General features: G+C 42.0%; 1 protein-coding gene across 4 annotated transcripts; it reads right to left on the bottom strand.

The window, feature by feature from the left end:
- Positions 1 to 28,411: 28,411 nt before the first annotated feature.
- Positions 28,412 to 69,381, bottom strand: plekhb2 (pleckstrin homology domain containing, family B (evectins) member 2). 4 transcript variants are annotated; one of them, XM_078563593.1, is made up of 8 exons: positions 69,293 to 69,381; positions 61,539 to 61,596; positions 60,472 to 60,624; positions 59,742 to 59,844; positions 58,902 to 58,941; positions 57,923 to 58,009; positions 41,703 to 41,823; positions 28,412 to 33,793 (listed from the first exon to the last, which is right to left on the bottom strand). In XM_078563593.1, exons 2-8 carry the CDS (start codon positions 61,573 to 61,575, stop codon positions 33,663 to 33,665), a joined length of 672 nt encoding a protein of 223 aa, XP_078419719.1. In that variant the 5' UTR covers positions 61,576 to 61,596; positions 69,293 to 69,381; the 3' UTR covers positions 28,412 to 33,662. The 4 variants fall into 4 exon arrangements, with proteins under 4 accessions (XP_078419719.1, XP_078419720.1, XP_078419721.1 ...); XM_078563594.1 differs by having other exon boundaries at positions 61,539 to 61,597; positions 69,296 to 69,375; XM_078563595.1 differs by lacking the exon at positions 69,293 to 69,381 and adding an exon at positions 69,121 to 69,223 and having other exon boundaries at positions 61,539 to 61,597.
- Between the last annotated feature and the right edge of the window lie 2,708 nt (positions 69,382 to 72,089).

The raw sequence follows: 72,089 nt of genomic DNA, 5'->3' as shown, positions 1-72,089 counted from the left end.
GATTTCAGCAGCAGATGAGCTGAGGCATGCACGGAGAGCTGATGTTGCAGAGGTGGAAATAGGCAGTCTTAGTGATGGCTTGGATAAATGGTCGGAAGCTCATCTTGGGGAAAAAATGACACCAAGGTTGTGAACAGTCCAGTTCAGACTCAGGCAAGGGAGTGCGCCATGGCTAGAACCAAAGACAATGGCTTCATTCTACCCAATATTTGGTCGGAGAAAATCTTTGCTCATCCAGTCCTGGATGTCGGACAAGCAATCTGACAATTTAGGTGGCAGTCTCTCTCACCACCACGACCATAAGCGATATGGTGGAGATGTAGAGTTGGGTGTCATCAGCATACATGTGGAAACTGAGACTGTTCTAGGATGATGCCCGGAGGGCAGAATGTAGATGAAAAATAGAAGGACACAAATGATGGCTGCTTGGGAGGGGCACTAGAGGAAAGAATGCAGGAGCAGGAAGAGAAACCATTGCAGGTAATACTCTGGCTACACTGGATAGACAAGAATGGAACTAAGCGAGTGCAGGCTCACTCAGCTGGACAATGGTGGAGAGATGTGGGAGGAAGATGATCTGGTCACCCATGTCAAAGGCTGCAGGCAGGTCAAGAAGAATGAGGAGGAATCGTTCATTTTCATGACAGTCACATAGGGTGTCATTTGTGAGTTTGAAGAATACCATTGTGGTACTGTAGCAGGGGAGGTAAGCTGATTTCAAGCAGTGAGTTCCAAGAAAGTTAGGCACAGATTTGAGGGGTAAAAACACACTCAAGGGAAGGAAAGGGAGCTTGGAATGGTGGAGGTTGTGAGGATGGAGGGTCAAGGATTTTTTTTTGAGGAGAGGGGCGAAAACAGCAAATTTGAAAGAGAGGGTGGAAGTGCCTGAGGAAGGACAACAATATCAGTTAACATGGGAATCAAGAAGGAAATTAGATTCCCAGCGGTTTAGAGGGAATAAGGTTAAGCGAGCTAGATATGGATCTCATGGACCAGCTGAGCTTGGAAAGGGCATGGGATAAGATAAGAGAGAAATAAGGGAATGATGTGAGTTCAGAGATAGAGTAGAGAGGAATCTTCAGGGAAGTTTGACATGGTGAGATAGTGGGGAGGCTGGAAAATGGCAGGGGAAATCTGATTGAATGGTCTCAATCTTTGTGACAAAGTGTTCATGAACCACTTGCACTTGTTGGAGGTGAGGGTTGAGGACACAGAGGTGAGAGATTTAAGACTATCTGCAGTAGAGGAAAGGCAGCAGAGGTTATATTGGCATTCCACAGTGATCCTGGAACAGTAAGCAGTTTTTGGCAGATTTTTGGCAGGACCCGATAGTACTTTATGTGATCCAGCTAGACCTGTTGATGAATGGATAAACCAGTTGCCCACCTTATGCATTCCATTCTGCCTTTCTTTGACCCAAGGCAGCAGAGATGAGGACTCTACCAAAGCACGGCCAGGGTCAGAGAATGTAATGGTTTTAAAAGGGGTTAGGGAAAAGGTTGAGGTGAGGTAATGTTTGAGCAGATCGGTAGAAATGTTATGCTGAAATGGAGGGCCAAAGGTTAGTTATTTGAAAGTGCATTTCTAAGTGCTTTGTGAGTTTTTTTTTCAATGTGCACACAGAAAGAAGTAAAGTTTGGAGTGGGAAGGAGCATGTGAATGGAGAATGATACAAGGAAGTGATCAGAGATAGCCTGATCTGTGATTGATACAGCGAGATGGCAAAGTCCAGCTGATGACTATGAATGTGGATTGAGGGGTTTACACAGACAGAGAGTTTAGGGAGGAAAAGAGAGCAATGAACTCAGAGGGTTGACAGCATGAACTGAAATGGGGACTGAAATCACATAAGATGTGATGTGCAGAGACTGAGGGAGGAAAGCATAGGAAAGTGAAGATATCTCAGTGAGAAAATGTTTTGTGTTCTTAGGCGGGTAGTAAAGAACAAGGATTTTAAATGAGAGGGGTGGAACAAGGTGAGATGCTCAAAGGTGGAGCAAGTCCCAGAGGTGTAGGGGACAGACCAAGGTCTGATCTGATGATAAGAGCCACACCATCACCACGACAGTCTGACAAATGGTGGAAGATATAGCTAGATGGGGAGGCGTCATTAAGGGGAAAGTCATCACCCCTCAGCCAGGCTTCCGTTAAGGCCATGATGTTGATGCAATCATCCACAATAAGCTTATGGATGGCATAGGCCTGGTTCCCATACAAACATTCTAGAAAGAAATGCAGAGATGGGCAGTGAGCGCTGATCCACTGGCAGAGTCCATGCAGTTAGCACTGGGAATGGATTGGCAAGAGCAGCCCCAGTGGGCATACTGGGTGGAAACATCAGTGAGAGGATAGAATGGGGCAACTGGGATTGCTGCTTGTTGTAATGTTTTAAGAGTCTTTGTACCCCTTTAAGGCAGGAACAGACTTGGCAGTAAAGCTATGTCTTAAATCCATTTTATTGAGACAATGTAAGGCCAGCTTATTAAGTTCTCAGATAAACTATGTCAACAAACTTGGATGGTGATTTACAGTTTAATGTGGAAAATATCTTAAGGTCTGGACATCAGAGTGTACAAAATGGTTTCTCTCACAGCGTTGGTCTTTTGATCTTTCAGCCTCTCTCTCCCTTGTCTCTTGTCTTGTTTTGTTCTTGTCTCTGGATGGTTTTTCTCTCTGCCATGAAGAAGGCAAACTCAGAGTATCCTTTATTTTGGCTGTGATCCAATTAATCCCTCCTTCACTTCAATCATCAGCCTGTGTGTGAGCAAACCAGGAATAGTTTATGTGGCTGACCTTACATATTTACGTAAGAAATGTCCATTGTATCTCAGTGCCTTTACATGCTATGGTTCCCTAAGAAAGATATCTACATTCCATTCTCACACAAGAAGTTTTTCCACAGGCAGCCTTCAAGGTCTTATCCATTTTTGCTGTTCCTTATAACTTGACATAAACTCCCAGAACCTTGGCATCTTTTCCATACTGTGCCCTACATATAAGTTTTCTCACTGTACTGTCCTGCAAAGAAGCTAGGGTATCTATAAAGTCAAGTATTAGTAAACTACAATGTTACATGTTTGTTTCTTATAATAAAGTTAGATTTTAACAATTCGTATTCTTGTAAGTAACCTAATAATCTTACGGGAGACAGTGACAAGGGCCTCAATGGCCGAGCCCTCTGAAGGGTGCCAAGAGAAGAACAGAGGTAATAAATAGGTTTATCTAAGAGGGAATCAAGCCTGGGATAGTGGCAGGAAAATAGGGAAGTCAAGGAATACCAAAGGGTTGGAATAGAGATTTGGAAAGATAGAGTACCCAAGAGGGAAGAAATGAAAGGAGGCATGATGACAGGAGAGAGGAATCCAGGAGCGATAAAGAGAAAAGGAGTGAAAAGCTGGGTAGAAAAAAAGTGGAAATAAAAGTGATGGGCTCAAATCTCGAGTGGCAGCCAAAACAAACAGGGAAAATTCATGCTACATAGGTCTTCTTACAGAGTAATTATTAGGATACATGATCATTCATAACTAACTTATTTCAATAATCATCAATTCCATTTATTGCCAGGTATTCATTAAACTTATTTTGAACGTGTTTGATCAATATAACATTAACTGCACTTGAAGTAAATCTATTCTGCAACATCAAAAGAACAAATGGAAGAAAAAGGCCATTCACTTCCCTTTGTTTAAATGTTAAATGCATTGCAACTTCTAACAGTTTGGATTACATTCCACAAAATATCTGATTACTGCTATTTTTAATCTTTTAAACCTGCTATTACTCTGCAGGAAAAATCAAACATTTCTATTCTCGCTTAATGTGCATCACATTCTTTAGTTCCAATGACTGCATAAGTTCAATCACTTGGCCACTATCTACATGATTCATGAATTTTGGATTTCAAAGGTCTGGGTCATGTTTTCTTCACGATCTTTGATCCAATGAGAACACGTCCAATATTGTCAATACAGCCTCTTAACTTTTCCAAGCTTCAAATCCCTGAATATTTTTGTTACACTTCTTTATTTCTGCTTCATTGGTTTTGAGTTCTGACGAATATTCTGCATCCAACATTCCCAACGAGACCTCATGTTAGAGAGTTAAAACAAATGGGTTTCAGCATACAATCAAAAACCTATGAAATACATCAGTAATCGATTAATCTCAGTACAATACATTCCAATTACACTCGAAGACAAGAAGCTCTGGATCTATAATCTACAAATCTATAAGCTTACAAGAGGAGCAAACTTCAGCCATTGATATTTTCTCAGTATGAAGTGCATATACATATATACATATACAACAACTGTTCTTATTTTGGGTAGATCGTCCAAGTTTTCCCACGTTTCCCCATTTTAAATCCCATCTTACACCTGCCACTTCTCAAACACTAAACCTTTGAGCATTTCCTTTTCCTTCCATCCCACCAACTTGAAATCTTCCCGCTGTCTGGAACAGTTTGCCACAACTCCATTCCTCTAGGTTGCTTCAAACCTCTTCAAAAGATTCCTTATAAGATGTACCTGCCTCTTCAGCCACCTGTGCTAATATCCCTCCTCCTGCTCAGGCCTGAATATTGAATGATATCTTTCCTACATTATAAACACAACATCAATGTGATTTTTTTTTTACAGTATAGTGTTAAAGGAAAAGATAGTTGCAGGTAAATATTTTGAATGCAAATTATCCTATTGGCTGAACCATCAGTTTTATCTGTAAAAAATATTTCCATAGAACAAGAATAGTTTCTTTTTGTATGCTGTTTTTTCTCTCCTGTGTTGTATTTTATGTTCTTCCCTCTCCTTGCATTCTCTTAAACACACATCAGTCATGGCCTGTTTGAGAAAGGCAAGCAGTTTTTCAATGCTGCTGTGAGGCTGCCTGCTGAAAGGTCACCTGAATGTCCTTCCCTGTGGTGAAGCACCTGGCCTTCAATCAGCAGCTCTTCATGATAGGACAGTCAAGATTAGGAAGTCATTATGTGGCCACTCCATTTTTTAAAGGGCTCTTCCATGTTCAGTGTGTCATTGAAGCAGACAGGTAGCATTACTGACATCAGGCACTATCCTTGTAGACTGTGGTATTTGTTATTAAGCTCAGTTAGTAACAAAATAGAAAAGACAGCAAAGCTTCAAAATTTATGCTTTATGCACTCAACGACTTTCTCTGCAGCTCTCAGTCCTGCAGGTTATTTCAAGCCAGAGGAAAACAAACAGTCAGAAAGCTTCATGTTCTTAACAATAAACTGTTAAGGTCAATTTACACACATGTGATTTCCCTATCCACTTTCATCAGCCTGCCATCGCCTAGAAGAGACAAAATAAAGAGATAGCAAAACTCCAAGCCAATTTAAGGGGAAAGAAACGTTTTAAAATTCCCCCCTGATCACCACCCCAACCCTCCAAATACCAAAAGAAAGACTTTCATTTATATAGCCTCAAGATGTCACAAAGCACTCTAAAGCCAATGAATTACTTTTGAAGTAGGGTCACTGTTGTAAAGTTGACAACATAGCAAGCTGTCACAAATAATAATGTAAAATTACCAGATGATCTTTTTTGTGTGATGTTGATTGAGAGCTAAATATTAGCTGGGACGCAGAGGAAAACATCCAGCCCTACCCCCATTCTTCTTCAAAATAATGCCACTGGATCTTCTACATCCCCCTGTGTAAGAGACTCAGTTTAACATCTGATCTGAAAGATACGCCCCCAAGAGTGCAGTACTTCCTTGGTATGGCACTGGAGTGTCAGCCTAGAATTTGTGCTTAAGTCTCTGAAGTGGGAGTTGAACCCACAACCTAGTGACACAGAGGTAAGAGTGTCATTAACGGAGCCATAGCTGACACCAAGCTTATTGTTAAAGTGTCAATAAACCACAGCGACAGGGATATAAATTCCCTAATACCAAAATTACCCTTTATGCACTGCAATGTCAGTGACTATAGGGAACATTCAATTTCCCTTTCAATGTTTACAGAAAATCTGTATGAACTATCAAATTCTTCCAAAGGTTAATATATCTCTGTGAACAGAAAAGCCTCTTGGCATCTAACCTAGTCTATGCTTCTATAACTTAAGTGTATTTTCTCTGATCTTCCCTGACCTCTGTAACTCAAATGGACTTAATCTAATTCTTTCGTTAGTTTAAAGATCTTAAGCAAATTTCCTCAAAGTCTACACTTTTCTAAAGGAAACAAAACAGCTCTGTATGGTGTGAACGCTAACTTAGAACGTTTTCATTAGATATCAATCTATCAGCCCTGCTCGGAATCTTTTCCTGGGTCCCAATATCACCCATCATATGAGTGAAACTAAACTGGACACAATATTCCAGTTGAGGCCTAACCAACATCTTAGTCACGGCTAATACAGTATTTTCTGCTTTTGATTTGAACGTCTTAGCAGTACATCTGACCACTCCAGTTCTTTTTGCTATAACCTGGTTGTGACACTGCAGAGATTCATGGTCTGTGACACCTAGGACTTGTTCCTGTTCAGCAGCATTAAGTACTCAACCCTGCATGGTATACAGATGCTTGGTATTAATCTTAACCACATGCATAACACTACACCTATTCTACATTACCATAGTGATGGCACTTCAAAAATCCTTCACCAGCTGTGAAGTCCTTTAGGAAGTGGTGAGGTTGTGAAGGGCATTATATAAATGCAAGCTCACTCTGTTTATACAAAATGGCATCTGCAGACATGGGGTCATTTCCCTATCACATCTCAGATGTTTTTGGAACTACTTTTTCACCCATGTTCTTAACGCACACACAAACCATTGTATCATCCCAACCAGCTTTCAACCAGATCATTAATAAAGATGGTGAGCAGCAATGGCCAAAACAATGATTCCTACAGGACTTTGCCAATAACAGCTCTCCACAAGGGCAGCAGATACATGGGAACACTACCACCTGGAAGTTCCCCTCCAAGCCACTCACCGCCCTGACTTGGAAATATATCGCCATTCCTTCACTGTCAATGGGTGAAAATCCTGGAACTCCCTCCCTAACAGCACTGTGGATGTACCTACACCACATGGACTGTAGCGGTTCAAGAAGGCAGCTCACCACCACCTTCTCAAGGGTAATTAGAGATGGGCAATAAATGCTGGCCTGGCCAGCGATGCCCACATCCCCTGAATGAATAAATAAATTTTAAAAAACAAAATCTTATGCCTACAGAAATTAAATCAAGTCCAAAATCTGCCCACTATTCTCACAGGACTCTATCTTCCTGAATAGGCTATTGTGTGGCACTTTCCCATCTGAATTTCCAGAGACCAGCAGCATGTTTACCCACTTATTCAGAGGGATTTTCCGCACCCGCCCGCTGCCGCGATCTTCCGGTCCCGCCGCAAGTCAATGGACTTCTGGCTGGGGCGCCGCCTCGCCCACAGTGGGTCCCACCCACAACAGGTCCAGAAAATCCCGGCCCTTGTCCGAAACCAGCAGGTTAATGAGGCCTGGTAGTTAAAATCCCCATGGCTTCATGCCATCATTGGCAGGTGAAACCAGTGGTTTCCTACCAGAAACCCGCTGGCTGTCAGGGTTCCAACCGCTCCTCCAGTCACCACCCACCACCCCCTCCACACCCCCCACCACCCTACCCACCCACACACAGTTGCATAGGGTCAAGGGAAGTTCCTGGCATCCCTCTTCCTTGGCACCCCACCTTGCTGTGCTGTCCTCAATCGACACGATTTCCCTTCCAAATGGCTCCAACTACACCACCTAAGATTTCAGTTTTGAAATGTTCCGTTTGAAATACAAGTACTCTGCAGCAGATCGCCAAAAGGTCAAGTATTCAAATGATTTACAAAATGTGTACATTTGTTTGGGGATTAGATTGACTTGTCCCAAAAACCATGAAAATACATGGAAATACCCGAGACAGGTGTGGATTCCCAACCCACAAAAAGATGATTTCATCAAAGAATCTGTCATAACAGCAGGTGCCTATAGAGGAAATTCCTTATTGCACAGTTAATAGCATTTATCACACACAGCAACACATACATGGAATATCCTGTGAAACATGTTCTAAGAATGTATGCAATACAGTAATGGATGGCCAAACTAGCACTGGGTCACTGAAATTCAAAGAACAAACTTCAGCCTGCTTGGAATTTTGGTTAATTATGTTTCCCAACAATGCACAAAAGAAACATCACTTTGCTGTGGCCAGGACTAACTGGTGGTGAGGAGAATGTTTCTTTGTAACCTCACTTTGTTTTCATTGCACATTCACATCCTTCATTTCCCTCAGTGAGGGTATGATTTTCATAACAACCTAGCGGTTATTTTTCAACAAAATGTATTGCCACCTGTAGAGTAAGGACAAATGAAGGCTTTAAGTTAAGGGCTTATCTACAATTCAGTCGTCAGCTCGTATTATTCATTATAATGTATTAGGGAAGTGGTTCCATTTGATGTCATGAAAAGCACCTGAATCATCAAATCATGTTAATAAATTTAGCTTCCATAATTAATCCAACAGGACTAACTAAACAAATAATATATGCAGGTGGCTGAAGATCCTCCAAATTATATATTTGCAAGTCTAAAACTCCAGCAATTTATAGAGGATTATTGAATTGATATAACCTGTTGGGGCAATTCATTCTCTATGTTTGCCATTATGTAAAGCAGGTATTTTCTCGTACAACTAGTTTTAACAGGGGGAAATGGGGTTGTCTTCAGTTGTGCAATATATTGCCTTTAGTAATATTACTCCACTATGCTATGAATGGAAACATTTTTTTTCTCCTTAAAGGGAACTGCTTTCATGAAAATCTGTTCACTGCTTGCAAATGAACAAGAGGGACATTGATCAGGAAGACCACTGGCTTATCTGTCGGTGCAATACTTCTGTAATTTACTTGACAGAAAACCTTGCATCCTGGTTTCATTTCAAACCTACCATGATTCACTGAAAGACTATAATTAAAGATCTTCCTAGCATCGATCTCTGTTCCTCAACAACGAGTTTTAACCAGGTGCAACATATTTTCAAGAAAGATTTGATTTGGTCACATTCAGCAATTGCTAATTTTATCTGATACATTTATCAATTGTGGAATGTTACAAAATGATCAACTCATACTTTGTTGCCCAATTTATGATTAAATTAGGGTTTTTCTCCTTCCCCTCTTTCTGCTGATGTCTTGATTTGCAGTATCCTGTAATAATTTCACAACCCCAGGACATCCCAAAGCACTTCACATGCAATTAAATGTTTTTGAAGAGTAGTCAGTGTTGTAATGCAGGTGTTATAAAGCCATGCTTTATATCAAAAATGACTTTATGTATTTACTGGCTGAAAACCACTGTTGAGTTTTAAAATATGTCAGGAAGATATAATAATTTTCATGTTATTGGAATTTATTTTAGAGTAATAGTGGTGTGTGTGTGTGTGTGTGTGTGTGTGTGACTTACTTGAATTAAAGGAAGCTGGTCTGAGGGCTTTGATGTATCAGAAGATAAGCTAGGTTTGAAATGTTAAGTAGGTAAACATGGGGGAAGTTTTAGAATGTCAGGTGTAAAGGGAAAATTTGCATTTTTAAATAAACCAGGCGAGCTTGAATTTAAAAGGGGGAGTGAACTGTTACACCTAGCCAGGAGAAGTTAAGAAACAGTGGGCAGAATTTTACGGAGCGGGATTTTACATTCCCGTTGAAGTCAATGGGGATTATATTGGCTTGCCGCATTTTACAGCCCCGTCCCTGCCAAAACGAGGCCGTAAAATTCTGCCCAGTGTGTTTATTTTTCCCAAATATTATTGGTAAAATTGGTACTATAATCGATTTTATTATTAGAGAGGTAAAGTCCAAAGACATAGTGAAACAATGGGAATTTGCATTCAAAAGGGAAAATATGTACAAAGGAGCAAAGGTTGTGTATAAGGGCAGGAATTCTAAGATCTAACACAGGTGTGGGAAACCTCCAGCATCTAAGCCTCAAGATGCTGTCTACAAAGAATGAAGCTGAGGAAAAACTCACTTTGAATTTGACTGTTCAGGGTATTACATGTTACTCTGCCTGGGTCTTTTACAATCTATGTGTCTCACTGTTGCCTTAACAAAAGTATAAATGGGGTTTAGATTAATTAGGGGATTTAGAAGTTATCATAGTGGCAATTTGTAGATCCATGTATGTGCTTAATATCATTTCTTCTATTAATAAAGGTTTAATTTGGTTTTGTCAGAAACCTATAAGACTTGGTGGCCTTCTTTTCACTGAATTCAAAGCCCGCATCTCGAAATAAGTACAAATTGCAACAGTTGTGGCAGCTGCTTCAAGTCTTCCTCTGGGATTCGGGTAGCTTGGCATTTCCATCCGCCTGCCATAACAAACAACATTTCAGTGGCTTGAAACAGCAGGCTGAACACAGGAGGATAGTGGTATAGTGGTAATGTCACTGGACTTGTTGTCTGGAGACATGGGTTCAAATCCTGCCATGGTAGCTGGTGGAATTTAAATTTAAATTCAATTAGTAAAATCTGGAATTGAAAGCTAGTCTCAGTAAAGGTGGTCATGAAACCATTGTCAATTGTCATAAAAAACTAACCTAGTTCACTAATTCCCTTTAGGCAGGGAAATCTGCTATCTTGTTTACATATGACTCCAGCTCCACGGCAATGTGGTCGAACTTTAGCTGTCCTCTGAAATGGCCTAGCAAGCCACACAGTTCAAGGGGCAATAATGGATGGACCACAAATGCTGGCCTTGCCAATGATGCCTGCATCTCATGAAAGAGTTTTTTTTTAAAGTTGCATCACTGTACCTTACAAATTCTAAAGCCATTAAAATGGAGTCAACCTGTCTGCTGGACCCCAAAGATAGTCAGCTGAGAGGAATGTGAATGAGTCACATCTCCTGACCCATTCACAGAACATCCAGAAAACACCTAGGGTGGGGTACAAGCTATCAGATGTAATCACTTCAGACTATGGACTCTGGCTGAGAGAGGAGCACTTTCAGCCATAATTTAATCAAGTAGAAACTATGCACCTGGAATTCACTAGCCATGATCATATTTAGGTAATTGATTAGTTGACGAGAGAGGGTCAAGTGACAAGCCCACTAAGCCGCTACTGTGTTTAAGAAATTACTTTTCTCTAGGCCACAGAAAATAAGCAGAAGAGATGCTGAAGAGGTGGGACCACCAAGAAGGACGACTCTCTCTCTCTCTCCATCCCACCTGCAAGTTTAAGCCCCACCTTTTGTTCAACCACCCACATGCCACAGACAGATTTTTAAGGACCAACCAAGTGGCTGACAACTCCATCAGAACAGAGATATCATCCAACAACATATTTAAATTGTATCAATGCCAAATCCAGAGGGACCCTCAGGCTCAACCTGAAACCATCCATGTCATCAGTCTACAAGATCCTTATAGCTTTACCTTTCATCAGACTCTAAAAAGACTGCTTAATCTAGCCTTCCATTCTGTAACTTACTTGTGTGTGTGTGAATCTGAGTGCATGTGTGCGTGAAAGTCAGATCACTTTTATTATTTTTATTGGACTGATTAAAGCACAATAAATACTATTCTCTTTTACTTTTTTAAAAAAGGAAACCAGTGTATCTTTTACAGTCACAGCATGTAAACCAATAAACACTCACTGAATTGACAAGCAAATCATTTTTTTTTAATTATTGCTGTCAAACGAGGAGAGGGAAAGGATTGGAGCCATTCTACCCCTTCTCACCTGATTGTAACACAGGAAATACAACAGTCAATTTGCACACAGCAAGTTCCCACAGGCATCAATGAAATAAATGACCAAATCATCTGTTTTACTGATGATGATTGAGGGAAAAATGTTGGCCAGGCACCAAGAGAATTCCCCTGCTCTTCTTCAAAACGTACTATGGGATCACTTGTGTCCACCTGAGATGATAGATGGGATCAGTTTAACATCTCATCAAAAAGATGGATGGGAATAATAAGATACGATCGTAAGAATTAGGAGCAGGAGTAGGTCATTTTGGCCCATTGAGCCTGCTCCACCATTCAGCATTATCATGGCTGATCTGTTTGTGGCCTTAACTCCACTTTCCTGTCTTCTCTCCATAACCCTCGACTCGCTTGTAGATCAATAATCTAACTCGGCCTTGAATAAATTCAGTGATTCCAAAGATAGCCGGCCCTCTGAGACAAGCAAATTCTCCTCATCTCCATCCTAAATGGGAGACCCCTTAAACTGTAGTTCTAGAATCCCCCACAAGGGGAAACACCCTCTCAGCATCTACCCTGTCAAGCCCTCTGTGAATCTTACATGTTTCAATAAGATCACCTCTCATTCTCCTGAACTCCAATAGTATAGGCCCAACCTGCTCAACTGTTCCTTATAAGACAACTCCTTCATCCAGGAATCAGCCTAGTGAACCTTCTATGAACTGCTTCCAAAGCAAATATATCCTTCCTCAAGTAAATAGACCAAAACTGTACACAGTAGTCCAGGTGCAGTCTCACCAATGCCCCATACAGTTGTAGCAAGACTTCCCTACTTTTATACTTAATCCCTCTTGCAATAAGGGCCAACATTCCATTTGCCTTTCTAATTACTTGCTGTACCTGCATTCTGACTCTTTGTGTTTCATGTACAAGGACACCCAGATCCCTCTTTACTGAAGCATTCTGTAGTCTCTCTCAATTAAATAATATTCCTTTTCTATTCTTCCTACCAACGTGGACAACCTCACATTTCCCCACATTGTGGTCCATCAGCCAATGTTTTTCCCACTCACTTAACCTATCTACATCCCTTTGCAGACCCTTTGTATCCATCTCACAAGTTACTTTCGTACCTATCTTTTTATTATCTGCAAATTTTGCTGCAATACAGTTGGTCCCTCCATCCAAGTCATTAGTATAGATCGTAAATAATCAAGGCCCTAGCCTTGTGGCATATCCACCAGTTACAGTCTGCCAATATGAAAATGGCCCATTTATCCCAATTCTCTCTTTCTTGTTAGTTAACCAGTCCTCTATCCATGCTAATGAATCACCTGCAACATCATAAGCTCTTATCTTGTGTAGTAACCTTTTATGTGGCACCTTATCGAGTGCCTTTTGGAAACAAGGAAAACACGTGGATGTATTTTCAACCTCCAGACCATTTCATTCTGATTAATTGGTTGACATTTTTGTAGTTCCCTATTACCTACTCAAGAGCTTGATGACATTTAAGGGAACATAAATGTTTTTGAATCCAGAATATTACTGTCAACCTCCGAAATTTTTAAAACAGATGCAAGTGCAGCAATGTGAACTTTTCCGATCTGGTCCAATAGTCCTGAACGGGAAGTGCACATGGAACTGTTCTATAAACAATGTTTGGAGCCCAAGGTCATTCACACAAAAAGCTATTTGTGTGCAAAAATACTGACTTGCATATTTCCCAGCATTGGGAGTAACTGATTATAAATCAGACTTGACAACAGTGATGTATGAGCAGACTTGTTTGCTGCTGTTTGTCTGCTGTGCATCAATAGATTTAACGATACAACCTGCCCTTTATTACTATCATTTGCTGTTTATTGTTACTTATTTTTTTTAAAGTAACAATTCTTTTCCATTTTTTTTCTAAATTGTCAACTCTTGCTCAGAACACTTTTTAAATGAAACATTCAGCCAAAAGTGCACTCCATCATTTTGTCACAGTAGCTTTCAGATGCAAGCGATGCTGCAATTTTTGAACGGCCCAGTGTCATCAGGAACACCACGACTCTGCGGTATCAGTCACTGAAAAGACTGGCTGACTTGTCGCATCAATTTTAATATAGAATTGTTCCGCTTGAATGTTGCTTCAGAAGGAAAGTGAGATAACCTAACCAGCCAGAATGCCTTTTACCCCGAACGCGAACAGCCAGAATTAGACGCAACAAAAATCGTTTCATTTTGTCTGCTAAATGACCTGAGCCAGTGCTAATTCTCTGCAATTGATATCTCTGGAGACCAGAACAAAAGGCAGAGCATTTCCACTGCATGGACTAAAGCATTTTGGTTTCTCAAAGTTGAGGTAAAATTGCACTTCAATACTGAAAAAAGCAATAAAAGCTTCCCTCAATGTTGCTTAATTTTGGCCAGTTGCACAATGTATGTATTGACTGCAAGTTTTCCAATTGCAATTAGTAAATGATGATCCCTCAGCTTATAGGCGTGAACTCAAATAGGCTTTAATGGCCTCAGTCTCTAGTTTTATACATTACTTCATAAAACATGTTGATTTCTCTAACACCTGGTTTGACGATTCAATCCCTACTCTCAATTGTTTATTACAAGGGGAATTCATCAAGGTAGCATCCAACAGAAATGTGATTAACCCATGAAGTTTTACAACTGACTGTGAGCCGAAATGTGATAGCACTCTCATTTCTGAAGATTGTGGGTTGAAGCTTTACTCTGGGTTTGGCTTTATAATCTGTTGTATTTCTATGTTTACTTAATACAAACTTACCAATCTCACACAGGACACACAAACTAAACATAAGTTTGGTTTATTTGAAGATGTAGTACACAATTGCTCACCAGACAGATTTACTATCAAGATTCAACAGCTATTGTTAATAGGAAAGCACAGCTGCAACTCCTTCACATCGCATGCTGCTAGCTAAACTGAAAACTACTCTGAATAATGCCTGCTGGTCACATGGTTTACATCCTGGCTACTTACTCACAGCATATTCTCGCAAAGTGATATCACAACATCCCCTTTTTTACCAAGACAAAATTACATACATTAAGAGTAAAAATACATAGGCGTTAGGGTAATAGTAAAAACTATTTACATAAAAAATAAAGTTCAAGAATTTAAGGATTTATGAACTTAAGAGTTTAAGAGTCCATTTAACATGTAGATGGTCTAAAAATCCTCCTGGATCTTGTAATTATATGACCGTCTGAGATCTACACTTAACACTTGGGTGTTCTTGACTTGCAGGTGTGCTGGTATCTTGTGTTTTGTTGGAGTGCTGATTGTTTTCATGGTGATCTTCCAGAATTTTATTCTGAGTCCATCTTTGGATATGTTCTAGACACAGTTGGACTGCTAGGCATTATACAGTTGTACAATTCCCTCAGCTGGCCTCTGTTCCTTCATAACATCGCTCCACTCATTGTTGGTTCTAGGCTCATTGACACTTCGCATACTTCTGCGGGTAACCAAGTTCCCTGGGTAGGATGTATCATTTGAACCTTTTGCCCTATGTGCAGACTAGATAGTTCTGCACCTGCATGTTGGTCGTACACCGCCTTTATTCTCCGTTGTTTTGCAAGATGTTTCTCTTGCACTCCTGAGAAATGAGACAGGTGACGGCTTGGTAAGATTGTCCTAACCAGCCTTCTGAACTTGATTTTCATTGGTGACGGGAAACCCATGTCTAAAGGTGTTGCTCTTAAATGTAACATGACAATACAGTGATCTTACTTTCTTTCCCTGCGCTTTATGATTAATGACTTAATAGTGTGAACCATTCGCTCAGCAAGACTGTTGGTTCTGGAATAGCATGGCGAGGCTGTCACATGGTTTATGCGCCATTTAGCATACATGTCCTTAACATGTCTACCAGTGTACTGTGACCCAGTGTCTGATATGATCTCTTCAGGCATACCGAACAAGCTGAAAATTGAACTCGTTGTGTCTGCCAGGGGCGCACTTGAGGTATCCTTCAAATGTCTGATGATTGGAAACGTGGAAAAGTAATCAGTGAGTAGGAGAAAGTCGTCGCCATGGATAGTGAATAAATCTGCTGTGAATTTAGATCAAGGTTACCATGGAGCTCCATGAGGGTGCAAAGGTTCTTAGCGTTGATGTGGCTGTTGTCCCTGACATGCTTCACACATCCTCACTGCCTTCTCAATATCGTTGTTGATCCCTGGCCAATGCACAGTACACCCTTCCAGGCACCTTGTTTGCTCTATGCCCATAGGCCCCTGGTGTAACTGTGACAACATGTCCTGGTGAAGAGCTTCAGGTACAAGCACCTGTTTCCCCTTGAAATGCCTAGTTCATCTCTCTATGGCCAAAAACATCCAAGGGTGTCTGGCACTGCATGTATCTTATCAGGCCAACCTTGTACAATAATTATCCATAATGCCTTTAGTCATGGATCATTTGCTGTTTTCTCCTGAGGACAGATGCACTCGTGTTAACCAAAGTTCATCGAGCTTGAGTACATCTTCTATGTTAAAGTCTATGCTGTCTATCTGTAGGTCTAGTGAGACATCAGCTGTTCTTTTGGATTGGGTAATCTGTTCAGTGTGTCTGGAGTAGACATTTTGCTACCAGGTTTGTAATGGACTTCGAAGTCAGAGCCCTGTTTTTTTATCAGAAATCATTGTAGTCTAGGTAGCGCACTTGTCAGTGGCTTGCGCCAAATCATTTCCAATGGTTTGTGGTCAGTTTCCACAATGAATTGTTTAGCAAATAGGTACATGTGGAAGCTTGTAATACTGAATATCAGAGTGAGTGTCTCACGCTCAATGTTGAAATAATTGGATTATACTTGTGATAAACCTTTGGAGCCAAATGCAATTGGTTTGCCATCTTGCAAAATATAGGCTCCTAACTCTTCTTGAGATGCATTGATCTTTAAGATCATCTCCTTTCTTGGGTCGTAGTGTTGTAGAACACATGTCTCTCCTGACAATGACTGTTTAAGTGACTCAAACAGATGTTGATGGTCCTCATGCCATACATATGGAACATCCCTCCTTAGCAGTTCTCCAAATGATGATGGTCCAGCAGCAAATTTGGTTATGTTTGGTGCTAAGAAGTTGAAAAATCTGAGACATCTCTGCAAGTCCTCTTTGTCCTGGGGAGCAAGTGTATCTCGTACATCTTCAAGTTTGCCTGGGTCAGGACAGATTCCGGAAATTGAACAGATCAGACCGATAAAGTTAATCTGACCCACATTCACCTGGCATTTCTTACTATTGAAGACGAGGCCTTCACAATGAGCCGCTGCCATCAGTGAGTGTAGATTTTGATAATGCTCTTATTTGTTTTTGTCCATCAACGCAATATCATCGGCAATGCATACACATCCTGGGATATTTTTTGTAATTCTGTCCATTTACTGCTGGAACAATTCTGATTGATGGATAAACCAATTAAAGCAGTATCTTCTCAATGGTGTCCTGAAAATAGTGATTTTTTGAGATCCCTCTGCCAGATGGAAAGACCCATATCCATGTTTGGTGTCCAACTTGGAGAAAAACCAAGCCCCTCTGAATTTGGGATTCAGTTCCTCTAATATTGGAATCTTGTGTGGGCACTCATATAGAGTGAGCTTTAGATGTCTTAGGTCTATGCATACCTGGATTGTGCCATCTATTTTCAGTATGCACGTAATGGAACTGCACCAGCTGGTACTCGACAGATAATGCCATTACGCTCCATGTCATCCAACTCACTCTTTAGCTTCTCCTGTATGTGCACGCTGAACATTCTAGGAGAGTCAATGGATGGAATTGCATCTTCTTTGAGCTGTTGTACAGCATCACCTCTGAAGTTCCCTATGTCATCAAATCTGCCTGGGTACATCTGTGGTAGGTCGTGGAATGCAATTTTTCTTGGCTTCTTCTGCTGCTGTTGGTATCTTGGTGATCTCATGTTTGGTCACAATGTTGAGTTCTGTATGGCAGTAACCATGCTACTGCTGGTCTGCTCAAGTCCACCAGGTTGAATACGTGAGGTTTCCATGTAGACTTGTCTTGGCAGCATTTCAATGTCAATGTACCTATTTAATGAATGGGTGACTCATTGTACGCAGTTAGTTTGTCTGTGGTAGGTTGTATCATTGACTTCCAACGATCCAGATGAATAACCTTCAGGATTCCGACTGGTAAGATATTCGTGCTCGCTCCCGTATCAACTGTAGCTATGGCTGTGTGTTTGCTACTTTTGTTTGGGCATATTATGTTGATAGTAACTTAAACTTCTAACTATTTAACTTCAGTCACACTTTGTGTTGCATTCACAATGTGGGAAGCCAGTTCATTTTCCGGTTGACAATCTTCCATTCTGCATCTTCACCATGGTCTGTCTTTTTGCTAATCCCATGTTTGTGCTTGTGCTTATGTGGGCCTCAGGTGAACTCCCTGTTATTATTGCCAGTACATGGCACATACTTTGTTTTGTTGCATCTTACCTCTGGTCTCACCTCCTGTACTGGATTTCCTGCATAGGTGAGCCCAATGTCCTTTTACAGTGCATAACGTAGAAAGATCTTGAAACACAAATGAAGTTATGGGATAGGTCAATAGAGAAGCAGTGGCAGATATTTAAAGGGATATTTTAAAATACTCAGAATAGATACATCCCAAGGAGAAAGAAAAATTTCAAGGGGCAGATCCACCTTCCGTGGTTAACTACAAAAGTTAAAGATAGTAACAACATAAAGAAAAAGCATATAATTGCTCAAGGATGGGTGGCAGGTCAGAAGACTGGACAGATTATAAAGAACAGCAAAGAAAGACGAATAAGGAGGGGAAAAAATAGAGTACGAGAGGAAGCTAGTTAGAAATCTAAAAACAGAGGGCAGAATTTTTCATATGACAGGTGGGCTCGGTGGAAGCATGCACGCGAAATAGCACTTCAATCTCCCTGTGGCACAGCGCTGCCTCAGGGAGATTGAATCGATATTAAAATTATTAAATAAAGGTGCAAAAATTTATTTAAACACAATCATATGATTGTGTCACATGAGTTGGGACATATTTTTATATTTATGATAATTCATTTATTTATTTAATAAAGGCCTTAGGAAACCTCATTCAGCTCATGAATGAGGTTTTGTAAAAAATGGGAAGGCTGCTTAGACTTTTTGCCTGCCCGCCAACCTTAAGGTTGGATGGGCAGCGTTCGCATGTACATCAATTAATTTCTTAACGGCCTTAACAGGCCATTTACATTTCAGCGGGCGTGCAGGCGACTCCGGCGCGTGCCTGCCGAACGAAATATCCCGGGACTGCGCGATGACGTCGGGACGTTCGCCCCAACGTCATTGCATGTAATTTTACGCATCGGTGTGTTGGGTCCACCCCCGCATGCCGACTGAAAATTTCTGCCCAAAGTTTCTATAGATATTTAAACAAGAGTTAACAAAGTGAGCATTGGTCCTATAGAAAGTGAGTCTGGGAATTAATAATGGAAAATAAGGAGATGACTGGTTAATTGGATAGGTCTTCACTATAGAGGGTAAAAGTAACATCCCAGAAAAAGCTGGAAATCAGGAAATAGAAGGGAGGAAAGAACTCAGGAAAATTACAATCACCAGGGAAGTGGTACTTAGCAAATTGTTGGAGCTGCAGGCTAACAAATGCCTGGGTCCTGATGGAATAAAAAAGAAGCATGTTATCTAAATGTTAAGAGATTGCAGAGTTCTGAGATTCAGAGGGATCTAGGTGTCCTAGTGCATGAATCACAAAAGACTAATATGCAGGTACAAAATGGTCTGCCCAATTCACCATTGATCTGACTACTCCACAAACCAGGTGCTCATTGCTCTATAAAACATTGTAGAGGGAGCCTGTCTTCTGGGGACTTCAATGCTTATATAGTTTTTTGGCAGCACAAAATCTGTGGCTTTTCCTGTGATCTTCAAATCTTCATCATTTTGTTCAAGAGGAGCCGCTGCTGCTCACCATGTTGTATTTCAATGTTTGCTTAATACAAACTGTAGTTTAAGATGTAGTACAGGATTGCTCAGCAGATAGATTTACTACAAAGCATCAACAGCTATTGTTAACAGGAAAGTTCAGCTACAGCTCCTTACACCACATGCTCCACCATAGAATCGGATGAACAAGTGGCAAAAATAAAGTTAGCCGTGAGGGGTTGCACAGATTCAACATTCAGGGCCTGTCTGAGGAGGATTGGAGGGATCCTGCCGAGCTGTAGAACATGCTGGAGGATCAGCTTCATCATCTTTTGTCAGCTCACAAACAACAGCCACAAGAATCAATCAATCAGTTTCTCAGCAGGTGTCATGATCAGGGCATGGGCTGTGAGTTCTCGGAAGCTGAGCTGTCCAAATGAATAATGGAGCTCATTATAGCTTCAACGCTAATTGAAACATTCCAAAAAGATCTTTTGGAGAATAAAAAAGGTCACAATATTGACATGCTGCTAAAAGATGGCAGAAAATATGAAGCCATTGTAGCTGGACAACAGCACCTGCAAGCATTAGGTACAACTACCAGGATTGGCGCAGTAACAGGATGCAGAAAGCAAGCAATGGTGTGGGATGTGTGATCTGCTGGACCTACTGTGAAGTTGTCCTGCATTATGAACATATGAAATAGGAGCAGGAATAGGCCATTTGGCCCCTTGAGCCTGTTTGGCAATTCAATAAGATCATGACTGATCTGATTGTAACTTCCCGCCTACCCCCGATAACCTTTCTATCTAACTCTGCCTTAAAAATATTCAAAAACTCTGCTTCCGCGGCCCTTTGAAGAAGAGAGTTCCAAAGACTCACGACCCTCTGAGAGAAAAAATGTCTCCTCATCTCTGTTTTAAATGAGCGACCCCTTATTTTTAAACAGTGACCCCTAGTTCTACATTGTCCCACAAGAGGAACCATCCTTTCTACATCCACCCTGTTAAGACCCCCCCAGGATCTTACATGTTTCAATTAAGTCGCTTCTCACCCTTCTAAACTCCAATGGGTACCAGCCTAACCTATCCAACCTTTCCTCAAAAGGCAACCCGCCAATTCCAGATATTAGTCTAGAAATACCTTCACTGAACTGCTTCCAATGCATTTAAATCCTTCCTTAGTAATGAGACCAAGACTGTACACAGTACTCCAGATGTGGCCTCACTAATGTTGTATATAACTGAAGCATTATCTCCCTACTTCTGTATTAAATTCCCCTCACAATAAATGATAACATTCCTTTAGTTTTCCTAATTACTTGCTGTGCCTGCATACTAACCTTTTGTGATTCATGCACTAGGACACCCAGATCCCTCTGCATCTTAGAGCTATGTAATCTCTCACCATTTACATAATATGCTTCTTTTTTATTCTTCCTGCCAAAATTGGGCAATTTCACATGTTCCCACATCATACTCCATTTGCCACATATTTGCTCACTCACTATATCTCTTCATAGCTTCCATATGTCCTCTTCACAGCCTGTAGTCCTGTTAGTTTCAGTAGTATTTTTCTCTAGTGATAATGATTTTTTTTAAGTTCCTTGGTCTCTTTATCCTCCTGATTTTCTACTATTATTGGGATGTTTTTAATGTCTCCTACCATGAAGACAAATATCAAATAGTTGTTCAAAGTCTCTGGCATTTCATCGTTTCGCATGATTAAAACCCCCTGTGCCATGCTCGCTGGGGCAAACATTTGGGAATGCTTAAGGATGTGAAAGACTATATGCAAATGCAAATTATTTCAGCTTGAAAAGTGAAGTATGACCATAATTAGATTGAGACCTACCAACATTCCTGTTTTCTTCATGGATCTGACACACTATCAGTTGTTAAGAAACACCACCCACCACCCTCCCCTCCCTACCCTCCGCCCAACTGCACAAACTTGAGTTTTCCCAAGTCTTCTCATTCCATCCCTGCGAAACATAGGTATTCGTAGGGGAGAGATGGTGACATAGCAGTAATGTCACTAGACTAGTGATTCCAAAGCCCTGACTAATGCCCTGGGAACAAGGGTTCAAATCCGTCAGAGTGGCTGGTGGAATTTAAATTCGATAAATTGAACTTGAATTGAATTGAAAGCTAGTCTCAGTAATAGTGATCGTGAAACTATAATCAATTGTTGTAAAAACTCATCTGGTTCACTGATGTCCTTTGGGGAAGGAAATCTGCTGTCCTTACCCACTCTGGCCTACATGTGACTCCAGACCCGCAGCAATATGGTTAACTGTTCTCTGAAATGGCCTTGCAAGCCATTCAGTTCAAGGGCAATTATGGATGGGAAACAAATGCTGGCCTTGCCACATCAAATAAAAGAAAATTTGGGCAACAACAACCTTTACCTAGCAAAGCGTCTCAAAGCACTTCACAGGAGCATTAACAAACAGACTTTTGACAGTGAGCCACATAAGGAGATATTAGGGTTGGTGACCAAAAGCTTGGCCAAAGGATAGGTTGTAGTAAGACTGGAATCAATTTTCACAAAAATTTACTTGTATGCTAATCTTCTGTGATGTCAACAGCTCATCTACCACAGCCTACCTCAGTTTAGCTGCAATATTGCCACTCAGTCACACTTGTATACATTTAAAAAGTTTTGACAACTGCATCAGGACATGAAGAAAAATGGACAAAAAATGTCATTTTGTTAGGAGAATCACACTGTAGTCAGTTTAGACCTGGACAGTACAGTGAGGCACTGGTTCCTAAACATATCTTCAATCAAGCTAGAAAGGCTAGGAGCCAGCTGTTAAAAGCAATGCTTACTGACAGTTTGATTTGAACGTAGAGCATTAAAGGAATACAAGGAGCGATCAATCATTCCTAACTTTATCGTGTTGTCCAAATAAGATGAAACGTTTTAATCTTGGGTCATTTGTTCTGCTCCAGAAAGACAACTGATGTTCTCAAAAGTTTTTTTTTTATTTACTCGTTCACAGCGTGTGGGTGTCGCTGACTGGGCCAGCATTTATTTCTCATCCCTAGTTGCCCTTGAGAAGGTGGTGGTGAGCTGCCTTCTTGAACCACTGCAGTCCATGTGATGTAGGTACACCCACAGTGCCTTTAGGAAGGGAGTTCTGGGATTTTGACTCAGTGACAGTGAAGGAACAGGATGTAGTTCCAAGTCAGGATGATGTGGGACTTGGAGGGATGCTTGCAGGTGGTGGTGTTCCAGTGCTTCTGCTGCCCTTGTCCTTCTAGGTGGTAGAGGGCACTGGTTTGGAAAGTGCTGTCAAAGGAGCCTTGGTGAGTTGCTGCAGGGCATCTTATCGATGGTGGAAAGAGTGAATGTTTAAGGTGGTGGATGGGGTGTCCATAAAGTAGGCTGCCATGTCCTGGATGGTGTCGAGCTTCTTGAGTGTTGTGGGAGCTGCATTCAGGCAAGTGGGAAGTACTCTATCACACTCCTGACTTAAGTGCTTTGTAGATTTGTTGATGGTGGACAAGATTTAGGGAGTCAGGTGGTAAGTTACTTTCCGCAAAATTTCCAGCCACTGACCTGCTCTTGGAGTCAGAGTATGTATATGGCTGATCCAGTTCAGTTTCTGGTCAATGGTAAACCTCCAACAAATTGATAGCAGGGGATTCAGAGATGATAATGCCAATGAATGTTAAGAGGAGGTGGTTAGATTCTCTCTTGCTGGAGATGGTCATTGCCTGGCACTTGTGTAGCAAGGACATTACTTGCCACTTGTTAGCTCAAGCCTTAATGTCTAGGTCTTACTGCATATGGACATGGACTGTTTCAGTATGTGAGGAGTTGCAAATGGTGCTGAACATAGAACAAGGAGCAGGAGTAGGCCATTTGGCTCCTTAAGCCTGCTCTGCCATTTAATAAGATCATGGCTGATCAGATAGTAACCTCAAATCTTCATTCCACCTACCACCAATAACCTATCACCCCCCACTTCCTTACCAAGAATCTATCCACCTCTGCCTTAAAGATATTCAAAGACACTGCTATCACCGCCTTTTCAGAAAGAGAGTCCCAAAGACTCATTACCCTCAGAAAGATTTTTGCCTCATCTCAGTTTTAAACAGGCGGCCTAGTTCTAGATTCTCCCACAAGAGGAAACATCCTCTCCATGTCCGCCCTGTCAAGACCCCTCAGGATTTTGTGTTCAATCAAGTCGCCTCTTACTCTTCAAAACTCCAGGGGATACAAGCCTAGCCAGTCCAACCTTTCCTCATAAGACAACCCACCCACTCCAGGTATTAGTCTGGTAAGCCTTCCAACGCATTTACATCCTTCCTTAAATAAGGTGACCAATACTATACACAGTACTCCAGATGTGGGTTCACTCGTGCTCTGTATAACTGAAGCATAACCTCCCTACTTTTGTATTCAATTCAGCTCGCGGTAAATGATAACATTCGATTAGCTTTCCTAATTACTTGCTGTACCTGCATACTAGCCTTTTGCAATTCATGCACTAAGATACCCAGGTCCCTCTATCTCAGAACTTTGCAATCTCTCACCATTTAGATAATATGCCTCTTTTATTCTTCCTGCCAAAATGGACAATTTCACCATTTCCCACATTATACTCCACTTGCTTTATCTTTGCCCACTCACATATTTTTTTGTAGCTTCCTTATGTCCTCTTCACAAATTACTTTCCTACCTATCTTTGTGTCATCAGCAACTATCCCATCAATCCTTCTTCCAAGTCATTTATATAAATTGAAAACAGTTGAGGTCCCAGCACTGATCCTGTGGCACACCACTCATTACAACTTGCCAAACTGAAAAAGACCCATTTATGCCTACTCTCTGCTTCCTGTTAGCCAGCCAATCTTCTATCCATGCCAATATGTTACCCCCCATACCATGAGCTTTTATTTTCCGCAATAACCTTTGATGTAGCACTTTATCAAATGCCTTCTGGAAAGCTAAGTACATCCACTGGTTCCACTTTATCTACAGCACATGATATTTCTTCAAAGAACTCCAATAAATTGGTTAAACATGATTTCCCTTTCACAAAACCATGTTGATTCTGCCTGATTACCTTGAACTTATCCAAGTGCCCTGCGTTAGCTTCTTTAATAATAGCTTCTAACATTTTCCCTATGATAGATGTTAAGCTAACTAATCTGTCGTTTCCCACTTTCTGTCTCCCTCCCTTTTTGAATAATGGAGTTTTGTTTGCTATCTTCTAATCTACTGGAACCTTTCCCAAATCTAGGGAGTTACAGACAATTAAAACCAATGCATCAACTATCTCACTAGAGGCTTATTTTAAGACCCTAGGATGAAGTCCATCAGGACCCAGGCTCTTGTCAGCCTACAGCTCCAACAATTTGTTCAGTATCACTTTTCTGCTGATTCTAATTTCCCCCGAGTTCCTCCCTCCCTTCCATTTCCTGGTTTATAGCTGCTTCTGGGATGTTACCTGTATCCTCTATAGTGAAAACTGATGCAAAATACCTGTTCAATTCATCTGCCATTTCCTTATTTTCCATTATCAATTCTCCAGACTCACTTAATATTAGGACCAATGCTCACTTTGTTAACTCGATTCATTTTAAAATATTTATAGAAACACTTACTATCTTTTTTATATTGCTGGCTATCTTTCTCTCATACTCTAATTTTTGCTTCTTTATTAATCTTTTAGTCATCCTTTTCTGTTCCTTATATTCTGTCCAATCTTCTGGCCTTCCACCTACCTTTGCACAAGTATATACTTTTTCTTTAAGTTTGATACGATCTTTAACCTTTCTAGTTAACCACGGATGTTGTTGTTGAAATGTATCTATTCTGAAATACCCCCTTAAATGTTTGCCACTGCATCTCTACTGACCTGTCCCTTAACCTAATATGCCAATTCACTTTAGCCAGCTCAGCTTTCATGCCCTCATAATTGCCCTTATTTAAGTTGAAAAACAGTCTCGAACCCATTCCTTTCTCCTTCAAACTGAATGTAAAATTCAAGCATATTATGGTCGCTGCTACCTAGGGGCACTTTCATTATGAAATCATTAATTAATCCCATTTCGTTGGCTCAGAACATGCTGTTCTAAAAAACTATCCTGGAAACATTCTATGAACTTTTCATCTAGGCTACCTTTGCCTATCTGATGTTTCCAGTCTATATGTGGATTAAAATCTCCCATGATTATCGCCGTGCCTTTCTGACAAGCTCCCATTATTTTTTCCTTTATGCTCCATTCTACCATGTGGTTACTATTAGGGGAGCTGTACATGATTCCCACAAGTGACTTCTTTACTTTACCATTTCTCACCTCTACCCAAACCGTTTCCACATCCTGGTTTCCTGAACTTAGGTCATCCCTTTCTATTGTGCTAATACCGTCATTAACTAATAGGGCCACCTCTCCACCTTTTCCTCGCTTTCTGTCCTTCTTAAATGTCCTAAACCTATTAATATTCAGGTCCCAATCTATGTCCTTCTGCAGCCGTGTCTCTGTAATGGCTTTCAAATTGTACTTATTTCTGTGCACTTTCAGTTCATCTGTTTTGTTTCAAATGCTTCGTGCATTCACAGTCTTTAGTTATATCCTTTTAATAACCTCTAGTCTCATGTTGATTTACTGTTAGATTTGTACTCTCTATCCCTTCCTGTCCGACTGTTTTTCATTTCCCGTAATAATACCTTTCTCTTTTGCTTTATCTCTGCTCTTTGATTTACCACATCTTCCCAAATTTGATCCCTTGCCCCCACTACTTAGTTTATAATCCCCTCTACTTCCCTAGTTATGCGGCTCACAGGAATAACAGTCCCAGCACTGTTCAGGTATAGACCGTCCCAACGGTACAGGTCCTACTTTCCCCAATATTGGTGCCAGTGCCCAATAAACTGGAACCCACTTCTCCCATAGCAGTTTTTGAGCCACACATTCATCTCCCTAATCTGATTTGTCTTATACCAATTTGCACATGGCTCTGGTAATAATCCAGAGATTATAACCTTTGAGGTTCTGCTTCTTAATTTGGTATCAACCTCTTCAATCTGACAATGCAAAACCTCCTCCTTTGTCCTGCCTATATCATTGATACCAACATGGATCATGACAACTGTGTCCTCCCCATCCCACTGCAAGTTCCTCTCCAGCCCCAAGCAGATATCCTGAGCCCTGGCACCGGACAGGTAACACAGCCGTCTGGACTCATGCTGTTTGTACAATCACCAGCAAACTTCTGACCTTATGATGAAAGGAAGGATATTGATGAAGCAGCTGAAGATGGTTGATCCTTGGACACTACTGAACAATATCCTGGGACCTCCAACAACCTTAATCACCCTCCTTTATTTTAGGTATGACTCTAATCAGCGAAGAGCGATCTCCCGGATTCCCATTAACTGATTTTGCTAGGACTCCTTGATGTCACACTCTGTCAAATGCCGCCTTGATGTCAAGGGCAGTCACTCTCACCTCACCTCTTTTTGTCCATGTTTGGACCAAGGCTGTAATGAGGTCAAGAGCTGAGTGACCCTGGCGGAACCCAAACTGGGCATCAGTGAGCTGGACGAGAACTTCTTGCTGTGAAGCAAATGAGAAACCATCATCCAGATCTAGTTATGTACATAGAATTTGCAACACAGGAACAGGCCATTTGTCCCAACTGGTCAATGCTGGATTTTATACTCCACATGAGCCTCCTCTCACCCTAAAACAAAAGGAAGCATATGCTGCAAATAGGAACAAAAGGCCATTTCGCTCCATGAGCCTGTTCCACCCATTGAATGTGATCATGGCTGATCTGTGACCTAACTCCATATATCTCCTGCTGTCCCTTATCACTGAATTTGAAATGGAAACAGCAGAGAGAGAGAGAAAGAGAGAGTTAATGTTTCAAGTCAACAATCTTTCATCAGAACTGCTCTCACCCTACTTCAACTAACCCCATCAACATATCCATGATATTGGAAGAGAGCTCAGGAAAAAAGCTTCTTTGTGGTCTTGTTAAAAGAGACCAAGTGTATAAATTACTAATACAAAGGAGGGAACGTTTCCAATTCTGTGCAAGGCCATCAACCTGAAACATTAATTTTGTTTCTCTCTCTCCACAAGTGCTACCTGACTAAAGATTTCCAGCATTTGCAGTATTCTGTTTTCATATTAATTACATCTTTTCATCAAGAACAGTTCATTTATACTCCATGTTCAATAGTTTTGGTTTACAGCCTAAACATTGGTCTGATGGTGGATGTTCAATCCACTCTTTCCACTGGAAACGAGGAAAACGCAGAATAGCCCGCAAAACATTCTGGCAAATCAAAGCATTGTGGCAAGGGGTATCTCTGCCATCCCTTGATCTCGCTGTTACTTATCTAGATAATGGACATATGAAGGAACATTCTGGATCACGCGAGACACTTGTGGGAGTAGTCAATGATGTTGACTGAAATGAAACACTTAGAGTAATGCCCATCAATAGCACCCAGCCCCCCTATAGTTGAACCCTGCCAACACTCAGCAGCAAAGCTCAGAGGTGAAAAATGACCATTTGAACAAGGTGCTGGGATTTATCAACACCCAACTACACTGACTCCCTGCAACGTGCCAATCTGTTCACAAGAGAGGGAAGAGGAAGAAAAAATAACAGGTGAGAATGTTCTAGTGCTTATGTTGACGTACATTCTGTGGATAGGAGTCTAACAGTTCACCACCGGAATTACCACCATATTTAACTCAATTTGTTAAAACTTTACCTCTAGTTTAGAAAAACTGACACAGGACAGTTACACAGCAATTAAATCAGTTTATTTAAATACACAATCTCATTCCACAGAAACATTTTTTTATGGTACAATTAGCAATACTGAGCCACAGAACTTAGAATGTATCCTATTGTTTTTGATGGAACATTTTTAAAAGCACTTTTAGCAGCTGATCATTAATCAGAGTTTAAATAAAGTATTAAAAATTAACATCTACACACAAAGACATTCTATAATTTCACTGCAGAGATGTGTCTCTAAATATCAGTGCAGCAAATAGGAGTAAGGCAAATAAAGGAGTGTCCTGTTATATGATGGAGAGAGAGAAAGAGAGAGAGAGAGCGAGAGAGAGAAACTGCAGTGAGCACTCAGTTGAGGAAAACTGCCAGTGACAACCAACTAAAATCATTCTCCAAATCCACACACGATTCATTTTAACCACTTAACAGTTCACATCACTGCATCATTTCACTCAATCTTGTCTACGTTCAAAACCAAAATTCACATCAACTTCTAGTGCTTCCCTCACTCTCCCAGTGCTTTTTCCTCTGCTTACATTCTCATGTCTAACCTATTTGTTCATCTTATTGCTCGTGACTCACTGCTCCACACTTGATTAGATACTTTTTTCCTTCTCCCTCAAGGTGGTCATTAGCCGACCTTTATAGGCTATGAAGATTTCTTCTTTTAAAATACGTAAAAAGCTGCTATGACTGGGCAATGCTATTAACCTGCTGAATAAGACAGAACACACTGGGCAGCTGTGAGTTAGAAATTATTATAATGGGTAAGATTTGGGTCACAATGTCACCAGTACTTTAAATTCACTCAGATAAATCACAAAAAAACAGCCCTTAGCAGCCTCTCAGTTAACAAAACTGCCTCGAAGAGGAACATCAGGCCCTGAGCACCATGTGGAATCTTCACACACCTCCACATTTCCTCCACCCCTCAAAATAACAAGTGGCTTCTTCTAGATTGTTAATTTCTTGTGGGCAACGCACCAGTACCAACCCTCTCCCCCACAACTATTCCAAACCAAAAAGATGTATTGTCTGATGAAGAATCACACAGACTCGAAACGTTAACTGTCTTCCTTTCCACAGATGCTGTCAGACCTGCTGAATTTTTCCAGCAATTTTTGTTTTTGTTTCAGATTTCCAGCAAACGCAGTATTTTGCTTTTATCAAGATGTATTCTCTGTTGGTTTTGTACATGTTTGCATAGAAACACATGAAGAAACAAGCTCCATGGGCACTCCATGGAACAAAAAAGGATGGGGCCAAGGAACATGGTGGGACAGCAACAGTGAAGAGTGTCATTCTCTTGGTTCCTTCCTCATTGATGAAGACATCAGACAGCAAAAGCCAAGGTAAGCTCAAGATCTAATAGGTGGTAAATTCAGGAGGCGGAGACATGCTGCTCAGCATTAATCAGCAAACACCAAAGACTCCCTACAGTACTGGAACAGGATCACGCCAATATAAATCCAGGGCTTTCCCACACAATCTCCTAACATGGAAAGAAATGCTTGGAGGGGTACAAATTTGCCTCAAAAATTAGATTTATTTTTGATTCCCTCTGGGGTAAGCTGACTGGCCAGTTTTGACAGCAGAAACGGAGATGTACAAAATAGGTGGGATCCATTCAACTTTACCCCACCATGCTGAGGGAAGAGAGATTGCCAAGTTCTCAGTTGATTCCAGTCACAAGGTAGCAAGGTCCCCCAAATACACCAGACTTACTGAAAACAAGAATTACAGGCAGCCTAATACAAAATACATTCGAATACCCAAGAATTAAAGACCATCCCCCACCCCCACAATTAGCACCACCTATTTTGCCTTCCTTCATGTGTGTGGAGGGCAAGTAGATTAGATCAATAAGCTTAGCCTTCACTCCACACCTCCTGATGACAAACAATACCTCATCCAGAGAAGAAAGTTCCAGGCACAGGGCTGCGTGCATTAATGTGATTCAGTGCTGAGCTCTGAAGTGCTACAACAAACAAATGAACTGTTAAAGCTGTATGCGGTTGAAAGGGAATAATGCTTACCAACAATTTGTGATGCTGAAGTTCAAACTGCTGCTGCACGTTTCCTGTTTTATGGACGAGTTAAAATTTCCAGGTTACTTTGGATAAACAACATTCCAATGTAACACTTTAAACCAAAACTCCGATTCTGACAAACAGTTTCAAAACCAAAAGCACACTGGATTATCCAGAAGTAGTTAAAAGTTCAGTCAATTCAAGGAGAGGCAGGGCGAATTCAAAGCAATTTTTCTCCTCTTTTATTGAAGTGCTTTCCCCATGGCCTGCCTCCTTCGTGTGCTTTGCTTCATGTAACAACACCCTTCTAACCTTCTGTTCGGGCATCTCCAAATACTCCAAAACAGCTTAGGAATGCACTTGGATATACTGGTAACCAATTTATTCTTTCATTGGTGCAGGAGTGGGAAGGGAGACAACACCATTGCACAGCTTGTCTGGAGAATACCATGCAGGAATCAATAGTCTGGTCCCAGCCTTCAGAACTGAGCGAGAACTGCATGGAGTTGAAGCTTCATACTTAAAATAGAAACTGAAAGTTACAGGCTACACAAGTAAAAAAGAAACGCAAGTTTCTCGACTACTAATTGATTGGTATGTCTACACCCAATAGATGACACAGGTGAAGCAACTCAACAATTCCTTTAAAAATCTTATATCCTACCACAGCTCTGAAATAAAATGCTTCCTAGCCAGAATAAGTATCCACAGGTTAGCTTTGTATGGGCCACGCTAATCTCTCAGGTCCAATGTCAGCTCTATTGATTTCCACTAAGTTTGCTTCTGAATTTACTGCATCTTTACATTCAAGGATACATTCAGCACAAACCGCACAGCAAGGCTCAGGTTAAAGACAAAAGTATGTATATTTGTTAATAACAGTATAGACAGAATTGTGGAAGTGGAAGCCAAGGGTTGGTCCCAGCTGACAGAGAGCAAGAGAGGGGGCAGAGCAAGCGGGGGGAGTGGGGAGGAGTGAGAGCGAGAATACTTATGAAGAATCCGTACAAACAGCATCAAATTAAATATAGGAAGCACAATACAGGAAGGTGAAAAATAAGACAGCATAATTTCAGACTTCAAAAAGGTTGCACCACTTTTGTAGCTTCAAATATTTAATGCTATAGCCATTGGCTAGCTCCAAAGCTTCAGATTGACATAGAGGTGTCAAGGGTGGAAGCTTCAGAAGGGGAAGTAAAGAACGAGATTAATTGAGATCTCATTGATCCAATACTGGTGAAATAGCTCTATTCAAACAAGTGAAAAGTAATGCAATTAAACTGGCAAATGGTAGCTGAAGTTTAATTTGGATAGATGCAAATTATATTGATGTAAAAGTTGTGCATTTTAGGTGTCCAGCAAACAGAACCGATTTAAAACAGGGCCATGTAGACAGATTTTTAGAAGCCACTTTTTATGTTGAGGCAATGTGGTGAGCTAACTACAAAGTAAACTAAACACTGGGGTGTGGAGTATGAACAACTGGACACAAGTAATGCAGTCTTTATGATGCTCTCGTTGGAATCCATGCACAGAACTGTCTTCATGTCAGGGGGCAATGACACAAGGGAAAACTAGCATGCATTGGAAATGATTAAGTATTAAGAAAATCAACAAGAATGATCCCAAGTATAAAACTTTGAGGAAGGATTAGAGAAGTACAAACTCCACACTCTGCCAGGAGGCAGTTCTAGTGGAAATCTCAACTCTTACAAACCTATAACAGTGCAGATTAAGAAACACAAAAGATTAATTTTAAGAAAACTAGGGAAACAGAATCAGAGGACATTTGAAAGGACTGAAAATACTAACGTGCACAGGATCTGTGAACAGAAAAAAAAAGATTGGTCAACAGGTTCAAGTGTAGTAGGTCCTTTTGTGCAGATAGACTTCTGCTGTTTTTTCAGCATCTTCTGTTTTGGCTGAGTCAGACCATAAGTCTGAACTCGAAAAGAAAGTGTAAACAGATAAGAACTTCTTTATTCAGTGATAAATGCATGCTTGGCCTCAATGGAGGTATACACAATTAGGGCACTCAATTAGGTGCCAAAGTGAGAGAGTTAGGGAAATGTAGAGATGGCTTTCATCAGACTGGATGGTCTTTCCTCATCCTTGATTTTACTCATGTTCTACAAGGTGTTTATTTGGGATAGGAACAAGCACTAAAATAGAATATGGACAACCTGCACATTTTTCTGTTAACATTTCTCGGATGGAATTTCCCAGTGCCTCACGTTGGCGGAATCTTCCGGTCCCACTGATGTGAAAGGAGATTTCAATGGCTCGCCAGCCCCACCATGGAGAAACCTGCTGGGGCCGGGAGGAGAAATGCATGCTGAACAATTCCAGCCCTTATGTTTTGTCCTGGTGATGGAACCTACAGTTGGACTGCAACTTGCTGGGATTTTTTTTTCTTGGGGTTAGTAACTAATGCAAGGCATTTGAATTGGTACCAGTGCAATTTTGCAAATATAAAGAACAGCCTTAACTGCAAAATTCAGGCACAGGAGTCTGACAATGCTTGAAAATCCATTTTGCAACCATGGCAGTAACTTTGCAATACCCCGGAGTACAAAATAGATTATCCTTGTTAACTAGCTGCTAAACAGACTGGTAATGTAGCTTGAAATTGCATTTTCCACCAAAGCATCATTTTTCACATGTCACACCTTGAACCGAGATGGGCACAGGCTAATTTGCAACATTCACGCGATGCAATAAACTCAGATTCAGCTGAATTTATGCAGAAGAAACATTGGATTGTTGCAAGTCAAAAAGGGAGAAAATGCAAAAGCTCTCATCCTAACATCCTGGACTGAATTCAAAATCGGGGCTCCAAGGGAGTTACAACCCATTCCATCAACTTCACTACAAATCTTTCCTAGCATGCTGTCACATTTTCAAAAATAATTTTGGAAGCTATAAAATTAGAATTAGAAAAACACATGGTGCTTTTATTCATGGCATTCTTGAAATAAGTTAATTATAATCTTGCAATATATATATTATATATATATTAATAGATGTACTATTTAACTTTGCTGCAGAAATGTCATTGAAGATCTCAGGATTTGCTTTAATAAGACTAAGGTGCCATGTAATAATGAAGCAAGTGTACAACTGCAGTATGTGTTAGGGACTTAGAGTAAGGTGCAAACTGCAAGGAGCGAATCTACCAGGAAAGTGACGGCGATGTAAACAGCAGATGAACTCAGCTGTCAGGGGTTCTAGAAGGCCCAGAACAGTGACCCCAATGCCATGCCAGTGGCAGCTCCTGCCACCATACCCAGTGCAAGGTCCCCATCGTCACGCCGCCGGTCTTGAATAATCACGTGATTAGTCGCTGGTGGGTAAGGACCTGTGGGGAAAGAGGAACACAATCAACAACTTGCATTTAACGTAGTAAAACATCCCATGGTGCTGCACTAGAGTAAGGTAATCAGATAAAATTTAACACTTGAGCCCCATAAAGAGGTATTATGATGACAGATCATTGATCCTGAAACATTAGCTCTGCTTCTCACTCCACAGATGCTGCCTGACCTGCTGAGCAGCTCCAGGATTTTGTGTTTTTATGTCAGAAGATATTAGTACAGGTGACCAAAAGTCTAGTCAAAGTAGTAGATTTTTAGTATGCCTTAAAGGAGGTGTGTGTTTAGGGGTGAGGGTGGGGGGAGGTGGGGGGGCAGCTATGATGTTTAAGAAGGGACCAGTGTTCTGGAAAATCGTATAACTAGGGTGGTAGAGAGGGCTTTAAATTAAACAGTGGGGGCGGGGTGGGGAGAAGGGGTCATGTGAGAGGAAATATGATAAATTAAAGGGAAATGGCAAGGTAATAGAGCTGGTTAGTAATTTGGGTAATGATTACCAGAATGTGGCCAGAAGGACAGAGTATACAAAGAATGTACCAAAAGACAAGGCCAGAGATTGCAAAAATAGTGAAAAGACAGAATTCAAGCATCTGTATGTGAATGTTTTCAGCACTTGTAACAAAATGGATGAATTGTTAGCACAAATGGAAATAAATATTTATGACCTGATAACCATTACAGAGACATGGATGAAAGGTGACCAGGGCTGGGACCTGAATATTGAAGGGTATTTAACAAATGGCCATTTGGGCAAATCAGATTGGCAAAGGTAGCCTCGAAAATGAGTTCATAGTGTATTTGGGACAATTTCTTAGAGCTATTCTAGACCTCAAAGTGCAATGAGACCGAATTCATCAACCACCTTATATTAAAGGAGCCTCATGGCGACAGTGATGATAACACGATAGAATTTCATGTTCAGTTTGAAGATGAGAAGTGTGGGTCTAAGACTAGTGTTTAAACCTAAATAAAAAGGTAATTATAAGGATATGAAGGCAGAATTGTCTAATGTGAACTGGGAAGCTAAGTTGAAAGGTAGGACAGTAGAGATGGAGTGGCAAACTTTTAAGGAGATATTTAATAACTCTCAGCAAAGATCTATTCCAGTGAAAAAGAGACACTCTGAGAAGGGTGCATCACCTGTGATTAGGTAAGGAAGTTAAGGATAGTGTCAAACTGAATGAAACACTGTACAATTCTGTAAAAGTTAGTGATAGGTCAGATGGATTTTAAGAACCATCAAAGAAAGACTAAAAAAAAGAGAAATTAAGAGTATGAGAGAAGGCTAGCTAGAAATAAAAAAGATAGTAAGAATTTCTGCAAGTATTTAAAAAGGAAAAGAGTAAGCAGTGAGTGTTGGTCCTCTACAGTGTGTCTATTGGGAATTAATCATGGAAAACTAGAAAATGGGGGAAGCATTGAATAGGTATTTTGTGTCTGTCTCCACTGTAGAAGCCTTAGAAAATTTTCAAATATCTTTGGGAAGTTAAGAGATGAAAAGGAGGAAGGAACTTAAAACAATCACCATCATCAGAGAAAAGGCACAAGGAAAACTATTAGACCTAAAGGCTGACAAGTCCCCAGGACCTGGTGGCCTGCACCCTGGAGTCTTTTTAAAAGTGGCTGCAGAGATAGTAGCGGCATTGGTTATAATCTTCCAATATTCCTTAGGTTCTGGAAGGGTCCCAGCAAATTGGACAATAGCAAACATAACACCTTTATTCAAGAAACGAGGGAGGCAGAAAGCAGGACACTTATACACCAGTTAGCTTAACATCTGTCACAGAAAACTGCTAGATTCCATTATTAGGGAGGGTATAGCAGGATACTTAGAAATTCATAATGGGATCAGACAAGAGCCAACATGGCTTCCACAAAAGGGAAATCATGTCTATCTAATTTATTTGAATTCTTTGAGGAAGTAACAAGCAACGTGGATAAAGGGTATACTGTATATGTGGTGTAATTAGATTCCAAAAGGCATTTGATAAGGCATGACATCCAAGGTTACTACGAAAAGAGAGCGCTCATCCAGGTGAAGCAGCTTGTACTTATTTCAATTTAGTCTATTAAATTTGCTGCTCACAATGTGGTCTCCTCTACACTGGGGAGACCAAATGCAGACTGGAGTGACCACTTTGAGGAACATGTTTTGCTCAGTTCACAAGCATGACCCTGACCTTCCAGTCACTTGCCATTTCAATTCACCATCTTGCTCTCATGCCCACATTTCTGTCCTCTGCCTGATTCAACATTGCAGTGAAGGTCAGTGCAAGCTGGAGGAACAGCACCTCATCTTCCAATTAGACACTTTACAGACTTCTCAATTCAATATTGAGTTCAACAACTTCAGACCATGAACTCTGACCTCCATTTTGAATTTATTTCCCCCAAGTGCCAGTCCAAAGCTGGTCCTCTGCTTTCTGAAACCCAAAAACATATGACCTTTATTCTGCTATTTATTCTGCTATTAACACCTACTCTGGACCAATGTTATGTTCTTTATTACTATCATTACCACTCCCTTTGCATCATGTTCCATGACATCTTTGTCATTTGACCTCCCCTGCCCTATAACCTAGCCCTGTCCTTCAATGTTGCTCCACCTGCCCCTCTCCCCCCTTTTTCAACAGCATAAAACCCATCACATTTCTGCTTCTCTTCGGTTCCTAAGAGTCATATTGGGCTTGAAACATTAACTCTGTCTCCACAGATGCTGCCAGACCTGTTGGAGATTTTTCAGTGCGTTGTTTTTATTTAAGAGCTCATGGTGTAGGGGTAAAGTATTAGCATGGATAGAGGAATGGTTAGCTAATAGGAAGCTGTGAGTAGGAATTGGGTCATTTTCAGGTTGACAAGCTGTAACAAGTGGAGTGCTCCAGGGATCAGTGCTGGGGCCTCAAACATTTACAATATACATCATAACTCATTGGTGTGCGAGGGGATCAAATGCATGGTAGAAAAATTTGCTGATGATACCAGGCAGGTAAGCAAGTTCCCAAGCAGGTTGAAAGTCAACAAAGGGATATAGAGAGGTTAAATGAGTGGGCAAAAATTTGGCTAATGGAGTATAATGTGGGAAAATGTAAACTTGTTCACTTTGGCATGAAGAATAGAAAAGCAATATACTATTTAAATGAAGAAAGATTGCTGAATTTGGTGGTACAGAGGGGTCTGGGTGTCTTGGTGTACGAAATCAGGAAAAGTTAGTATGCAGGTACAACAAGTGATTGGAAGCACAATAAACGTCAGCATTCTATTTAAGGAGAATTGAATATAAAAGTGGGGAAGTTTTACTGCAGCTGTACAGGGCATTGGTGAGACCACGTCAGGAATACTGTGTACAGTTTTGGTTTCCTTATTTGAAAAAGGCTATAAATGCATTAGAATTACTTCAAAGAAGTTTCCCTTCACTCATTCCTGGGATGTCGGGCTTATCTTACGAGGAAAAGCTGAAGAAATTGGGCCTATGCCCATTGGAGCTAAGAAGAATGAGAGGTGATCTTATTGAAACATATAAAGATCCTGTGGGGACTTGATAGGGCGGATGCCAGGAGGATGTTTCCTCTTGTGGGGGAGACTGGAACTCGAGGACCTAGTTTAAAAAAAGAGGTCTCCCTTTTAAGATGGAGATTAGGAGAATTTTTTCCTCTGAGGGTCCTTAGTCTGTGGAATTCTCTTCCCCAGAAAGTAGTGGAGGATGAGTCATTGAATTTATTCAAGGTAGAGTTAGATAGATTTTTGAAAGACAAGGGAGTCTAGGGTTATGGGGCCGGTGGGGGGGCCGGAAGGCAGATCAAAACATGGATTAGAGACCACAAATCAGATCTGCCATGATCTTACGAATGGTGGAGCAGACTCGAGGGACCAAATGGCTGACTCCTGGCTCCTCAGTCCTATATTCTATCAATTCCAGAGCAAATACAATGCTCGAAGCTGGTTAATATGCTTCCGATTGCCTCAGTTATTACTGCAACATTAGACTTCTTACCAAACCACCTTCCATTTCAAATAACATTTCTTTCTTTATATAAAAAAAAACCAAATTAGTCTTCACTTATGACTTTCAGCTTTCACTTGTTGAAACACGGTTTTGACGTGTTACTATAGTCTTACCCTGCTTAGAAGCACAGAGCAGTTTACAATAATTTGCCCCCAGGAATAGTTCCACATCAAAATCGTTTTGATAGCTGGGTTCCAACAAGTGTTTTTAGTGGTAGCCTTCTTGCCTCAGAGGGCTGTGGAGTCAAGCCCAACTCCAGATACCTCAGCACATAATCCAGGCTGGTGCTTTAGTGCAGCACTAAAAGAGTGCTACACGGGTGGAAGTACTGTTATTTGGGTGAGATGGGATTATTACTGCTCAGGTGTATGTAAACTATTTCATTTGAAAAGGTACAGGTGATTTTCTCCCCCTAGTGGCCAGGCCAAATATTTCTTCCTTAACCAACACCGTACAAAAAAAACCTGATGACTCCTCTCATGGCTGTTTGTAGGACCTTGCTGTGGGCAAATTGACAACTGTTTCCTAGATTACACTTCAAAAGTTACTTCAGTGGCTAGGAGGCATTTCAGGACCTCATGAGATTAGTGAAGCACTATATAAAAAAGGTGCTGTTTAGTTTAGCACCTATATTGAATAACAAGAGTAGTCAGGCCCAAGTTACTGGCCACTCATGAAAATTAACTGCAGTGCAATGTTGGCATTTCTGAGAGGGGGGTGGGAGCAAACAAGAGGGGGTGAGTGAGGTGGGCGGCATAAGTGAAAGGGAAAGAGACAGTGCAAGCCATTAAAGCTCACATAATGACAAGATGGGTGTGACTGGAAGTTTCAACAGTGAGAACAGCTAAACTTTCATGCAAGTCACTGTGGGTGTCTTATGGAGGCAGTGCTGCTAAGGAAAGGTATGGCAGAGAAGGAGGAATGATACTCGGCAACTCTGACTGCCATAGACAGGCTGTTGTCAGCTGACACAAAAGAAAACAGTGCTTCACGAGCAGGAACACCAACCAGTGCGCGGTCAACTCTGTGACGGAGAGCACTGTCAGCACGCGAGGGCTGGGGCTACATCTGGGAATGGAGCACAAGCTAAAGGAGATGAGCAAGGATCGTGGCAGAATGGCACTGTGTTGACTATGGCAATCATCCTGGATAATGTGGTCAAGGTGAACAGAGGAAGGGAGTAACCTCCTACAAAAGGATAGTGGTTTGACCTCACAGCACGAGGCAACTATTAGGCAACTGCTGAGACATAGCTGGAAGTATTTGCGCTGCAACACAAGGTTTAGAGAGCAGTAAGGTTATTAGTTAGGTAAATCTGGAATCTGGTAATGTCAACCAAACGCTCATGCAGCACTATTGTGCCCATTCATAACTGCAGCAAATAAAAAGGCAGCCTTTCTTTCCATCCACAGAACATGAGAAATTGTGATTTCTTTCTTACAGCAGGGAAGGTTAATGGGAGATTTAACCGAGGTGTTCAAAGTAATGAGGGGGTCTGATGGCATAAACAAGGAGAAACTGTTTCCACTGGTAGGGTCGGTAACCAAAGGACACAGATTTAAGATCGGTGGGAAAAGAACCAGAGAGGAGAAACGAGGAAAAAAGATTTTACACAGCGGAGATGTCAGCAATAATGTCAGAAAGGGAATTGGATAAATATCTGAAAGAGAAAATATTGCAAATCTATGGAAAAAGAGGAGTGGGACTAATTGGTTCTCTCTATTGAAGAGTCGGTACAGGGACAATGGGCCGAAAGGCCTCCTCCTGTGCTATAAGAGTCTGAGAGTTGAAAAGCAAATGAAAAACAGTATTTCACAGCAGTGCCGGCAGGTTTGGCAAAAAGCCACCTTGACTGGAACTAAAGACATTGGCAAACGCAGGTCGCCCCAACAAGCGAACACAGATGAGAGGTGTACACGGCAGATGAATGCAGGAATGGATTGGAGCGGTGTAATGTGAAAGACCAGATGCCACGCTCCTAAGCATTTCCTCAATAATGGATGCTCTCCATGGTCAGCTCGTATTGGCAGTTTACATGGCTCATTTGTGAATGCAAAACTGATTCAGCCCAGGAGGGAAGGACCCAGTCAAGTGCACGGCCTGCATGTGAATGTAAACAAAATCAAGAATGCTTTGGCAGTCACACCACAACACGGATTTACTTGGGAACTTATAAACTAATATCAAACTAAGAGGCTGGACAGCCTCAAACCCCGCAGTGTATATCGGACACGTAGCAGATCAGAACAGGCTCAATTATTTGGGATATTTGTAAAAATGTGGGATCTACAGAAACATGGATGGAACTGAGAGTTTCCCAGCAGATCTAATCTCTCATTATTCATCTTGGACAAGGGATTAGACCTGAATACTGCAATGCACTTGTTTTAATGGCAAGAACTTATCCCAGAACCCACGTCGGCTTCTTTTTTAATATATAAAATGTTGGAAGGAGGGTAACGGGATTTTCGACAGCTATCAGGGAGCGTGTTATGAATTGTACAGTTCTCATTACAAAATATCAATTCACGTCATCTCTAACATTGAACATTTGTGTTGTCTGTGGATTGGAAAAAGGACTTTGGAAAATTGCCCAATGGTGCCACCATGTGCCCAGAGCCTGCAACTACATAACTCTCGGCAGCAAAATTGACAATACTGCAGATGCTGGAAATCTGAAATAAAAAAACATGAAATGCTTTAAATACTCAGCAGGTCTGGCAGCATCTCATGCTGCTTATAAATTTCACTGCAATAGAAGGAAGAACAGGGAGTTATACGCAATATGATAGCACAACATCCATCAGTTTCATTAAAATCTAAATGTGTTAAACTAATGCTATCTACAATAATGTAATGACTGCAAATGTTAGATGTCTAATGATAGAATGCTTCGTTAATGGAGTTGTGTTTAATGTAGCATGCTCTGCCAATTCCACTGCTACACTCTCCAACATTAAGACCTGGCTATGAAGTTTTCATCTAATTGTCAAAAAAAAACCGAAGCCAAACTGCCCAAGTCGCACCTACACCCGTGTCTCTGGATTTAACCCCTCCAATCTTGCTGGCTGATATTTCAGGCCAAATTCAGCTGTTTGGAACCGCGACTTGCAGTTCAACCCCTAGCTCAGGTTCCCTCCTCCATATCAAGTCTTGTACTGACTGCTTGGCTTTCTTCCAGCTCAAAACTGGCCACCTCAGCGCATCCCGCTGCTAATCTCCTAATGCACCCTTTCATCACACCAACTTCTCCAATGCTTTTTTTAAACTGGCATCTACAAATTACAACTTCACCAGTAAGCCGTGGCATGCACTCTCACCCACGCCAAGCCCCACTGCCTAACCATCACCCACTGCCCTGGGAACAGACTTCAAATTCCTCCAGGATCTCACTCCCGCCGACAGCTCTGGCTCAGGGTCATCACAGCCCAAAATGTTAACTCGGTTTCTCTCTCCATAGATACCGTCTGGCCTGCTGAGTATTTCCAGCATTTTCTGTTTTACTTCAGGATTTCCAGCATCTACAGTACTTTACTTTGGTATCCGTGAACTCTTAGCCGGTTCCTGCCTCGCTGCCGGATTTGGCTGACCTCCGAAAAATTGCCACATGGAGAAATCCATCAGTTTCCACACGGTGGGCGGCACATTTCAATTTTCATGTGCCGCAGACTGCCGGCCACAGCTTTCTTTTGAAATGACAGAAGTCACAAAATGTTATATTGAACAAGGGTCACCTCCTGGAACTGGGAAGCTGCACTTTGAGCCCATGATTTTCATTCTCAAATCAAACAGCTTTGCCCTCCCACTAGGGGTTATCTAACATGCAACTCGGAGTCATGACTTTTGTAAACACGAAGCGAATGGAAATCACTGCTGCCAATACAGAGACTCACCTTGGTAGGGATACTGATAGGCCACGGCATAAGGCTGTCCATTAGATGTGTAGATTACTTGCTGTGAAGCAGAGGGCGGCTGTGTAGTGTAAGCATCACTATACGGATTGTAACCATAAACCTGAAAAATTCCAAGCCAATTGTTCAGCACATCCAGTATTGGCAACCTACAGCACCAGCAAAACGATGCACTTGCATTCCAACCAAAAGACAAATATCTGCAGCTTTACCAAATACAGTGCCATTTCTATAACTCTCACCCCCCTCTTTTTCATTCAAACCATACCCTCTAAACGGGAAGGGGAAGATGCTGAGAAAAATCATGGACTGACAACTATATTTGCTTCTCAGCTAGTCATCCCTCAGCAATCAAATAAGGCACTCAGATGTAGAGTGAAGTTACATTTCCCTAAACATCCGAAGATACAGAAGAATAACAGCAATTTTTTTCTATATTATATGCTCAACAAGGCCACAGGAAGCTACCTGGTTAAACAACTGCTCCTTTGGTCTCCTCATGCCTTGATCGGTAAAGACACTGTGTAATCGAATCACACATTAGAAATCCTAGCTTCAATTCCCAATTGGTCACCTGGCCCTTGGTGCAGGAGACAGTTGGAGATGGGGTAAGGTAGTGGTCCGGGGCCGGCGGGGGGTTGCGCTTGCAACAACAGAAGCTCCTTTCCAACACTCTACTCACGCAGGAGAAACATCTTTAAGCAGACGCACACATCTGCCCTTTCCGAAGAATGGGAAGGTGTCACATTATCAGAACGTGAAGGCAGATTTATTTACGAGAATTAAGGTCATCACTGAAGCAAAAAAAAAGACACAAATAAACTCAAAACAGAGGTTGAGCACAAATAGTTAATATACTGAATGAATACTTCCTCCAAGTATTCAGCAGGGAGGGACACGCGCAACATGTCCTCTGGAGAGAAAAGCAGAAATAAATTTAAAGAGATTATAACCAAATGGTCAAGTTTCTGGATGATAGCAGGTGAGAGGGGCAGTTAAATCTGAGCAGGCAGCTCAGAAGTTACAAAACATCTAAGTGGGCAGAGCAACAGCAGATTAAATTTAATGCAGAAAAGTGTGAAGTGCTAGACATAGGAAGCAAAATGGATGACATGCAGACTCCATGAATGGCGCTGAAATCAGAGCATAAAACTGAAAGGCTGAGGTGTCCTAGAAAATTCAACAGTAAACATCACCAATCAATGCAGAGCAATCAACAAGAACTTATATTTATATAACATCTTTAATATAATGAAATATCCCAAGGCACTTCACAGGAGCATTACAAACCAAAGTTTGACACCAAGCCACAAAAGGAGACACTAGATCAGACGACCAAAAGCTTGGTTAAAGAGGAAGGTTTTGAGAAAAGTATCTTAAAGAAGGAAAGCAAGGTAGCGAGGTAGAGAGGTTTAGGGGGGGAATTCCAGAGCTTGGGGCCAAGACAACTGAAGACACGGTCACTAATATTTGGAGCAATGAAGATTTGGAATGCACAAAAGGCCAGAATTAGAGGAGTGCAGACATCTCCAAGGAAGTTGGAGGAGATTACAGAGATAAGGAGGGGCAAGCCATGGAGCAATTTGAAAACAAGGATCAAAATCTTAAAATCAAGGCGTTGCTTGACGGAGAGTCAATATAGTTCAGCAAGAACACAGGCAGTAGGGCAACAGGGCTACAAGTTTAGACATGGACGGCAGAGCTTTAGATGATTCAAGTTTATGGAGGTTACAATGTGGGAGAGCAGCCAGGAGGAAGTTGGAATAATCAATAAACAGGATATTGAACAACATTAGTGAATATTAGTGACATTACAAGTTAGAGGTGGTTATCATCAAACTTCCTAGTTCTCTAGGCAGACCAACACCTTGAATATGTGTCCAGTTCTGGTCACCAAGAATTAAGAGGCAACCAAGTTCTGGTGGCAGCACACAAAAGTCCAGAGCTAATCCCAATTTCTGGAGGATAAGTTATAAAGCTTCTTTGACAGCACCTCCCAAACCCATGACCTCAACTAACTAGAAGGATAAGGCAGTAGGGAACACCATCACCTGCAAGTTCCCCTCCCAAATCTCACACATCGTGACTTAAACATACATAGTCATCCTTCATTGCCGCAGGGTCAAAATCCTGCGGCTCCCTAACTAAGGGCACCATGGAAGGATTGCAGCGATTCAAGGAGGATCACCACTACCGACTCAAGGGCAACTAGGGACAGGCAATAAAGCTGGCCTGGTAATTGACAATCATACCCCAAGAATTAATGAAATAAAGACTGGAAAATCTGGGGTTTTCAATCTAAAGAGGAGGCCCTTGAAAGATGCTCTGCCAGAGATCAAGTTCACCCAGGTTACTACTTTAATTAAACTACAGGGGCAGAACTCAGACTGACTTCAAACTAATAAAATGTAATTTTAGGACTGATGTCAAGAAATTCTTCTCAAACAGTGATCAAAATGTAAGGGGCAAGAAGTTACAATCTCTTTGGATTCATGGGCTAAGATGGGGTGGGTGTATGATTAACAGAACAGTCAGGAATTAGCATTACTGATGCCTAGAAAAACAAGAAAAAAAAATACCTGAGCCCACAAGAATTTAAAACAGTCTACACTCTGAAGCATGTTTCTTCACAGCCCACCAAGTTGCCAAGCCTTCCTGATATGGCGTTTGTACGTGAGCCTGGAGGCAGTCCATGCCTTTGCCTTGGACTCAAGTGTAGTCTTTAACAAACTACCCAACAGCCTGTGGAATGTATTTAACCCCGAAGGCCTACGGAGCACAGAGCTGTCAATCACGTGGGATCAAGGGAGTTTCTTTTCAAACACTCGGCCTATCCTTTGAAGAAACCTCTGGCTCTTTCTCAACAGGCCAGCAATTCTAATAATTACTTCTATCAGTGGAAAGCACGGGAGTGCACATCAGCCCATCATTTTCCTGGAAGACATTTATCGACATGAAACAAAGCACTTTGCAAACATAGGAACAGGCCATTCAGCCCTCAAGCCTATTTCATCATTCAGTTAAAATCAATGTTGGTCTGTGCCTGAACTCCACTTACTCAACTTTGTTGCAAGTCCCTGAACACCCTTCCATAAGAAAAAGCCATTAACCTCAGTACTGAGGTTTTCAATTGACCCTGGAAACTACTGCCCAAGATCTGTCTAAGATCAGTAGTGCAAAAACTTTTTTTAAAAACAGGATGTGAGCATCGCTGGCTGGGCCAGCATTTATTTCCCATCTCTAATTGCCCTTGAGAAGGTGGTGGTGAGCTGCCTTCTTGAACCGTTGCAGTCCCTGTGGTGTAGGCACATCCGCAGTGCTGTTCGGGAGGGAGTTCCAGGATTGTGACCCAGCGACAGTGAAGGAACGGCAATATCGTTCCAAGTCAGGATGGTGAGTGGCCTGGAGGGGAACATCCAGGTGGTGGTGTTCCCATCAATCTGCAGGTCTTGTCCTTCTAGATGGTAATGGTCATGGGTTTGGAAGGTGCTGCCTAAGGAGCCTTGGTGAGTTAGAGGCACCTAAAACCTTTGCTCCTTCACAATTCCATGTCAATCATCTTTAGGAAAACAATACGATTGGTCTCCCAGGTCCAGTGGATGACCTCACAATTCTCCACACTGAACTCTTATTTGACATAGGGATTTTGATCACTCCCAGTTTGGCTGGTGGTGGGGGGGATAAAGAGATCAGATCAGATCAGATTAGCTCTGGCTGCCATTTCCAATCACGCTCCTGTGGTTCTGTTGGAAAATATACATCTGTGGACATCAGACAGGATGTCTCCTTTTTCATTTTCTCCATTCATGTTGGCGTCAATGGCAAGGCCAGCAGCATTTATTGCCCATCCCAACTTGCCCTCGAGAAGGTGGTGGCAAACCTTCTCAAACAGCTGCAGTAGGTATACCTATAGTGCTGTTAGAAAAGGAGTTCCAGGATTTTGACCGAGTGACAGTGAAGAAACAGTGATATAGTTCCAAGTCAGGACAGTGTGGGGCTTGGAGGGGAACTTGCAGGTGGTGGCATTTCCTTCCATTCACTGCCCTTGTTCTTCTAGGTGTAGAGGTCCCAGGTTTGAAAGGTGCTGTCGAAGGAGCCTTGGCAAGTTGCTCCAGTGCATCTTGTAAATGGTACACATTGCTGCCACTATGTTGGAGGGAGGGAGGGAGGGAATGTTTAAGGTGGTGGATGGGGTGCATTGTCCTGGATAGGGTCGAGCTTCACGAATGCTGCTAGAATTGCACAGAGGGAAGTGCGGAATATTCCATCATACTCCTGACCTGTGCCTTGTTAATGGTGGGCAGGTTTTGGGGAGTCAGGAAGGGAGTTACTCGCTGCAGAACTTTCAGTCTCTGACCTGCTCATGTAGACAGTATTTACATGACTGGTCCGGTTCAGTTTCTGGTAAAATTCAGCGATGGTAATGCCATTGAATGTCAAGGGGCAATGGTTAGATTCTCTCTTGTTGGTGGTCATCTTTGCCTGGCACTTGTGTGGCACAAATACTACTTGCCACATATCAGCCCAAGCCTGAATGCTGTCCAGGTCTTGCTGCACATGGGCATGGATTACTTCAGTATCTGAGGAGTTGCAAGTGGTACTGAACACTAGCAAACATCCCCACTTCTGACCTTATGATGGAGGCAAAGTCATTGATGAAGCAGCTGAAGATGGTTGGGCCCAGGACACTACACTACCCTGAACTCCCGCAGCAATGTCCTGGGATTGAGATGACTGGCCTCCAACAACCACAACCATCTTCCTTTGTACTAAGTATGACTTCAACCAACGAAGAGTTTCTGTCTCACCATCCTGCACCCACTTCCTCTCACCAGTCTCCCGTTGATTTCAATTTTACTTGGGTTCCTCGATGCTACACTTGGTCAAATGTCACCTTGATGTGAAGGACAGTCACTCTCACCTCACCTTTGGAAGCTCTTTTGTTCACATTTGGACCAAGGTTATAATGAGGTCTGGAGTTGAGTGTTCCTGACAAACGCAAACTGAACATCAAAGTTGTTGCCAAATAAGTGCCACTTGATAGCACTGCTAATGACACCTTCTATCACATTGCTGATGAATGAGAGCAGGGTGACGGGCAGTAATTGGCCGTCTGCTTTTTGTGGATAGAACATACCTGGGCAATTTTCCCACATTGTCAGGTAAATGCCCAGTGTTGCAGCTGTATTGGAACAGCCATGCCTGCGATATGGCTAGTTCTGGAGCATTAGTCTTCAATACTGCAGCCAGGATGTTGTCAGGACTGATAGGATTTGGTGCATCAGTGTAGTCAGCCGCTTCGCGACATCACATGGAGTGAACTGAACCAGCTTAAATCTAGCATCAGTGCTGGTGAGGACTTCAGAGGAGGCAGAGACAGATCATCCACTCCACACTTCGAGTTGAAGATAGTTGCAAACATCAGCCACTTCTTTTTGCACTTGTGCTCATACCCACCACCATTTAGGATGGTGTTGTTTTTGGAGCCTCCTCCTCCTCATTAGTTGTGTAATTCTCCTCCACCATTCACGACTATATGTCCAGACTGCAGAGCTTCGATCTGATCTATTGTTATAGGATCACTGGCTCACCCCATAGCATGCTGCTTCTGCTGTTTAAATGTGCTGTGGCTACACCTTGTTTCCAAGTACATCTGTTGCTTCTCCTGGTATGCCCTCCTCCATTCAATGAACCAGGATTGTTCCCCTGGCTTGATGGTTATGGAAGTGGGGGATATGCCACACCAAGAGGTTACAGGTTATGGTTGAATACAACTCTGCACTTGCTGATGGCCCACAACGCTTCATGGATGCCCAGTTTTGAGCTCCCCACCCAGAGTACATTCTGTGCCCTTGGCACACTTGGTGCTTTTTCTAATTGGTGTTCAACATGGTTCATCAGCTGAGGGAGGGCAGCAGATGGTAATCAGCAGGAGCTTTCCTTGCCTTTGTTTGGCCTGTTGCTGTGAGACTTCATGGCATCCAGAATCAATGTTGAGGTCTCCCAGGGACACTCCCTTCTGACTGTAAACCACTCTGCCGCCACCTCTGGTGAGTCTGCCCTGCCGATAGGACAGGACATACCCGGGATAGCAATGGAGTAGTGTGTGACATTGGCTGCAAGGTATGATTCACTGAGTATGACTTGTCAGACTGGTGTTTGATGATGGCATACGGTGTTAGATCAGTCTATGGAGCAGCTTTTCTAATTTTGGCAGAAGTCTCCAGATGTTGGCAAGGAGGACTTTGCAGGGTCGACTTGTCAGGGTGTGCCTCTGTTGTGTCCAAATTCAATGCTGAACAGTCCCTCAGATTTTATTCTCATTAATTTTTTGCAGCTGTTTAATATAACCGAATAGATTTTTAAGCCATTTCAGAGGGCAAGGAAGAGTCAACCACTTTTCTGTGGGTCTGGAGTCACATATAGGCCAGACCAGGTAGGCTTCCTTCCCCAAAGGGCATTAGTGAACCAGCTAATGGTTTTTTTTACAACAATCCAAATAGCTTCACCGTCATCATTTCCAATACTGCCTTTTTATTTCAGATTTATTTAATGAACAGATTTCAAATTCAGAAACTGCTATGATAGGATTTGAACTCCTGCCTTTGGATTATTTATTCAGACTTCTGAATTACTAGTCAGGTAACATTACCACTATGTCACCATACCCCTGTAACCTCAACTCTGATCCCTCCATGGTCAAATATTTTATTTACGTTCCCCCTCTTGGCACACACAAGGATGACCAGTTGTTGAGTGCAACCTGATGCCTGTAGAATGGCGGAGAAGTCAGAATCGAAATATTGATGAGAGAAAAATTAAAACCCACAAATAAAGTATGATTCAGTTGCACTATCAAAATGAACCATTTTATGAGTACTACTTTAAAAAAGAACACGATTATTTAAAAAGGCAGCAAGGAAGAGAAACATCAAGAGGCTCTCTTTAAATAAAGGTGAGGAAAGTTCGATCCATTTGCTCAAACTTTTAAATAAGCAAATGCGTTGTCCTATTTTGTTCAGAAACCTATCAAGAAACTGATGGTTGCTATTTAACGGCTGGAAGCAGAATGTCCTGCAGAATTTGTTGAGCATCGAGAAAGGATCGCAGTCTTTGAAAAGGATTAATTTGAGACAAAAACTACACTTCAGATCTGTTCAACTGGACTGTTTCACTTGTTTGATGCTCATTCAATAGTGTACTCAAAATACATGTGCAATCACTCAGTACAGATATTGGATTATTTTGTATTAATAAATCTGGTTAACTTTTATTGACTATTAATGCCAAGAACCATAGAACACTACAGCACAGAAAACAAGCCATTCGGCCCTTCTAGTCTGTGCTGAAATATTATTCCGCTAATTCCATTGACCTGCACCCAGTCCATAACCCTCCAGACCTCTCCCATCCATGTATCTATCCAATTTATTCTTAAAACTTAAGAGTGAGCCCACATTTACCACGTCAGATGGCAGCTCGTTCCACACTCTCACCATTCTGAGTGAAGAAGTTCCCCCTAAACCTTTCCCCTTTCACCCTAAAGCCATGTCCTCTCGTGTTTATCTCTCCTAATCTAAGTGGAAAGAGCCTACTCACATTTACTCTGTCTATACCCCTCATAATTTTGTAAACTTCTATCAAACCTCCCCTCATCCTTCTACGCTCCAAGGAATAAAGTCCTAACCTGTTTAATCTTTCCCTGTAACTCAACTCCTTAAGACCCGGCAACATCATAGTAAATCTTCTCTGCACTCTTTCAATCTTACTGATATCCTTCCTGTAGTTAGGCGACCAGAACTGCACACAATACTCCAAAGTTGGCCTCGCCAATGTCTTATACAACCTCACCATAACATTCCAACTCCTATTATCAATACTTTGATTTATGAAGGCCAGTATGCCAAAAGATTTCTTTACAACCCTGCCCATCTGTGACGCCACTTTCAGGGAATTATGTATCTGAACTCCCAAATCCCTTTGTTCCTCCGCACTCCTCAGTGCCCTACCATTTACTGTATATATCCTACCTTGGTTTGTCCTTCCAAAATGCAACAACTCACACTTTTCTGCATTAAATTCCATCTGCCATTTTCTGACCCATTTTTCCAGTTGGTCCAGATCTCTCTGCAAGCTTTGAAAGCCTTCCTCGCTGTGCACAACACCTCCAATCTTAGTGTCATCAGCAAACTTGCTGATCCAATTTACCACATTAACATCCAAATCATTGATATAGACAACAAACAACAATGGTCCCAGCACAGATCCCCGAGGCACACTACTAGTCACAGACCTCCAGTCTGAGAAGCAATCATCCACTACCACTCTCTGTCTTCTCCCACACAGCCAATTTCGAATCCAGTTTATAACCTCTCCATGGATACCAAGTGTCTGAACCTTCTGAACTAACCTCCCATGTGGGACCTTGTCAAAGGCCTTACTAAAGTCCGTGTAGACAACATCCACAGCCTTTCCTTCATCTACTTTCTTGGTAACCTCCTCGAAAAACTCTACGAGGTTCGTTAAACATGACCTACCACGCACAAAGCCATGCTGACTATCCTTAATCAACCCTTTGCTGTCCAAATAATTATATATCTGATCTCTCAGAACACCTTCCAATAATTTACCTACTACTGACGTCAGGCTCACTGGCCTGTAATTACCTGGTTTACTTTTGGAGCCTTTTTTAAACAACGGAACAACATGAGCTATCCTCCAATCCTCTGGCACCTCACTCGTGGCTAAGGACATTTTAAATATTTCTGCCAGGGCCCCTGCAATTTCTACACTAGTCTCCCTCAAGGTCCGAGGGAATATCATGTCAGACCCGGGGGAATTTATCTACCTTTATTCACTGTAAGGCAGCAAGCACCTCCTCCTCTTTAATCTCTATATGTTCCATGCTACTGCTTGTTTCCCTTCCTTCCTTATACACTATGCCAGTTTCCTGAGTAAATACTGATGCAAAAAAACTGTTTAAGATCTCCCCCATCTCGTGAGGCTCCACACATAGACGACCACTCTGATCTTCAAGGGGACCAATTGTGACCCTTACTATCCTTTTACTCTTAATATACTTGTAGAAACCCTTCGGGTTTACCTTCACATTATCTGCCAAAGCAACCTCATGTCTTCTTTAGTATTTTCTTACATTTTCTATACTCTACAAGTACCTCATTTGCTTCTTGTTGCCTATACCTGCTATACACCTCTCTCTTCTTCTTAACCAGATCGCCAATATCCCTTGAAAACCAAGGTTCCCTATGCCTGTTAACTTTGCCTTTAATCCTTACAGGAACATGCAAACTCTGCACTCTCAAAATTTCGCCTTTGAATGCCTTCCACTTACTGAACACATCCTTGCCAGAAAACAACTTATGCCAATCCACTCTTCCTAGATCCTTTCTCATTTCCACAAAACTGGCCTTTCTCCAATTTAGAATCTCAACTCGAGGACCAGACCTATCCTTATCCATAATTAACTTAAAACTAATGACATTGTGGTCACTGGACCCAAAATGTTCGCCTACACATACTTCTGTCACCTGACCTGTCTGGTTCCCTAATAGGAGATCAAGTATTGCATCCTCTCTCGTTGGTACCTCTATATATTGATTTAGAAAACTTTCCTGAACACATTTGACAAACTCCAAGCCATCCAGCCCTTTTACAGTATGGGAGTCCCAGTCAATATGTGGAAAGTTAAAATCTCCTACTATCACAACTTTCTGTTTATTACATCGGTCTGCTACCTCTCTACAGATTTGCTCCTCCAATTCTCTCTGACTATTGGGCGGTCTATAATACAACCCTATTAGTGTGGTCACACCTTTCCCACTCCTCAGCTCCACCCATATGGCCTCTGTAGACGAGCCCTCCGGGTTGTCCTGCTTACGCACAGCTGTGATATTTTCCCTGACTAGTAATGCCACTCCTCCCCCTTTCATCCCTCCCCCTTTATCACGTCTGAAACAACGGAACCCTGGAACATTGAGCTGCCAGTCCTGCCCCTCCTGCAACCAAGTCTCACTAATAGCAATAATGTCGTAATCCCATGTGCCAATCCACGCCCTAAGCTCATCTGCCTTTCCGACAATACTCCTTGCATTGAAATAGATGCACCTGAGAACATTTCTATCCCGTACAAACCTTTGATTTCTGTCTATACATGCATTCCTCGCTTGACCTTTATCTTCCTCCACCTCACTATCTGCTCTAACACTCTGGTTCCCCTCCCCCTGCAAATCTAGTTTAAACGCCCCGGAGCAGCACTAGCAAACCTACCCGCAAGGATGTTAGCCCCACTCCAGTTCAGGTGCAAACCATCCTGTCGGAACAGGTCCCACCTTCCCTGGAACAGAGTCCAATTGTCCAGAAACATGAAGCCCTCCCTCCTGCACCATCTTCGCCAAGTGCACAGAAAGCAATAATCAGCTATTTCTAATGTTGAAAAGCAAAGTATAGACACTATATATACACTCATGCTTAAAGTGAAAAACGCAAATAGAGTAACAGATATGTTTTATATGTGCAGCACATTGTACAACTGAAACTGATCCAAATTTAGGTTATAAGAACTTGCCTTAAAAACATGAGAGGGGGAGGAGTAAGTCATTTGGCCTTTAGTGCCTGCTTCAGGATTCAATAAGATCATGGCTGATCTTCTACCACAGCTCCCTCTTCCCCTCGTACCAAAAATCTATCCATCTCAGACTTAAACAGACTCAAATGGCTGACATCCACAACAGCTTAGGGTAGAGAATTTCCAAAGATTCACAACCCTTTGCATTAAGAAATTTCTCATCTAAGTTCTAAATGGCTGATCTCTTATTCCAAGACTATGACCCTTCATTCTGGACTACATGGCTAGAGGCAACATCCTCCAAACACCTACCCTGCAAAGCCTCTTCTTTGAATTAGATCCCCTTTCATATTTCCAAGTATGTCCAACAGGCCGATGTGATCTGTCTAATGTGTGGGTGAAGAGATTTAGCGTGCTTCCCACCTGTGCTAGCTTGCTTCTCGTTTTCACCAACGCCACTGGCTAGCAGCAATGCGAAAAAGAGAACCAAGTCTATACCCCTGTTCATACTCAGCCTCTCCATCTGCATCTGCAGCCTCTCAGCTGTGCCTCCTTGTAGCAACACTTGGAAACTGGGTTCCAACCTAAAGTTTCAGAGGAACTTCGAGAAGGTTTGGCCCCCAGACCAAGTGTGCAGTTCCCTTCGACCTCACCAGCTGTCTCCAAAGGAAAGCAAAGCACTAAGTTTCTAAGTTTGGTTGCAAGAGTTGCCTGAAAGAAGACATATTTAGATACCAGTCCATATTTGGGCTCCACTCCAGACTTTTTTTGGTCAGGGTTAGCCTTAGCCTTCAACTCTCGAGGTATCCAAAAGACAGTGGGGCTATTCACTCATAACTGGGAGTTTGGTTCATGTGTGCCAGGGTACGTCCACATGCCAGTGGGGCTAAGGGCGTAAACTCTGACAATAGATCTGGAGTACGGCCCAAAGGTGGACTAATGCCAAAATGTCATCTTCCCAGCAACTCCTGCAACCAAGCCACTTGCCTGGATGACTGCAGCTCCAACACTCAAGAAGCTTGACACCATCCAGGATAAAGCAGAATCTCAGAGCAGAAGAGGCCCTTTGGCCCATCGAGTCTGCACCGACACGTGAGAAACACCTGACTTACCTACCTAATCCCATTTACCAGCCTTGAGTGTTATGACATGCCAAGTGCTCATCCAAGTACTTTTTAAAGGATGTGAGGCAACCCGCCTCCACCACCCTCCCAGGCAGTGCATTCCACACCATCACCACCCACCGGGTAAAAAAGTTTTTCTTCACATCCTTCCTAAACCTCCTGCCCCTCACCTTGAACTTATGCCCCCTTGTGACTGACCCTTCAACTAAGGGGGACAGCTGCTCCCTATCCACCCTGTCCATGCCCCTCATAATCTTGTACACCTCGATCAGGTCGCCCCCTCAGTCTTCTCTGCTCCAACGAAAACAACCCAAGTCTATCCAACCTCTCTTCATAACTTAAATGTTTCATCCAGGCAACATCCTGGCGAATCTCCTCTGCACTCCATCCAGTGCAATCACATCCTTCTTATAATGTGGTGACCAGAACTGCACACAGTACTCCAGCTGTGGCCTCACCAAGGTTCTGTACAACTCCAAAATGATCTCCCTACTTTTGTAATCTGTGCCTCGATTGATAAAGGCAAGTGTCCCATATGCCTTTTTCACCACCCCACTAACATGCCCCTCTGCCTTCAGAGATCTATGGACACATGCGCCAAGGTCCCTTTGTTCCTCAGAACTTCCTAGTGTCATGCCATTCATTGAATACTTCCTTGTCAAATTACTCCTTCCAAAGTGTATTACCTCACGCTTTTCAGGGTTAAATTCCATCTGCCACTTATCTGCCCATTTGACCAACCCGTCTATATCTTCCTGTAGCCCAAGACACTCAACTTCACTGTTAACCACCCGGCCAATTTTTGTGTCATCCGCAAACTTACTAATCCTACCCCCGACATAGTTATCTATGTCGTTTATATAAATGACAAATAATAGGGGACCGAGCACAGATCCCTGTGGTACGCCACTGGACACTGGCTTCCAGTCACTAAAGCATCCTTTTGTCATCACCCTCTGCCTCCTACAACTAAACCAATTTTGAATCCACCTTATCAAATTACCCTGTATCCCATGTGCCTTTGCCTTCTTTATAAGTCTCCCATGTGGGACCTTGTCAAAGGCTTTGCTGAAATCCATATAAATTACATCAACTACACTACCCTCACCTACACTTGACTGGCACCACATCAACAAACATTCGATCCCTCCACCAACACAAAGTAGCATCGTTATGTACCATCCACAAGATGCACTGCAGGAACTCACCAAGCCTCCTTAGACAGCACCTTCCAAACCCACAGTCATGACCATCTAGAAGGACTAGGACAGCAGATATATGGAAACATCACCACCTGGACGTTCCCCTCCAAGCCACTCACCATCCTAACTTGGAAATATATCAGCATTCCTACACTGTCGCTGGGTCAAAATCCTGGAACTTCTTCCCTAACAGCACTGGGGGTGTACCTACACCACATGCACTGCAGTGGTTCAAGAAGGCAGCTCACCACCACCTTCTCAAGGGCAATTAGGGAAGGGAAATAAAATGTTGGCCTAGCCCATATCCCGTGAATGAATAAAAAGTTGAGTCAACCACAGGACTCGAAGCACTCTGAGAAGGATGAACCAACCGTGGTTAACAAAGGCTGTCAAGGAGAGAGTCCAATCAAAAACTAAGGCATATAAAGCAACAAAAACTAGTGGTGGGCCAGAGGATTGGGATTTTTTTTCTTTTTAGGAATCAGCAGCGGATGACTAAAAAGCTAATAAAGAGGGGGAAAATTGATTATGAAAGTAAATTGGCAAAAAATATAAAAACAAACAGCAAGAGCTTCTACAGATATATAAAAGAGAGTAACGAAAGTGAGCGTGGAGGATACGACTGCAGAACTGATAACAGGGAACAGGGAAATGGCAGATAATTTAAACATCCCAAAGATATCAGACAAACAAGGAGCTAATAGGAGGAAAGCTCTTGTAACAGTCTCTAAGACGAGGGACGAAGTATTTTACAAACTAATGGGACTAAAGGCAGACAAGTCGCCAGGACCTGATGGCCTGCATCCAAGGGTTTTAAAGGAAGCGGCTGCAGAGGTAGTGGAGGCATTGATTGAAATATTCCAGAACTCTGGATTCTGAGAGGGTCCCAGCAGATTGGAAAACCGCTAATGTGATGCCCCTGTTCAAGAAGGGAGACAAAAAGCAGGAAAGTCTAGGCCAGTCAGCCTAACATCTGTCATTGGAAAAATTCTGGAGTCCATTATTAAGGAAGAAATAGCAGGACATTTAGAAAAGTTTAACACAATCAAACAGAGTCAACATGGTTTTGTGAAAGGGAAATCATGTTTGGCAAACTTGCTAGAGTTCTTTGAGGATATAACAAGCAAAGTTGTTAAAGGAGAACCGGTAGATGCAGTGTATTTGGATTTCCAGAAGGCAATCGATAAAGTGCCACATAAAAGGTTATCGCACAAGATAGGAGCTCATGATATTGGAGGTAATATATTAGCGTGGATTGAGGATTGGTTAACACACAGAAGACAAGAGGGTTGGGATTAATGGGTCTTCTACAGGTTATAAAGATGTAACTAGTGGAGTGCCACAAGGATCAGACCTAGGGCCTCAATTATTTACTATCTATATTAATGACTTGGAGGAGGAGGAAGAGTGTAATGTATCCAAATTTGCTGACGATACAAAAATAGGTGGGAGGGCATGTTGTGATGAGGACATAAGGAATCTGCAAGGGGACAGAGACAGGTTGAGTGGGCAAAAACTTGGCAGATAGAATTTAATGTAGGAAAGTGTGAGGTCATGCACTTTGGTAGGAAGAATCAAAAGGTAGACTATTATTTAAAGGAAAGAGAGACTCCAAAAAAGTGCAGCACAGAGGGATCTGGGTGTTCTTGTGCATGAAACACAAAGTTAGCATGCAGGTGCAGCAAGTAATTAAGAAGTCAAAGGGAATTTTGGCCTGTATTGCTAGAGGGTTAGAGTTTAAAAATAGGGAAGTCTTGTTACGACTGTACAGGGTGTTGGTGAGACTGCACCTGGAGTACTGTGTACAGTTTTGGTCCCCGTATTTAAGGAAGGATATACTCGCATTGGAAGCAATTCAAAAGAGATTCACTAGGCTGATTCCTGGGATGAAGGGGTTGACTTATCAAGAACGGCTAAACAGGTTAGGCCTTTATTCATTGGAGTTTAGAAGAATGAGAAGAAGAATGAAAGCAGCGCGGATCCAGACACCCAGAAGACCAGTAAAGAAACCATCAAATAACCTCAAAGACCCACTTGGTGTTTATTGTCGAGTCAGACCACTGACCACAGAAGATACAGAATGTTGTTTTGAACATATCAGTAATACCACAATACAGCTACATCTTTCCAACCTGAAGAAGACCCATTAATCCCAACCCTCTTGTCTTCTGTGTGTTAACCAATCCTCAATCCATGCAAATATATTACCTCCAATACCGTGAGCTCCTATCTTGTGCGATAACCTTTTATGTGGCACTTTATCGAACGCCTTCTGGAAATCCAAATACACTGCATCTACCGGTTCACCTTTAATAGCTTTGCTTGTTATATCCTCAAAGAACTGACTCGACAATAAACACCAACTGGGTCTTTGAGGTTATTTGATGGTTTCTTTACTGGTCTTCTGGGTGTCTGGATCCACACTGCTTTCATTCTTCTAAACTCTAATGAATAAAGGCCTAACATGTTTAGCCGTTCTTGATAAGTCAACCCCTTCATCCCAGGAATCAGCCTAGTGAATCTCTTTTGAACTGAGGCCATCTTATTGAAAAGTATAAGATTCTGAGGGGACTTGACAGGGTAAATGTTGAAAAGGTGTTTCCACTAGTGGGGCAATCTCGAACTAGCGGACAGTCACAGAATATGGGGACACTCATTTAAAACTGAGATGTAAAGGAATTTCTTCTCCCAGAGGGTAGTGAATGTCTGGAATTCTCTACCCAAGAGAGTTGTGGAGGCTAGATCACTGAAAGTATTTAAAGAGGAGGTAGATAGATTTTTGAAATATCAGGGAGTCGAGGGCTATGAGGAGCTGGCACAAAAGAGGTGTTGAGGCCTGGGGCAGATCAGCCATGATCTTATTGAACGGCGGGGCAGACTTGGGGGGCCGAATGGCCTACTCCTGCTCCTATTTCTTAAAGTCTTATGTTCTTACATTGCTGTGGATCTAGAGTCACATGTAGGCCAGACCAGGCAAGGACGGCAGATTTCCTTCCCTAAAGGACATTCGTGAACCAGATGGGTTTTTATGGCAATTGATGATAGTTTCATGGTTTCCATTACAGAGACTAGCTTTATATTCCAAATTTTTCATCAGCTGAATTTAAATTCTACAAGTTGCCGTGGTGAGATTTGAACCCATGCATCCAGACCATTAGCCTGGGCCTCTGGATTACTAGCCCTATTACATCACCACTACATCACCATCTCCACAGCAAAAAAGCATGCGCGAAACAGAGATGAGCGTCCAATGCAAAGGGCAATGCCAGTTTGTATGGTGGCTGCATTTACCTGTGCTGGTGCTGTGGGATAAGTTGTGTAGGGTGGGGGAGCAGAGGCATAAACAGCATCATCCAACAGCATTTCAGGACCAGGGTTCTGTAATGAGTCACAAGGTTTATTCTTTAAATTTGTTAAGAGACTAAAATTCCATTAATGTAACAAATTCTACAACAAAAAAGTGTTAAAAAAATAACAGTAGTCTGATGATATATAACCCTCTATAGGATCCTCTTTAAAAACTACAACCCTCAGTTACTACAGCACTCATTCAGAGCCACAGCCAACTCACTCATCAGTTACCCTCTGTTTCATGTACAAAGCCCATACAGATATATTGCACATAAACCACAGTGGTGCATCAAATCCTCTAAAGATCGCAAGTTTATAAGATACTTGAGCTACTGTATAAAATGACTTGATCAGTGGCCAACAGGTCCTATGTACACACACCAGTGCTAGTCGCTCCCTTGTGTACACTGGGTTCCTCCTGTTATGACTCATGTCATTTTGTTTCATCCCAACTGAGGCCATGACTGATTTCACAGTCCCTGCACTTAAGGGGGAAAAAACAAGCCCAGGGCTCCCACTTACAAAGCATGGATGTTGGGAGAGCACAGCCTCACGTTCAGTAGCTATGGTAAAAGAGCTGGCTGACGCCCATCAACTAGCTTAGTGAATGAATTGTGGGCACTTGGCAAAAGTAGCGTGTGCTGGGGTTGCAATTGATAATGGAGCTATATGCCAGTCGCTGTGTGAGAGGTAGAAGGAGAAAACAAAATATTCACTGCTAAAAGTATTTTGCTACTCTGGCACTCCTATATGCTATATGAGCAAAGATGCCTGACCAAACTGCTTGAAAGAGAAAAGGTTTAGGGGGTATTTTTGTGTCACAAGCAAAATCTTTGATGGTTCCCACATACTCCTATTACTCAAAAGATTTGCTCTGCCCAAAGCAGATTATCACGAGTCCAAATGATTTTCAACTTACTGAGTTTGTCTGTGCCTCTTGAAAAGCAAGTTTCCAGGCCCTGCATAAACCATGAACACAGGCATTAGCAGAGAGTTCAAGAACATTCAGAATCAAATCAGTTTCTATTCCACAAGCAACTAAAATACAAGTAATTTGTGATTGAGTAAACCCCTGCTTCATTAGTGCAATATTCAGAAGTTTTAAAAATTACAAGATAAGTCACATATCTCCCGTGGTGTAGCTCAAAGTTAGTCAGAAAGGGTGCAGTTTCTTAATAGGTAAGGAATGTTATACTATTTAACACGATGTGCACTTCTGCTGCACAGCTGTCCCCTTTGAAAGTTACAAAGTCTAACCGCTGCAGATACACAGAGCTTCTAAAGAAAAGCTCGAACTGAAGTCCACTAAGGATCGCAAGTTTATAAGATACTTGAGCTACTGTGTAAAATTACTCATGATCAGTGGCCAACAGGTCCTATGTACACACACCAGTGCTAGTCGCTCCCTTGTGTACACTGGGTTCCTCCTGTTATGACTCATGTCATTTTGTTTCATCCCAACTGAGGCCATGACTGATTTCATCCTGGTTGCACAACAGTCACTTGCCTACAATTTTCAATATCCCTCTTCAGGGAAGAGATGAGAGGGCATGAGCAGCGCACGAGAGAGAGAGAAAGAGAGTGAAGTGCAAATGGGCGAGAGTGACAGCAGTGCGAGCAAGAGCTACACAAGGGAGGGGGAGAAGAGAGAGAACTCAAAAAAAGGAGAGATTTTGTGTTGAGATTCCAACACTGAGAACAAATCAAACTTTTCACAAAAAATGTTGAGAATAGGGGGAAAATGTAAAATAAAACTTACAGGCAATCATCAGCACTTTCAGCACAGAGATTGATGGTTCTTTCATCCCTGCAAAGAATCTGGAGTAAACAATCTCTTGGTTTTCCTTCTGGAGGGTGGAAATCTAATTTGGGAATAAATAATAGCTGAAACCAACGCACAATCCAAACAAAACTAAATAGAAGTGAACTACTTCACTTAAAAGCTACAGCAGGCAGTTCAAGGCTCTTCCTGGCTGGTATCTACTTAAGTGTTTACACTATAGCTTAGTCTTTTTTCATTGAAGATCTGTAGAAAATGCACGATCAAAACTCTAGGGAAATACAGTCCCACTGACTTTTGGTGACACTAGTTACCTTGTTTTTCAGAGTAGGCCTGAAATCAACCAAAATCCAAGCATTTAATGTGGCAAAGAAAAATCCTTCCAAGTGCCTAGCTGGACCAGTCCCAAAGTAATCCAGACTCAGAGGTAGCTTTTGAGAGTAGCAACTTCAAGTTCACAGCAGCTAAGCTGCAATTGGATCATATGGCAGATATGCCAAACTGATTGTCCGGGTTGTGTTACAAATGGGTGACACCTTGACTGAGCTGAAGGCAATATCAAGCGATATGGGAAGATGCATGGCATAAAACAACTACAGATGGGCAGCTTTCTAATAAACTTAAAAATGGAAAATTCATGGCAAGTGCAGCTTTAACACAGGACTGACTAAATACCTCTGTCATGTTGAAGTCGATAAACTAGAAGTACCTCTGCACTCATATCCAGACCGGATGTTAATACAATCCACTTTCATATGGATCTTATCTTCCATGTCTTCCCGCAACTGATCATCATAGTAAAAGAGCTGGCCATTGGACCACAGGTCAAACCAGTTGTTCTTCCATCGCTTTAAAATAGTACCTGAAACAAGTTAAAATAGAAAAATCAACTGCTGAAGTTTTTCTCATCAGTGTTGCTTACTCAGGACCAAACAGCCATAAAACATTTATTTGGTCCAGGAGGACGTGAACAAACCTAACAAGCATTACAATGACGGCCCCATCCCAAGTACAAGAATAATGATCCAAACCAAATTATCACATGCATCCATGCCAACCGCTACAATACCAAGATTCCTAAGAATGCTACATGCCAATGATACTCCTGTTCCAACAGTCATTTAAACAATATTCAAAATACAGAAAAACACCGTTGTTAAAAAACAAGTAATTTGTTGGATTGTTAGTAACAATTTGCACGAGGGGACATATGGGCAGTAACTTGTTGTAGAATAATAACTGTCTTTATAATAAGTGTGCCTTTCAGCATAAGATGTATCACACAGCTGCCATTGGTAAACTATAATATCCCACATTCAAACAATATCTTTCCAAAGGTTCCAAGAGAGGCAATTGCAAATAGTGCAAAAGCAAGGTCATTTCCTAATGGTCCTCCAAATAACCCAACAGGAAAGGCTGGCACGGATAATGCACTAGTACAGAGGGGGCCTGGATAGCATTGGTTTTCAATTAGTGTTGACTTCCAGAGCCATTGCAAGCGTGGAAGTGTCTAGTGATGGAGGGAGAGAAAGAAGGAAACAAAGATTTCCAATAGAAATTATTAGATATTGAATAGTATCAAAATTAACATGTTTAAGCTATAAAACCTCTAATGCCGATTGAGTGGTTTAGAATGGTTGGTACCAGTCAAATCTGGTTTAAATTTCTCTCCAACTACATTTGTTCTTTCCAATCAATCCTACCACAGCTCACAATCTACAGTTAAACATCAACATCAATCACTTTACATCATACAGTTTGGTAAGTATAACTCACTCTGCCGAAGCAGCCATCCACTCTTAACGTAGGCCATGTCTGGAATAATAAAAAGGGTCTGTGGAAAGAAATGAGAAAGATTGAAAATGAGAAACATAAAAGCCCCACCTTGCCATATAATAATGTTTACTAGGCACATGAAAATATGTGGCATGGAGAAGCGTGCGTTCTTATAACAAACAACTTGTAGCTTTATCTCAAGTTAATCAATATGGAAGCTGAAAAGCTACAAATAGCATAAACCAGGACAAAAATCAGAAGATGCCAGAGATGCACAGTACAAATAAAGAGAAGAAATGCAGGAGACATAACACTTGCCCTTTTACGCCCTCATCACCCAAGGCCCCAAATACTTCTTCTAGGTCAAGTATCTTTCAATTTAGTATATTATATTCTCTGCTAACAATATGGTCCCCTCTACATTGCAGAGACCAAATCCAAATTTGGTTCCACTTTATGGGACACCTCAGTTTTATTCGCAAGTATAACCGAGTTTCCGGTGGACTGTCATTTTAATTCTCCATCTTGCTCTCACGCTGACATCTCTATCCTCAGACTGCTGCACTGTTCCAGTAAGGCTCAACATAAGCTACAGGAACAGCACCTCATCTTTCAATTAGGCACTTTACAGCCTTTTGGATTCAACACTGAGTTCAACAATTTCAGACTGTAAACCCTGTCCTCCATTTTGTTTCCTTTTCTATGTTTCATTTTTTTCTTTTTCTTTCAGCCAACACCACATCTGCTCTAGGCACATTTTTTGTTTCTTTTCTTTCCCCATCACATTCCCTTTGGCCCTGTCAGACCAGCTCTTCTGTCATTTAATCTCTCCCGTCTTCCACACTATCACAGACCTTCCTTTTGTCCTTGCCCCACTCACCCCTTGCTCAAAACCTTACACATCTCTAACTTTTCCCAGTTCTGATGAAAGGTCACAGGCCGGAAACGTTATCTTGTTTCTCTCTCCACACTGATGCTGCCTGACCTGAGTTTTTTTCAGCATTTTCTGTTTTTATTTCAGATTGCCAGCGTCTGCAGTATTCTGCTTTGCAAATAAAGAGAGCATGGCTATGAGAGGTCAGTCTCATTTTATGTGATATCAACACTCTATCTGCCCAAAGTAGATAAAGAAAATCTGGCTGCAACATATTGGATGCCTTATAACAACAGTGACCACCATTGATACTGATTGAAACAATATTGATTGTGTAATTCCATCCTCAGCTTGTTTCCGTGATTGAATACAAAGTCCAATTTCTTCAAAGCTTTGAAGAAGCCAATTGAGTCAAAACTTATTTGATGGCAAGAGAACGAGGGCATGGTTCCTTCAACTGAGATACGGGAAACATGGTCAAGACTACACTATTTCTAGCAGTCATTCCCTTCCTAACAGCACTGTGGGTGTACCTATGTGTATCACATGGACAGCAGCGGCTCAAGGCAGCAGCTCACTACCATCTTCTCAAGGCCAATTAGAGATGGGCAATAAATGCCGGCCTCATCAGTACGCCCACATCCCATGAAAGAGTAAAACAAAATTAGTTTTGCAACTGAGTTGCTTGCCAGGTCATAACAGAAGGCATTAAGGGTCAACCATGTGATATGGGGTTAAAGATGCATGTCAGCTAGACCCGGGAGGGATGAGATTGTCTGCCTTGTTGAGCATCAAGAAAGCAGAACATTTAAAAGCAGTGGGTGAGCCCAGCGGCAATGGAGCAGAGTTCAAAACAGAGGTGGAGAGAAATTCAATAAGGGGCATCATATCTAACTCGACACAGGAAGAGCAGCAGAACACGAGAGTTTTAAGGCAAGCATATAGGTTAAATAGCTATATTCTTTAAGATACTATGCTTGTGTGTTTGGTACTTTTAGCATCTAATCAGTTAGTTCAAGAATCCGAGTCTGGAGGCAAGGGAATAAGAACATCAGGGAGAGAAGTAAAAACATCTGAGATGATGCAGCACAAAGGAAGCCATTGATTTCTGAGTATGTAAGGAGTGCTCTTCCAGGTCAAGTCAAGGACAAGTTTGGTTTATTTCTGTTAAGCTTATAATAAAAGCATTTAAAATTTTCTTCCAGGTATTTTTTGTTTCATTTTGTGCAAGTTGTGTAGAAACAAACTAAAAAATAGATACAAACAGTATAAATAATCTGAACTACGCTATGGCAGAGTATTGCATGTCTGGACTACAACATGTGGGAGTTTGTGGACAGTGAGGCTGTTCCAAGTGAACACATCAGCAGATGTCTCCCCTGCTGAACACTCTGGCTGAGTCATCGATTGGAAACACTAGCAAACATGGGAGGGGCAGTGCCGGAGCACAGAGACTAATCTTATTCAACCTGTGAAGTTAAGAATAAAAAGACTATCAGAAGGACATCCACCATGCAGACCATGGTACCTTGGAGCAGGAGACTGTCCCAAGTGTGGAAGTATAATGTGGGTAGTTGTAAGGGGTTCAATAATTAGTGGGACAGATACCTCTGAAAGCAGGATCGTGAGTCTCACATTGCATGTTGCCTAGCTGGTGCCAGGGTGAGGAACACCTGAAACCTGCTTGAAAGGGCATCGGAGAGGGAGCAGAAGGTTCCCATTGTTGTGATCCATGTTGAGACCAACAACATATGGAAGAGTAGGAAAGTGGTCCTGGTCGGAGAGTGCTGGAGACTTGGAGCCAAATTAAAGAACAGAACTTCAAATTTTATAATCTTCAAATGATTACCCAAAACACATGCAAATTAGTCTCTGGATAAACAGATTAAGGAATTGAACACATGGCTGAAGGATTGGTGTGAGAAAAAGGAGTTCTATTTTTTTGGGGCACAGGCACCACTATTGGGATAGGATGGAATCGTACCATTGGGATGGAATCCACCTAGACTGGGCTGTGACCAGGGTCCCATCAGAACAGATAAATAGACCAGTCACAAGAGCTCTAAATTAGTAAATTTAGGGGGAGGGTCAGATGGAAAGGGTAGTATAAATAATAGTTTAAAAAAAAACAAAAGGGAAGACATCAAAATGACAATCAGGACTTGTGCTCTAGAAGGAAACTAAAAAAAAGTGAAGTGATTAAACCAGGAGAGAATGAAGGAACGTGCAAGTAAAAAGGGTGGAAGGAAAGGTTAAGACATCTGGCCCAAATAAGCATTCTTTGTACAAATGCAGAGAGTATAGGAAACAAATTGGATGAATTGCAGGTGCAAATTCAATCTACAGGATATGACATGGTAGACATTATTGAGACATGCCTACAAGATAGTCAGAACTAGGAACTAAATATACCAAGTTATAAAGATCAACAGGAAAGATAGGGAAATGGTAGAGGGGGAGGAGTAAGTAGCCTTAGTAATTAAGGACGAAATCATTTCAATGAAGGAGGGTATAACGAGATGTAAACAGGCAGTGGAGACATTAAGGGCAGAATTAAGAACAGGAGAGGGTTTAAGACTGTAGTGGAAGTTGCATATAGGCCTCCAACAACTGTACAATGGTTGATTGTATAAATGCAGAGATTAGACAAGTAAAGGCAGAATGGTTTTAGGGGGGGATTTTAACTTTCATACAAACATGCAAATGAGGAGGAGTAGGCCATTTGGCCCCTCGAGCCTGCTCCGCCATTCAATATCATGGCTGATCTGATTGTGGCCTCAATGCCACCATACTGCCTAAACCCAATATGCTTTGACTCCCTTGTCACAGTTTGGAACAAGCAGACTTCAACATGCCCGAGAGGTAGTGAATTTCCTGAGTGTGCCCGGAGTAGTTTTCAGTAACAATATGTCTCAGAGTCAACAATGGGGGCATGCCATATTAGATTTAATGAGTAATGAGCCAGATTTAGTTAACAGCCTTTCGATGCATGAACTTTCATCAAACAGCAATCACACGATCGATTGCAACAGTGTTTAAAAAGGGAGAAACGCAAAACAGCTACTAAGATTCTAGATTCAGGTTAGGCTGACTTGTCTTCAATGAAACAGAGACTACCCACAGTAAACTAGAAAGGGACAAAATTGTCAGATCAGTGAGAGGTGTTCTAAAAACAATGTAGATGATACAAAAGTAGGTTAACATTTGTCTATTCACAAAAAGTGAAAACTCAATTCATCCCATGAATGAATACACTTACCAAGTTCGTACTGGAGAATTTTGCTGTTCAAAAGAATGATGTTTGTGTAGGCGAGTTGCCAACACCGTTCTAAACTAATCCCATTGTCCTTTGCTCCTCCCTGGAGTCTTAAAGCATCATCTGTTTCAACTATTTATCCTCGAAAGGTTATGACAGTTTCTTCCTCAAAATACTCCCCATGGCAAAGCACAACTTATTCTGATAACCTCTGACTACATGAATTCCACACCCCCAACAACTTCTCCCTTCACTCGGTGAACTCGCACCTCAACAAGAAATAGTATTTCCCTATTCACCCGACCAAAACTCATAAATTTAAAAAATCTGTTGGATTTCCCTTTAGCCAAATCCCTTCCGGTTCAAGGAGTCCCAGTATCTAACTCTTCAAACCTGTTGTTTCTCAACTCAGATTTTGGGATTCCCCACAGTGCTCTATGGATTAACAGTGTCCTTGTACAGGAGTTTATCAACTGCTTCACTAAGAGACTTGCCTTTATACTTACCTGGACCACCCATATAAATTCTGTAGCTACAGTAAGTCAGAGACTGAGGAGTAACTCACCTCCTGTCATCCCAAAACCTGTCCACCATTTATAAGGTACAGTACAAGTCAGGAGTGTGATGAAATACTCTCCACTTGCCTGGATGAGTGCAGCTCCAACAATACTCAAAAAGCTGGACCACATCCAGGGTAAAGCAGCCCACTTGATCAGCACCCCATCTGACATCCTAAATATTCACTCCCTCCACCACCAACGCACACTAACAACAGTTGTGTACTATCTACAAAATGCTCTGCAGGAGCTCACCAAGGCTCCTTAGACACCACTTTCCTAACCCACAAACTCTACCATCTAGATGGACAAGGGAGCAGGTGCATGGGAACACCACCACCTGCAAGTTCCCCTCCAAGCCACTCACCATTCTGACTTGGAAATATATCACCGTTCCTTCACTGTCACTGAGTCAAAATCCTGGAACTCCCTCGCCTACAGCACTGTGGGTGTTCTACACCACATGGACTGCGGCGGTTCAAGAAGGCAGCTCACCACCATCTTCTAAAGGGCAATTAGGGATGGGCAATAAATGCTGGCCTTGCAAGCAACGCTCTCATCCCATGAACTAATTTTAAAAAGCACCTTTCACAATTTCAGGACATCCAAAAGCACTTTACAGCCATTTAAGTAATCACTGTTACAATGGAAGAAACACAGCAGCCACATTGTGCACAGCAAGCTTCCACAAACAGCAATGTGAATGACCAGTTAACCAGCTATAGCAATGTTAGGTGAGGGATACTACCACTTTCAAATGACGGGAAAAGCTCATAACGAGATGTCTGGTTTTTCCATCCGTTTGACGGCCACTTGAGATGGTGAATGATAAAATGAGATGCCTTCTAAAGAGATCTTAGTGGGCAGGTTGTTGTAATGTGTTTTATGGTTAGGAGCTCATGGGCACCATGCACTTCGGGCGATTCCCCATCTTCCACTTATGCAGCAGGTGGCTATTCACTGTTGAAGGTGGTCAACCAGAGACCTCCGCTTTTAGGTCAGCGATGAGGATTTTTTTTAAGCTGCACACCTCCCACAGTTCTGTCCATCTGGATAGTGGCTTGTTAACAGCTGTATGACTACTAACTGCCATTTCCCCAGAAAGATCAGTACAATTTTAAGCACTTTCTTGGTATGTCCAGTTAAAAATTAGCCCCTGCCCTTCTTTGGAAATTGCAGAGGAATGTTTTACATCCACCCGAGTTGGTGGTTGGGTTAAACGTTCATCTGGAAGGCAGCACATGTCACAGTACAGGACCTGTTCAGTATTGCACAGCATTATGTCGTCAAATCTCTAGACTGGGACTTGAACCCACAACCTTCTGACACAAAGGCAAGATTGCTATCACTGAGCCAAGGTTAAAATCCATCCCCCTAATTCTGAAACTAAAAGTGCTGCTGCCTGTCTGGGTCTTTATAAACTTATACACTCAAAGAAAGATGCATCTGACCTCCTAGGACTCTCCATCAAAAGCCTTCAGCACTGCCTCACAAGAGTATACTTCAATCATATTTTCGAACCTCAGTCTCCCTGCATGAAAACACAACTTGTGTATGCACAACGTGTCAGCCAATCTACATCCTCCTGAAGCCTTTTGTAGTCTCCCCGCACCATTTACCAAACCTCCAAACTTATGTAGTTGCAGATTTTGGCACTGTCAACCCAACATATCTGACACAAACCCAAGATTCCAAATTCAATATGCAAGTGCTGAACAATAAATTTCTAGCTTGCTAATGCTTTAAAGATATTTTTAAATATGTAACTGATTCTCAGCTCGAGCATTCAGCCTTGATATCAACCATTGATAAGAGTGCATATTCTATTGCTCCAACATCACAGATTTATCCCAACTAATGCTGATGTTCAAAACCGTACTAACATAAAATGCCAGTAGGTCACTGTTACACTGTGCAGGAGTTGATTTTTTGAGTTCCGGATTAAGTGTGGAATTTCTAAGGGATGAATGCAATGCAGTAAAAAGCGATAAGTTAACAGTTGCTTTTGTGACACTGGGGATAAGTCACATTTGGGACTAGTGATGGGTAGTTTGGCTCTGCACCGGCCTGGATCACAAATGATTTACAAGTGACTCATACTAGCATTTGGTGCCCAGAGTCAAGGTGCCTTCATCTCCTTCCACTGACGTCATTCAATCATCTCGATTAAAAAGCTGGCTTGATGATGATAAACAATTATAATGGTTATGAAGTTACACTGTGCATTAAATAAAACAAAACCAGGCTGACAATTATTTATTCCGGGAGTGAAGCTGTAAACTGGTCTAGGTGATGACCATGGTGAACTGTTCCTTCCTCACAGTTTGCACCCGATTCCTAACATTGCATCAATTTCATGAAATATAAAAACACAAAAACATCTACATCATGTGGTATAAGAAATAAACACTAGATTTACAGTTTACTTTTTGGGGGAAGGGGGAGAAGAGAAGGTGGGGAAATGATATTTGTTTCTGGGAGAAAAAGTATTCAGACTCACGTGACATCGTCACAGATGACGACAGTCACACAGATAGAGCCAAGCGCCTTCTTCCTCCTCCTTGTGTCATAATAAAGCTCCATCAAGCCTGTGTCAATATTTTTTAGAAGCGTAGGAGGAAGTCAGTCAGGCCCTGCAGCCTGTTCTGGGACCGGATAGCCCATTTTAAAGTACACACACACGTGTAAATCCAAAAGGGATCGGTTCGCATGTGTAAGAAGTGTAATCAGTCCGTCTGCTAGTCGAACAGATTAAATACAAATTCTGGCCTCTGACTCCCTCTTATTGCTGTCGATGTGCAATGATGATGGGGGGAGGGGGGGGAGAGAGAGAGAGATACTAGAAGCAAAAACAATAAAATCTCAATCCATACATTAAAAACCCCTTTACCAAGCCTTGAACGCGCTGCGAACCCGGCGCGCTTTTGATACAGTTACAGCTGCGAGCCCGTAATTGACACAGGCAGGAACATTCCAAATTGGAACCCTAATACGCCAGGTAACCATTCAACGTTCCAATCAAGCCCAGGCTGCTGCCGCCGCTTCCCCTCATTCAGCTGCTCCTTACCCTCTGTCACAGCCTAATGCAGCCACCACCACTCTCAACCTTTAGCTCAACTTGTGGCGTTTCACTTCTGGCAAGTCACGTCCCCCCCCAGGCCGCAGTGTCCTCTGGGAGTTGTAGTCTGCTCCACCCAGTTCCCCCCTCGCCGCCAGGGATAGAGACTACATTTCCCAGCCAACGCCGCGAGACCTTCCTCCGTGGTTTGAGGGGGTGAGGGGAAGAGTGCTGATGATGTTCCCAGCTCAATGTTAAATAGCTGCCCTCTTTTGGCGCCTCCAGGAGGTGTTTATATTTTGGGACGGATAGTTCTCCTCATGGGAAAACTTGCCTGAGGCGTCCATCAATTTGCTGGAGCTAGCCCTTCCCTATGGATGCATTTCAGGACAAGCTAGACAAGCATGTAAGGGAGAAGGGAATAGATGCTTCTAATGGTAGGTTTAGATTAGGAAAGATGGGAGGGGGCTCGAACGGAGCATAAACACCAGCATAGACTGAACAACCAGTTTCTGTGCCATATATCCTATGCAATCTAGTAAGAACCTGGATGTGGGTTCCAGGTGTTTATGGGCAAATTAACACACCGCTATGGATATATGTGTGAACCGCATACATTCAGATTCAGCCTCCTGTCCATATCACAAGCGACCTTCGTGATTCCATGGGATAAGAGCAAACCATCTTCCTGACCCTGTTGTGCTTATCCATTAAGATAAACCAGGTGTAGGAGAGAAAATGCCATTAGGTATTTTAAAGTTCTTATTGAATAGTGGGAATGCTATCAAAAGGCCCCAATTGGAAGTCTTGAGAGATACTCATCTATATTCCAGTACCAAGCCAGAAAAGACAGCCCTTTCCAATGTCACCAAGGCACCTATGGTGGCAGTCTCAGCTTCTGTGCCAAATGAGCAGCCAGAGGTTAATATAAAAAGCAGAACCACAAAGGTAATAATCTCCGGATTAATACCTGAGCCAAGGCCAGAATCAGAATGCGTGGCTCAAAGATTGGGTGTGGGTGAAATGGGTTTCAATTCACAGGCACTGACACCAGTACTTGGGAAAGAGGGAGTTGTACCGTTGGTACACACCTGAACCGTGCTGGAGCCAGCTTACTGGCAGATCGTATAACTAGGCAGGGCATTAAACTAAATAGTGGGGGAGGGTTCATGTGAGGGGAGATTTGTTAAGTTAAAGTGAAAGGACAAGGCAAGGTAATGATATGGCTAATGATAACCAGAGTGTGACAGGAAGGGACAGAGAATACAAACAGGAGAATGCACCAGCAAATAAGGTCAGAGTAGAGAAAAATGGTAAAAAGTCAGAACTAAAGGCTCTTTATCTAAAAGCACACATCATTCATAACAAGATGGGTTGAATTGATAGCACAAATAGAAATAACTGAATAAGATATAATAGCCATTATAGAGACGTGGTTGCAAGGTGACCAAGGCTGGGACTTGAATACTTAAGGGTATTTGACATTTCAGGAGGAAAGGAAAAAGTGGTGGGGTAGCTTTGTTGATAAAGTATGAGATCAGTACAATAATGAGAAATCTTATTGGTTCAGAAGATCACGATGTCAAATCAGTTTGGGTGGAAATAAGAAATAGCAAAGGAAAGAAGTCATAGGTGGGAATATTTTATAGGTCCCCTGACAGCAGCCCGCTTGATTGGCACCACATCCACAAACATTCACTCCCTCCACCACCGACGTACAGTAACAGCAGTGTGTACCATCTAAAAGATGCACTGCAGGAGCTCACCAACCCTCCTTAGACAGCACCTTTCAAATCCATGACCACTACCATCTAGAAGGACAAGGGCTGCAGTTGGATGGGAACACCACCACCTGGAAGTTCCCCTCCAAGTCACTCAACATCCTGACTTGGAAATATATCGCGGTCCTTCACTGTCGCTGGGTCAAAATCCTGGAACTCCCTTCCTAACAGCACTGTGGGTGTGCCTACACCACATGGACTACATCTGTTCAAGAAGGCAGCTCACCACCATCTTCCCAAGGGCAAATAGGGATGGGCAATAAATGCTGGGCCAGCCACCGAAGCCCACTTCCCATGAATGAATGAAAAAAAGGACAGAGTATGCATCAATGCATCAAGAAATAATGGGGGCTTGCAAGAAAAGTACTGCAATAATCGTGGGTGACTTTAATCTTCACAACGATTGGACAAATGAAATTGGCAAAGGTAGCCTTGAAGATGGGTTCATAGGGTGTAATTGGGACAGTTTCTTAGAACAATACATTCTGGAACCTACCAGGGACAGGCTATTTTGGATCTGATAATGTGTAATGAGACAGAATTAATAGAATACCTCATAGTAAAGGATCCTCTAGGGAAGAATGATCATAATATGATAGCATTTCACTTTCAGTTTGAGAATGAGAAATGTGGATAGAGATTGGTTAAGTGAGTGGGCAAAAATGTTGCAGATGGCATATAATGTGGGAAGGGGTAAGGTTGCCCACTTTGGCAGGAAAATTCAGGATATTATTTAAACGGAGAGAGACCACAGAATGCTGCAGTCTAGAGGGATCTGGGTATACTTGTGGAATGTTAGCCTTTGTTGCAAGGAGGATGGAGTTTAAAAATAGGGAGGTCTTACTACAACTGTATAGGGCATTGGTGAGACCACAACTAGAGTAGTGTATACAGTTTTGGTCACCTTACCTAAGGAGAGGCTTTCTTGCATTGGAAGCAGTTCAGAGAAAGTTCACTAGGCTGATTCCTGAGGCTTTGTGTTATGAGGAAAGGTTGAGCTGGTTGGGCCTATACTCATTGGAATT

This window comes from Cetorhinus maximus, chromosome 19 (assembly GCF_964194155.1).
Source record: "Cetorhinus maximus chromosome 19, sCetMax3.hap1.1, whole genome shotgun sequence".
Classification (NCBI taxonomy): Eukaryota; Metazoa; Chordata; class Chondrichthyes; order Lamniformes; family Cetorhinidae; genus Cetorhinus; species Cetorhinus maximus.
The sequence above is the reverse complement of the archived record's forward strand: the minus strand, read 5'-3'. Positions and strand labels throughout refer to the sequence as shown.

What these genes read in the sequence shown, in the direction of transcription:
- plekhb2 (XM_078563593.1), bottom strand. Translation starts at nt 61,575, where the DNA reads ATGGCCTACGTTAAGAGTGGATGGCTGCTTCGGCAGA. An exon ending in GTCTGGATATGAGTGCAGAG is followed by an intron (nt 59,845 to 60,471) that starts GTACTTCTAGTT and finishes TTCCCAAATTAG; the next exon opens with ATTTCCACCCTCCAGAAGGA. An exon ending in GAAAGTGCTGATGATTGCCT is followed by an intron (nt 58,942 to 59,741) that starts GTAAGTTTTATT and finishes TGGTTTATGCAG; the next exon opens with GGCCTGGAAACTTGCTTTTC.